A 70212-nucleotide genomic window follows, 5' to 3' on the forward strand; every position below is an offset into this window, starting at 1 on the left:
CGGTTGTTATGGAAAGGGGACTGTTGTTAATTGTTTTTGAAACAGAGTTTCATTTAGCTCAGGCTGGCCTTAAACTCACTCTTAGCTGAAGATGGGCTTAAAGTCCTGATCCTCTTGTTTCTGCTTCCAAAATGCTGGGACTACAGGCTTAGGCCATCACGTATAGCAAGAGGCTCTGAAGTATGACGTAACATTGACACAGTTGATTTATGCTATGGGAAGTAAGGTTGTCATAGAATGGAAAACGGCACTAGATATTGGAGGCTGAGCAAATAGCTTGTGAGACAGGATCCCAGACAAAATAACAGGGACTGAGAGAATTATCTGTGCAGAAGAAAAGAAAGAGTGATACCTAGGCTTATGAGAAAATGTGATGGCCTTAAGGGCCAGTAGAAAACGCTGTGCTCAGAGCCTGTGAGAATAATGACAAGTATCTTCCAGGAGCACTCTGCCTGCCATCAGGGGTGTCATGTGTGCCAGTAGCAGTTCCAATGCACTAAATACATGGAAGAAGGAAATCAGACTGGGATGGTCCTCTTCCACTTCCGCCCCTTCTCCAGACTCCCCGAGGTGCAGATGCTGATCTTTGTGGTCTTCCTCATGATGTACCTGGTGAGCATCGGAGGAAACATGTCCATCGTCCTCACCACCTGGACCAATCGGTGTCTCCACACCCCTATGTACTTCTTCCTGGCGAACCTGGCTAGCCTGGAGGTCTTCTATTCTTCTACCATAGCTCCGCTGACTCTGGCCAGCGTCCTGTCTGCAGAGAGAACTGTGGTCTCCCTGGCAGGCTGTGGTGCTCAGATGTTCTTCTTCATCTTCCTGGGCAGTGCTGACTGCATCCTGCTGGCCGTCATGGCCTATGACCGGTTTGTGGCTATCTGTCACCCTCTGCGCTACACCCTCATCATGAGCTGGCACTTGTGTGTCCAGCTGGCACTGGGGTCCCTGTTGCTGGGGTTCATCTTGGCCATGCAGTTGACTGTGCTCATCTTCCGGCTGCCTTTCTGCAGCAGTAAGGAAATCAGCCTGTTCTACTGTGATGTCCTCCCTGTCATGAGACTGGCCTGTGCAGACACCCATGTCCACGAGGCCACTCTGTTTGTGGTCAGTGTCATCGTCCTCACCATCCCTTTCCTCCTCATCGCTCTGTCCTATGTCTTCATTGTAGATGCCATCCTGAAGATCCGTTCTGCCGAGGGGAGGCGCAAAGCCTTCTCTACCTGTTCCTCCCACCTGACTGTGGTCCTCCTGCAGTACGGATGTACAAGTCTCATCTACTTGTGTCCCAGCTCCAGTTACTCTCCTGAGCGGGGCCAGGTAGTATCTGTGGTTTACACATTCATCACCCCTATGCTGAATCCTTTGATCTACAGCATGAGGAACAGAGAACTCAAGGATGCTTTGAAGAAGGCGGTCATGAGGTTCCTCCTGCTTGACAAACAATGAGGACTCTGAATGATCGTCTCCAAGACTGGTAGTAGAGATGCTGAGTTGCCTGTTGGTAAGATGAGGGGGTGGGCTTTGCTAGCTATAGTTTGATACAGTTAGATTTCCCAGTCATGTGGCCATTCCATAGTCATGTTTCTTTTCTCAGCTTTCGGGTTAGTCATTCTCCAACACAGGAATGAAGAATACCTGCAGAATCCAATGTTGAGGGCTCTGAAGATTAGCAGATATGAGTGAAAAGAACTGTCACTTTTAAAACTGGAACACAGCAAGCAGTGAGCATAGTTGTCCTTTCCCCGTCATCTTATGTAATGTCTGTTCACCTTGGACTTTTCTCCAGATACAGGTCTTGGGTTGATGGTAGTCCTCAACGCTGAACATGGGAAAGACAAAAACTAGTAACAAGACAAGCATTAGGCCCGGAGCATTCTGCTCTGACCTCTTTTATTTCCACTGTATAAATATTGACTTCCTCTTTTAAAAAGTATTTCATACATGAGTACTGTGCTTACATCATTCCCATATGTCCCTCTCTCCACTCCAACTCCTCCCATACCCTCTCAAATTCATGAACTATTCTTTGCTTTTTTTTTTTTTTTTTTTTTTTTTTTTTTGGGTTTTTCGAGACAGGGTTTCTCTGTAGCTTTGGTGCCTGTCCCGGAACTAGCTCTTGTAGACCAGGCTGGCCTCGAACTCACAGAGATCCGCCTGCCTCTGCCTCCCGAGTGCTGGGATTAAAGGCGTGCGCCACCACTGCCCGGCTTCATGAACTATTCTTTAAATACTGTTACATACATACACAAATGTCAGTGTTTTTCAACCTGTGGGTTGTCACTCTTTGTCAACATCTCTTTCACACGGCTTGTCTAAGATCATTGGAAAACACAGATTTACATTATGGTTCATAACAATGAAAAAAATACAGTTATGAAGTAGCAACAAAAATAATTTCATTATTGGGGTCACCACAGCATGAGGAACTGTATTAAAGCATCATAGCATTAGGAAGGCTGAGAACCACTGACACAGGTATATGTAAATACTGCCCAATGAGTCCATTTAATGCTGCTTGTATGTTTTATTATGCTGCCCTAGAGTAGGGTTGATAGAGGGAATGGGTGTGTGTGTACTGGTGGGTTTGATGTGGAGTTGGTGTTTGAGTAGGAAGCACATTTCTTCAGCAGAGAACTGGAAGGAGACAAGAGTTGGAAATCTACTCCTCAGACCTTGGCTTCCTGGTCTAGAAAACTATGAGATATGTATTTGTAGGAGGAGAGCTGCTTCTTGATTCCTGACCACTTAGCCCCAAAATAATCACATAGAAACTGTATTAGTTAAATCACTGCTTTGCCCATTTGCTCTAGCTTCTTATTGGCTAACTCTTACATATTAATTTAACTCATTTCTATTAATCTGTGTATTGTCACGTGGCTGTGGCTTACCGGCTAAAGTTCTGGCAGGGCTACATGGCATCCCTCTCACTCTGCCCTTCTTTCTCCCTGCATTCGGTTTAATTTTCCCTGCCTACCTCTATTCTCTGTGCAGGCCCAAGACAGTTCATTTATTAACCAATGGTATTCACATCATACAGAGAGGAATCCCACATCATGTATTGCAAAACTTCAGTTATTTGAAAGGGTTCCACAGGGCAGAAAAGTAAAACCATGACTAGGATTCACATCTTAAAGAACTGAAAATTTGTATTCTTTCTTTGAAAGATGAGAACAGAAGAGGAAGCTAGTCATAGTGGTATATGCCTAATGTGCCTATAATTTCAGCATTAGCGAGGTAGAGACAACAGAATCAAGAGTTAAAGGTCATCCTTAGCTACATAGGATGTTCAAGGTCAGTCTAGGCTACTTGAGACCCTATTTCAAGAAAAATAAACTAAAAAGCATCTTTGGTTCAGTCACTACAACTTTTTGCTCCAAATCCTACTGCAATATGCTACTAGGTACACACTGTCTGTAGCACATTAATCTTCCAGACATTAGGCTGTTTAGGCAGAATAAATGTTGTATGACCAGACAATTGTGAACAGTACCTTAATGATCTAAGTCAAACCTGCTTACCACAGGGTTGTTCACAGCCTGCAAATGCCAATGTGGTAGTTATGATATAAATGAAGAATACAACCTCCTTTTTATTTTTGCATGTGTATATACATGTGCTTTGTGTGTGTGTGTATGTATATAAATGGGTGTTTTCATGTGTGAAGGAGGTCATGTATAGGTGTCTTAGTTATTGTTCTATTACTGTGAAGAGGCACCATGACCAAGTTAACTCCTATAAAAGAAAGCATTTAATTGGGGGCTTGCTTACAGTTTTAGAGTGTTAGTCCATCATCATGGCAGCAAGCAGACAGGCAGGGCACTGGTGCAGTAGCTGAGAGCTTTACATTGTGATACATAGGTAGCAGGTAGAGAGAGAGAGAGACACTGGGCCTGGCTCTGGGCTTTTGAAACCTCAAAACCTCTTTTGCTCACTTAGAAATCACATAAATACACTAAACTGGAAGCTGTGGTCTATTTGCAAAGGGCCTGTTGGGTAAAAAAGAAGAAAAATATAAAAATATAATAAAAATAAAAAATAAGATAAAATTAAGAGAGAGAGAGAGAGAGAGAGAGAGAGAGAGAGAGAGAGAGAGAGAGAGAGAGACCTACTGCTGTCCATGCAACCAACCTTCAAGAGTAGCTTGTTTCCCCAGTGAGACTCCTTTGGAGAAAATTAAACTTTCATTTGAAAGTGGTTTTGAAATAGAAAACTGGAAGGACACAAGAATCGGAAATCTCTTCCTTAGGCTTTTTTTTTTTTTTTTTTCTTATCTGGAAAACTACAAGACATGTATTGCAAGACTGAGAAAGAAATCAGGGATCAATACTCAGTCCATATGTCTACTATTATATAATCTGCTTTGCTTCTTTCTTTCCAACCATCGCCCAGATGGTTGCATGCAGACCTATGCAAGCCCTGTGCACAGCCCCAGTCTCTGCCTTTTGAGCTTGAGGTTGGGGGCGGTGATACCTCCAGCAGTTCTTTTATTATTCAGGACTGGTTTTGTGATCCGTGTGTGTGTGTGTGTGTGTGTGTGTGTGTGTGTGTTCCTTAATGAAGCTAAAAATTATCCTTTCAAGATCTGTGAAGTTGGAATTTTGATAGGGATTTGTTGAATCTGTAGGTTGCTTCTGGTAGGATGGACATTTTTACTGTATTAACTCTACTGATCCATGAGCATGGAAGATCTTTCCATCTTCGGATATCTTCTTCAGTGTCTTATAGTGTGGGTCGTGACCCTTTGGGGGGGTCAAACAGCCCTTTTACAAGGGTCATTATGGAAAACACAGATAGTTATATTATTATCCATAACAGTAGCAAAATTACAGTTGTAGTACCAATTAAAACAATTTTATGGTTAGGGGGTTACCACAACATGAGGAACTGTATTAAACAGTCTCAGCATTAGGAAGGCTGAGAACCACTGTCTTAAAGTTTTATCATACAGATCTTGCACTTGCTTGGTTAGAGTTACTCCAAGATAATTTATATTATTTGAGACTGTTGTGCAAGGTGTTGTTTCCCTGATTGCTTCCTCAGTCCATTTGTCATTTGCTTCAGAAAGGCTACTGATTTTTGTGAGTTAATTTTGTATCCAGCTACTTTGCTGAAAGTGTTTATCAGCTGTAGGAGTGTTTTTCTGTAGAATTTTTAGGGTCACTTATGTATGCTATTATATCATCTGCAAATAAAAGTACTTTTGATTTCTTCCTTTGCAATTTCTATCTCCTTGAGCTCCATCAGATGTCTTAGTGCTTTAGCTAAAACTTCAAGTATCATATTGAAGAGATATGGAGTAAGTGGACAGCCTTGTCTTGTTCCTGACATTAATGGAATTGCCTTGAGTTTCTCGCCATTTAATTTGATGTTGGATCCTGCTTTTATTATGTTTACTTATGTCTGTTGTATCCCTGATCTCTCCAAGACCTTTATCAAGAAGGGATGTTGGATTTTGTCAAAGGCCTTTTCTGAATCCAATGTGGGTTTTGCCTTTCAGTTTATTTATATGGTCGATTGCATTTATTGATTTTTGTATATTGGATCATCCATGCATCTCTGGAATGAGGCCTACTTAATTGTGGGGATGATTTTTTGATGTGTTCTTGGGTTCAGTTTGTAAGTATTTTACTGAGAAATTTTGCATCTGTGCTCATAAGAAGAATTGGTCTGTAATTCTCTTTATTATATTTTTATGGATAACTGTGGCCTCATAAAACAAATTGGTCAGTGTTTCTTCTGTTTCTGCTTTGTGGAATAATTTGAGGGGTATTGGCATTAATTCTTCTTTGAAAGTCTGTTAGAATTCTGCACTCAAACCATCAGACCCTGGACTTGGTTTTTGGATTCGAGACTTTTAATTAATGCTTCTGTTTCATTAGGGGTTATAGCTCTGTTTAAATCATTAATCTGTTCATGATTTAAGATTGACATATGGTACCTATAAAGAAATTATCCATTTCTTTTAGATTTTCCAGTTTAGTTAGGAAAATTAAAGTATGTCCTTATGATTCTCTAGATTTTCTCAGTGACAGCTGTTATGTCCCTCCTTTCATTTCAACTTTTTAAATTTTGAACATTTACTTCCTGCCTGTTATTTAATTTGAATAAGACTTTGTCAATTTTATTGATTTTTCTCAAAGAACCAACTCTTGGTTTCATCGATTCTCTGTATTTTTTGCTTGCTATTTTGTTTGTTGTATTGATTTCAGTTCTGACTTTGATTATTTCTTATTGATTAGTTCATCTGCTCCTTTTGGGATATGTTCTAGAGTTTTTAGGTGTGCTGCTAGGTAGCTAGTTTGAGGTTGCTCTATTGTTTTTTAATGCACTTAGTGTTGAATAGATTCCCTCAGTTCTAAGACTAGAATATGCAAGGGTGATGGAGTTGTCAAGAGGTTCAATTTAAAACCACCTCAAGTTTGATCTTTTCCTCCTTTCTCATCCTCTCCTTCTTGTGATAGAAGTCAGCTGCCATGGTGTGAGCTTTCTTAGAAAACAAGGACAACAGACAAGGAACAGAGCGACAACTCGAGCCAAGACCAGCAAAAACTGCTGTCCTCAGCTCAGTAAGCACAAGAGAATCAAAATCTTGACACTAACCAATTTTTTGTGATCTAGAAAATATATATATTAAAATTGATTAGTGTGTGTGGTGTATTCAGGCCACTGTTAGAGGGTGAAGGGTCGGAAGACAACTTTGGGGGTACTCTTCCCCTTCCACCGTATGGACTCCAGAGACTAAATTCCCGTCATCAGGCTTGGGAGAAAGTGCTTGAGCTTGATGTGTCATCTTATTGGCCCTCTAGCAAATATATTGTGTAGGGATCTTTTGAAACAAGAAACCCACAAATAAAAAAACAATGACTTCCTGAATTTTGCAGGCAAATGGACAGAAATAGAAAACACTATCCTGAGTGAGGTGAGCCAGACCCAAAAAGAGGAACATGGGATGTACTCACTCATATTTGGTTTCTAGCCATGGGGACATTGAGCCTATTATGCGTGGTCCTAGAGAAGCTAATTAAGAAGGTGAACCCAAAGAAAAACATTTAGGCGATGAAAGGAGACAGAGACAAAGACCCACATTGGAGCACCGGACTGAAATCTCAAGGTCCAAATCATGAGCAGGAGACAGAGCACGAGCAAGGAACTCAGGACCGCGAGGGGTGCACCCACACACTGAGACAATGGGGATGTTCTATCGGAAACTCACCAAGGCCAGCTGGACTGGGTCTGAAAAAGCATGGGATAAAACCAGATTCACTGAACATAGTGGACAATGAGGACTGCTGAGAAGTCAAGAACAATGGCACTGGGTTTTGATCCTACTGCACGTACTGGCTTTGTGGGAGCCTAGGCAGTTTGGATGCTCACCTTACTAGACCCGGATGGAGGTGGGTGGTCCTTGGACTTCCCACAGGGCAGGGAACCCGGATTACTCTTAGGGATGATGAGGGAGGGGGACTTGATGGGGGAGGGGGAGGGAAATGGGAGGTGGTGGCGGGGAGAAGGCAGAAATCTTTAATAAATAAATAAACAATAAAAAGAAAAAAAAAGAAACCCACAAATAACAATAATGAACATGATATTTTGACTTTGTAAAGTTTGAGAATCACTAGTTTCGCTGACTCCCCTTATTCGATGGATAGATAAATTGTGATTTCAGATGACAGACATTTTGTGGCAGAGTCACTTAAAAAAAATTAGTTGATTCTTTGTGGATTTCACATCACGTGTCCTAATCCCATTAATCTCCCTGACCCTTCACCTCTGCCTTCTTGCCTTTTTCACCTCCTCTCAAAATAAAATAAAATTTAAAAGAAAACCAAAAACCCCAAACCGAAACCAAAACCAAACAAACAATCAAAAAAAGAAAAAAAAATGAAGTCTTGGTTGAAAGCCGCAGTCTGACACAGTGTGCCACACCGTTTACCCTTTAGTTCACATGTCTTCACTTGCAAGTGTTCTCTGATCTGGTTCGATACCTCTGGCTCTGCCACACCCTTAACACTGGGCCCGCACTGGGACTCCTCTTGGATATCGTGTTGCTGCTTTGTGTCATTGGAGATCCTGAATCGTTGGATCTGCAGGTCTGGCCCCTTCACATGCTCCAGCAATTTATAGATGAGGTGGATGTTGGGGTGGGCTAACTCATATCCCTGGTTCTGGTGTAGCTGGGCTAGTCAGCCCGGCACCTTTTCCTTATCGTCACCACCAGGGTGAGCTCTTCAGCACCGCCCTCGCTAGTTCACCCTCTGTAGCTGGCCGCAAGGCGCAGGGGCCAGTTTTCCTGCTCTCAGGCCTCAGAACCAGCTCATCTGCACTCACAGCACCAGGGCCAGCTCTACTGTTTTGCCCAGGTGAGGTACAGGGCCCATTCTCTTGAGTGCTGCAGTTGGTGACTGCAGGGCCAGCTCCCCCACCTACTGTCTACCATAGATGGCCGGGGAGGGGGTGGGGGAGAGTGGGGGAAGGGCATCTTGCTCTCACTCACACCGCCTCCCCTCATGCAGATGGAATGGGAGCTGGACCAGCTCTCCTACTCTCACGCCCTCAGGGCCAGGTCAACTGGGTAAGCTCTACTGCCTTGCCCAAGCAAAGCCTAGGGCCTGCTCTCCGCCCCAGAGTGCTGCAGCTGCCGGAGGGGAAGGACCAGCTCTCCCACTCTCAGGACCTCAGAGCCAGCTCTCCCACCTGCCACAAGCAGGGAGGGGCAGGAATGCAGGGCATCTCTCCCTTGCCCACTCCACCGTATTGCAGATGAGCAGTGGGGCCAGATTTCCCATGCATGTTCGTGGGGCCAGATCACCTGTGTCCACCCCGATAGAATCAGCTCTATTGTGCTGCCCAGGCGAGGTGCAAGGCCCCTTGTCTCTAGTGTTGCAGCTGGTGAGGAGCAGGACCAGCTTTCCTGCCTGCTAGGTGGTGAGGGGGAGTCACATTTTTTTAAGTATCTATTTATTATGTATACAGTATCTATCTGTGTATGCCTGCAGCCCAGAAGAGGGCACCAGACCTCATTACAGATGGTTGTGAGCCACCAGGTGGTTGCTGGGAATTGAACTCAGGACCTTTGGAAGAGCAGGCAATGCTCTTAACCACTGAGCCATCTTTTCCAGCCCCCGGGAGTCACATTTTTTTAACTGAATTTTTTCCATATAATATGTTTCCATGACAATTTCATCTCCCCCAACTTCTCCCCATCCTTCCACCCTCCCCACCTACCCAACTCCAGGCCATTTCTTTTTCTCCCTTTAGAAAACAACCAGTCATCAACAAACAAACCAGGATTTTAAGAAAGAAAAAAATATAAGAAACACACACCTCATAAAAACACAAAATCAGAGATCATAATATACAGGCAAACGATCAGTAAGACAAAATGTCCAAACAAAGCCATATGAAACACAAAGTCTACAAGAATACCGCTGGGTGTGTTTTGTGTTGCCTGTATACTGCTCGGTGTGGGGCCAATCTTAAGTGTGGTTAATATGCCCAGTGAATAGGGTCACATTTCTAGCTAAGGCCTCTTTGTTGCGTGTCCAACAATTGTTCTGTTAGTTTATAACAATGGCCTCATCACTGAAAAACTATTACGTGAAGGGAAGATTGGCTTTCTTGTTCTGGGGATGTAGCTGAGTTGGTAGGATGCTTGCCCAGTATGCCTGAGGTCCTGGGTTTGATCCCCAGCCTGGCATAAACAGGGATTGGTAGCATGTATCTGTAATCCTAGCATTGGGGATTGGGTGCAGAAGGATCAGAAATTCAAGCTCATGCTTGGTTGCACAGGATGTTTGAGATCATCTTGAGGTACATGAGATCCTGTTTAAGGGTGAAAAGGCAGAGTAATGTATAAAGGAACACACTGCGCTGCAAATCATGCTTGACAAATCAAGATAGCAATGATAAAATGGTGTGTGAGTGTACAGATGTAGGCAGGTTGGAAGACAACCTCGACTGTCCTTCTCGGGAGCTGTCCATGCTGTTTTCTGGGACAGGCTCTTTCACTTACCAAGCAGGTAAGTCTGGCTGGCCAGCAGACCTCAAGGATCTGCCTATCTCCTCTGTGCAGTGACAGGCAGATGCCACAGTACTCGACTATTTTTTTAAGTGGTTCAGGGAATTGAACTCAGGTCCTCAAGTGTAGCAAGCACTCTTCTTCCTTCCTTCCCTTTTTTTTTCTGACTGAGATATAAGCTCTGATTCACTTAAGTGTTTGGATAAAGGCAAGAAGTATGGTGGGCATTATAGGGTAGAAAACTTTTGCTCTGTGTAATAACTTTTTTTTTAAATATTTATTTATTTATTATGTATACAATATTCTGTCTGTGTGTATGTCTGCAGGCCAGAAGAGGGCACCAGATCTCATTACAGATGGTTGTGAGCCACCATGTGGTTGCCGGGAATCGAACTCAGGACCCTTGGAAGAGCAGGCAATGCTCTTAACCACTGAGCCATCTCTCCAGCCCCTGTAATAACTTTTAAAAATAGAGTTGGTACCATTCAGTCATTGAACATACCACCTTGAGAATACACAGAAAAACTGAACAAATTAAATTGATCAATGACCACCACCACCACCACCAAAAAGCTGTTCCATGCTATGTACCCTGTGGTGGCCTTATCTAATGCATTTTTCTGATGATATAATGATCTGTGCCTTTCATTGCCTTTCAGTTATTGTTCATCTGTGTAAATCAGAGACAATTGGTAGTAACAAAGGTGCTTCTATCCACGGAGATGAAAGGAACTTTGTAGGAGAAGAACAGGCTCTCCACCTCCCTATAGGCTCTCCCGCCTCCCTAAAGCCAGTTTGCAAGGTTCTCCTACACCCCCTTCCCAGCTAGTTTTGCACCAAGTAACCTATTTATACCAGCATTTCTGCTGTTTTGAGGCAGAATATCTCTTGAGCATCACCCGAACATTTTCCCACATCAAAGGGAACAGTCTGTGGGTCTGAACCAGTTTAGCTTCTTATTGGTTGCTTCATTATTAAGCTAAAAAGTTGAAATATATTTATTTCATATTTTCGTGAGATTGACAATTACCCCGTTAAAATCAATTATGTTTTTAAAAATAATTCTTTGAGACTTTTCAAAAATATTACTTATTTGAATGTTTTTGCGTGCATGTATCTGTACACAATGTGTGCAGTGCCTGTAGAGGCCAGAAGAGGGCGATGCCTCCTCTGGAACAGAAGTTACAGGCAGTTGAGAGTCCTGTGGATGCTGGGAATCTAGGCTCTTCATTCAGTACTCTTAGCCGCTGAGCCATCTCTGTAGCCTGAAAGCAGCTATGTCTTACTAGGAAACCTCAGTTCTGGCTTCAGAAGGAATCCTTATTCTTTCCTCACCGCTACACTTCTGCCCAGACTGAAGATGTCTCTACACTTTAAGAATGTTTCACTCTAATTCCTCTTACTGGAGAGGTTGAAACAGAAGAATGGTAAGTTCAAAGTTTGCTTGGACAGTTTTGGGAGTCTCTGAAAGTAAGAAGAAAACAAAGGGCTGGTGCTGGAGAATGAGCTCGGTAGTGGAATGTTTTCCAAGTCTACTATGTATGCCAGGCAGCAGATTCAACCCCAGACTTAGGGTTTACGACCACCAGGGGGCGTGGAAGCCTTCGCAGTCCGCGTAGGGCACAGTGGCAGACGGACTTGAGAAAAGGGGTTGGAGTAGAGAACGGCAGGGCTGGCTCGTCAAAGCCCTGCCTTTCTTGACTATCTTTATTGCAGCGGAGGAAGTCAGTAGGAGAGCGCACACCGCTGAGGGCAAAGTCCGGTTGGAATTAAGAAAGTATCTAAGACCTTTAAAACTGAACGCAAAGCGCAAGATCCTCCCCGAACTAAATCTTCGCTGGCTCCAATTGTTGACCACCATCCGGCTTGACGTGTTATCCAAAATCAAATAGGGAGCAGACGGGGGCACTGTTGAAGAGGGAAGGACAGTGAGAGGAACCCCACTTTTTCAAAAATTCTTCAAATCCCGAGGCTCTTTACAGCAAGGGGATGTGTGGGACTTTTCCAAATCAAACGTCTTTATCCTACAACCCTGCCCTGTAGTTACAAGTCAGTCACTTCTTTTCTCGCATAGGCTTCGCAGCAAACTGCTAAGTAGTTTCTGATTTACAGCTATGGAAACGGAATTCTCTCGAGGAACAGGATTTCCCTAACAGTTATTCAAATTGTTTGTAAAAGATGACTGAACCGCCCACATGTCTCCAAGAGGCCCCAGGGCCACCAACAGCATAACTCTCAAATTCCTGGCCACAGCTCAAATCCAGTCTCATCTTCAGTTACGTTCTCTAGAACCGGTCTCTGAGCCCGGATCATACAGTTCTCTACCTCGCAGATTCGAACTTTGAGGCAGAATATCTCTTGAGCATCACCCGAACATGTTCCCCCATCAAATGGAGCAGGAACCAGCTTGTCTTTAACCGGACCAATCCGCTGGACAATATGGACAGTACGGAAAATATGGAATCGAAGCCAGACAGATTTTTTCTCTTTTTCTCTGTCCTGCGAGGCTGGGGACCCCGGATGCTCCTGCTTCTTGGGATGCCACGACGCACCGATGGCGCTGCACGCGCGCGGGCCCTTTAAGCAGGAGCGCGGGCGCGGCCCAGGTACGGGGCGGGTCCAGGGGCGGGCGAGCGCTGAGCCGGCGCTGGTCTGGGAGCCGGATTTGGAGCGCGGCGCCGGCGGGGGCCGGAGGGGGCGGCGCGGCGGACCTCGGTGGCCTCGGACGCTCCTCCTCGTGAGCGGCCGCCGCCCGCCTCCGCCTGCGCTAGCAGCTCCCTCGCCCCGGCCGGCACCGGCTGCTGCTCCAGGCCGCTCACCTGGGACGCGCTCACCTGGGACGCGGTGCCCGCCGCCCACACTTGGGCCAGGATGAAGGACCGGCTGGAGCAACTGAAGGCCGTGAGTTTGCGGCGCTTGGGGATCCGGCAGACCGGGGGCTGTGGGGGGATCGGCCGTCAGGAGGAGTGGCGTGGGAGAGGAGCTCCCCTTAGCTCCCCTAACCCAGGTCACGGGGGTGCTCTGCGCGCTAGGCCTCTCTCCTTAAGCCCCCGCCTCATCCCGCGGAGCTCTGTACCCTCCCCTCCCCGGCAGGGTCACGTGCTCGGTGATTCACCACCTAGTCCGATTTCCCTGAACGCCGGTAACCCTCTCATCCCTGTCCCCCCCCAACCTCCCAGCCAAGCTGACCAGTGTTCCTTCAGACCTGGATCCATCCCGGTGCTTGAAATCAGTGGGGCTTATGAGGTCAGGGGACTCACCCTCACCATCTGCCTTCTGTCGCTTGGCACTGTGCCCCAAATCGGTCTCCTCTCCTCTTCCTTATTTCCCTCCCGGAGCACCGGGCAGGGCTACCCCATCCCCGGAGTAGCTGAGAGTTCCGGGTGACCTCTGGAGCTGTAAGCTTGTCAGGTCCTGGGACGGGCTCTCCTCCTACCATCCGGTGGTCTCTACTTTTCCTTGCATCCCCTGAGACAGCTGTGGTCGTCTCTGCCGCACAAAAGCTGAAAAGCTTAGGTCACTTGCTTGTTTGAGCCCATTTCCTTGTCTGTCGAGTGAGAATCACCCTCCCTTAGAGGTCTGTAATGAAGATTGAACGACACGATGGGACTTGATATAGGAAAGTGCTGAAGGGTGAAACTCTGAGATATAGATTCATTTAGTAAGTCATTGAGAACCTTCTGAGGGATAGGGTTAGTGTGGAACTTTGGGGACCCACCCAGTGATACAGGCTGCCCCTTAATGGAATATAAAGCCCAGCTCTGGATACGCACAGCCAAGTCCATCTACCTGCCACCCTAGAAGCTTCGGCCTCAGTCAAGACCTGGGGAAGGCCTCGCTGAATCTTCCCAGGTGATTAAGGAGCTCCTTAGAGTTGGGAAGTATTAGCCTGCATTAGCACTGCGGCTTTGTCCTGCCTGGCCCTGCTGGCCCTGCTGTTTACTGGTTACCCTTTAAACTCCAAGCTTAAGTTTTGTTATCTGTAAAATGAGTAGTCGTGCAAGCTAAAAGCAAGCAAGCCTGCAGGAGAGCCCTTTGTATGACACGTAGGACTTAATAAATAGCGTTATGCTAATAACTGTTTTTTTTTTTTTAAATAGAAATGGTGGCAACCAGCAGGTTGATATTGTAATTGTCTTTTTTTCTTCTCCCTTGCTAGGGTGAGATCTTCTTGACCTGGTTCACGTGCTCTGGATACTGGGCTGCAGTGTAGGCTTAGGAGAAGTGAGAGAAGAAAGGACAGTTGCTTATTTAGTGGGAGTGAGCCTCTGCCCCAAATTTGCTCTTTTATATTTGAACCTCAGGGCATCCTGGTTAACTAAAGCACAAAATTTACTTGTCTCTGTTTTATAGGTGGGGAAACTGGAGCTCACTCTGAGAGGGAGGGATGCTTTCTGCCAAAGAGTTCAAAGCTGAACAGTAGTCAGAGGCAGCTTCCTTTCCTTAGTGAGGGGCTCTGGACTTAGTATCTGGACTAAGATACTCCCTGACTCTCTTCAGTAGCTGGTTGTCAACAGAGTAGTCTTAAGGCATTTTCCAGGGAACCAGAGCAAATCCCTGTGCCTTTCAGTCCTCCAGGGTGAACCCTTGTAAACCAGGGCTAATGACATGTTTCTCCCCTTCAGCTCTTTGGAATGTAGGGAAAGTGGGCTGCTGGTGCCGTTCTATGGCAGTGTCTGAAACCACAGGGAGGCTGCTGTCCTGCTCTGGAGCCCTGCAGTGCACAGAGGACGGGCTTGAGGTTCAAAGACTTCTCTAATTGAGGCCTCGACACCCAATAGCTGGGATCCTTTTGCAATTTCACCTTTGTGCTGCTGCCTCTGCTTCTGCTTCTTCTTGATTATTTTTATTTATCCATTGACAATTCCGTACATGTGTACAATGTATCTTGATTATATTCGACCCAAATCCTCCCTCCACTGTCCTCAGGTAACCTCCAATGCTCCCCCTTTTGTACCTTTGTGTCTTCTTTTTTCTTTTATTTTCCTCTCTAAAATTTTTATATAACCAGCTGAAGGGCTGCCTGCATGCAGATGAATACGGGACCATCTACCAGGGCATGGGCAGCCTACCAGGTCCAGAAGGAAGAAAAAAAATTCCCCCTTTCCTAGAAGCCATCAACTGCCAATAACTCCTCACTTAGGGGTAGAGCCCCGTGAACCCTCCCTCACCTGTGGTGGAATGTTGACTGACTAGATTTTGCATAGGCAATCACACCTTCTGTCCATGAGTGCTGCAGTCATGTCCTGTTCAGAAGACAGCGTTTCAGAGCATTTCCCCTCAGCCTGGCTCTTAAGTTCCTTCTGCCTCCTCTTCCACTATATCCCATGAGTCTGGATGGTGGTGGTGATGTAAGTGTCCCAGCTAGGGCTGAACACCCAACTGTCACTCACTTCCAGCACGGACCAGCTAGGAGTCTGCCTTGACTGCTGCCCACTGCACCAAGGAGCCTCTCTGCCCACAGTTGAGAGCAGCACTGGTCTATGGGTATCATCATAAACATTGAGAAGGCACTTTGACCGCATGGACACTTAGCAAAGCATCAGAAGGAGGTACCTTACCCCCAAGCTTCTTGATGCTTCCTATGTAAAACAAAATTCAGTTGTCTCAGAAATACTTCTGCCATTATTAATGGTTTCTGTGCAGGATGTTAAGGTTTCTTAACCATTCTGTAGTGAGTCATTGCCTTCTTCCACTTTGTCTCTTAGCTCAGGAACCACCGTTTTTTGCAACAAGATGGGGCATGGTCTCTCTCTGATTCCTATTATATACCCAAAACCAAACCGAACCAAAACAAAACAAAAATCAATAGCAAAAAACAAAAAACAAAAAACAAAACCTAAAACCAAAGCAAAACAAAAACATTTGCTAACTCGTGCTTACAGTACATTTCCTGTTGAGCAGCCAGTGCAATGAGTGTCTTTCTAAACCCCAGGCAGGAGAGGGTGATGGCTGCCTTTAGATGCTGAGGCTGTGTTATGTGCTTAAGACTAGTGTAGCTGTGAATAGATAGGAAGAGAAGATGTGGGGCTGATGGGTAGAAATCAGACATCTTTAAGAAAGTAATTTAAAAATAATTTAATTAGCAGTCAGGCGTGGTGGAGCACGCCTTTAATTCCAGCACTAGGGAGGCAGAGGCAGGAGGATCTCTGTGAGCTCGAGGCCAGCCTGATCTACAAATCAAGTTTTAGGATAGCCAGGACTGTTATACAGAAAAGCCATATCTCAGGAAAGAAAAATGTAATTAGTTGCCCAAGGATTGGGCAGGCCAGCAGAACAGGTCCTGAGTCCTCCAGCATGAGAAGCAAGCAGGAAGACTGTTGAGGTGTTGAATGCTTAGGAATTTGAGCATCTCTTGAGGGAGGGACGAAGAGTGAGATTGAAGGCCTCCATGGGCCCTGAGAGTGTATGGTTCTGTGAGATGTTTTTTATTTGTCTTACTATTCTGGAGTCCACAAGGGTCGAGGCACCAGCGTCACAGCTATCAAGGGGACCACTGTACAGGTGAAAAAGAGATAATCTATGACAATCTATGATGGCTATCTCCGACAGTACACGTGAGCTGTCCACAGGGCTAAGTGTAGTCACAGGACCTGGCTTACCTTATCTGCTGACTCTTCTCGGGGCCATCAGTGTTTTCTTGTTGATCTGGAAGTTTGCTGGGAATGTGCACTGACTGCTCCCGGCCCTTCTCACCCACTTCTTACTAGCTGAACTTTGACTCTACTGGACAGCTTCTGGCCAAGAAACCTTTTGTGTGCTCCTGTTTATATTCAGTAAACATTTGCTAAGTGCCTATTGTGTGCCAAGCCCCCAGTAGATGCTGGGATGTAGTATCAAGCAGCATTTGTTTCTGGTGCTTAGGAAGTTCACAGTTGGGTAGAAAGAACAGAGAATTAGACAACATGACGTGTAATTCTTGTGATAGAAGCAACTACTGGAAGACCCTGCTGACTGGCCTCTAGGAGACAGGAGATGAGTCTGGGGGTGCTGTTCCCAGCAGAGTTTTTCAGTGGAGGTCCCTCTTCAAATCTAATATAGTCTCTTCAGGTGTAAATAGAAGTTATTTGGAAGACAATGTGGATCCTAGATTTTCTCTCCCTTTGGTGGGTGCTTCATATATAAAAGCATCTAGAACATAAAAACATGCATGTTATCATCCAAAGAGGGGTGTAGTGGTGTGTGTGTGTGTGTGTGTGTTTATAGTAATCTTGTCCTGCATAATCAGAATTTTTTAGCTGCATAAGAGGTTTGGCAGAATTATTGTACAAAGTCCTTATCTTAAAGAGTAATTGGTCAAGTTGGGAAAACAAATATATTTCATGGAAAGAGAAACAAAATAAAGCCAAGCTCATAATGAAAACAGAGTAGCCAGTGATGTATAGAATCAAGGTCAAGACTTTGAGCCCCCCAGAGACCTACAAACAAAACTAAAATGACTTGGATGTATTGGACCTTCTAAGACCAAGACCATTAGGGGACAGCAATGAATCAGTCGTTCAACAGTCTAGGCTTAACCTTTGACTCTGCCTGTCTTGGTCTTGCTGCTACCCAAAGGCCTGCCCCGTCCTTCCCCACCAGGAGTTCCGGATCTCCGTGGGCACAGAGTTCCCCTTAGGGTAATGTGCTGTAATCCTCTCAGAAATCAGGGGCTTCACCTCTGTATTAAAGCAAATTTAGGCAGTGAGTGTTTGCCTGTCCGCACTCTGGGCTTTGGATCATAATAAATCTTAACATACCAACTTGCCCTTTGCTGAGATCCCGTTTTTCTTTAGTAATGGGATTTCCGCCCCGTCTGGCTTCCCTCGGCATCTCTCGCTGTGCCAGGGAGGGTTGTTTTGCTGTCGGTAGACAGAAGCCGGGATGAGAGTGACGGGGATTGAGTGGGGATTATAGACCCATCAGCTGGAGCCCAGAGAGAAAATGCTGGGATGAGAAAAGGGATTAATTTTATTTTTATTCCCGTGAGCTTGGGGGAGGTTAGGGGACTGGCAGGAGAGGTCCGTACTGTCCTCTCTCCCTCCCCAGTGCTTTCTTCCTATGTTGTTATTCCTGCCCCGCTCCCCAGATTCATTCTTTAGAGGATTAATTCATTCCCTAACTGCAACCTAGTCTAGCCCAGCCATTGCATGAGCTTTGTCTTGTTTTGCAACTAAGTAAGTTAGTGCTTTTTTTTTAAAAAAAAAAAAAAATTATTACCACTGAGTAGGTTTAAAACCACTGTCCGCTAACTTCATTATCTTTTTTTTTTTTTTTTTTTCAAGACAGTCTAGTCCTGGCTCTCCTGGAACTCACTGTGTAGACCAGGCTGGCCTCGAACTCAGAGAGATCTGCCTGCCTGTGCCTTCTAACCGCTGGGATTGAAGTTGTGAGCTACTGTGCACAGCTTCACTAGTCTTCTTCATGAATTACTCTTTGTATTCTATGTCATCTCTTTAAGGGTGGTGACTCAAATACTTGTCATGTGAACTATGGCAAGTATCTCTTATTGAGCAGATTATTACTGGGCAGGATTTTGGGTTAATGCCTGGCACACCTTCTCTCCAGTCCTCTCAGTTCCACAAGGGGAGGTGGCAGTGTCTGTCATTTCTGCTTTACAGGTGAAGGCTGTGAGGCTTGGGTTTGGTTGAGATCCATCGTCAGCCGGGAAGTGGTGGGATCAAGAATGAGCCTGTTTGTTTTGCCTCTTTGAGCTATCTTCCCACACTGTGTCAGACCACAGACTGCCTGTGTACCTCCTTCCCCCAAGCCATAGGAGATCGTGGAAGGCCTCTGGGGTCCCAGCACCCAGCATCCTGCATGGTAGTCACATGTACACCTTCTCTGCCTGCTGGTCCGCATCAGCTTGCTCTTACACACTGACACATCCCTTACTCATTATTGTGGTTGACGTTTCTTGTTCCACTCCCTGTGGTAGGTGATACTTTACCTGATTGGAGTGGAACGTTTACTCAGGGAATCCATAACTTAGCTAATGAGGCCAGAAGTCACTGGTTCATCCCCAAGGCAGATGAATTCCAAGGCTCTTCCCTTTATCAAAACTCCAGTGTCAGGATGTCACAGAGGCTGTCTTTGATCAGGAAAGACAATGGTGGCCATGTGGATACCTAAGTGAAAACCTCATTTTTCCCCTGGTAAAATCCTTCTCATCCCCTAAGGCTAGGCTGTGGCATCATCACTATGGGAAAGCTTCCCAGGTTAAGTATGTAACTGTGCATTCCCTGACACCCTCATTTCTTTGTTTTGTTGATACAAACATAACCATATGGTGCTAGTATTGTAGTTTGAGAAGCTTCCAGTCCTGTCAGGTCTGGGGCCCTGGAAGAAAGCAGACCACACACATACATCATTTATTTCCTTCCCAGTTGAAGTGTAAACCACTGGGTACTAAGCCATTCAGTAAGTGAATGGAGTTATGCTGTTTACAGCTTTACTTCTACGCAGATTCTCCTTTGTGTATGGCCCTCTTCAGCTTTCTCCCACCACTGTCTTTCCTGTTAGGTCACCTGCTTTGTGGCCTTTGGCTGTTTCTGTGGCAACATTTCCCAGTGTGTGGAGACAGAGTGAAGTTCAGCTCCCACCTAAAGAGATTAGTAGAGCGTGTACTGTCTGGGTATGCCAGCTGTCTGGGTTAGGGCAGCTTGGTGTGGCATGAGGTTTGTTTAGTTCTTTAAATTCTTTCTTTCAAAATGCTTTCAGATTCATCAAGGATAATACAGAGAGATCCTTTCTACTCGTCCAGTTGCACCCCTGTTAACGTCTCACTTTTTAATGTACATTCATCAAACAAAAAAAGTGATACTGGCACAAGGTTCCTCACTAAGCACCAGGCTTTATGTGGGTGTTTTTGTTATACCACTATAAATCCCTCTTCTGTTCTAGGATTTAAGCCAGGACACCTCATTGTGTCCACTTCTCATACTCCTCAGCTTCCTCTGTCCTGACACAGTTTCTTGGTCCTTCCTGGTTTGACATGACTTTGTTGGCATGACATCCACTTTACAGTTGGAAATGCATGTCTCTGGGCCAGGACTGCATGCTGCAGCTGGAGTGGGGGGAGGGGTAGGTTGAGAACAGGTTCCCCTGGCTCAGGAACACAACTCTTGGCAGGGTAGCTTGGCATCTTTCAGCATTAGTCCCTGGAAGATAGTGCAGGGATTGCATGCCGTGGTAGATAGGAAGTGCACACCCGAGGAGAGCCTTCCTCTCAGTGCTCAGTCAACGCTGCCTGCTCGGCTGTGATGTGAAGGCTGTAGAAGGATCATGCTGGGAAAGAGGAGCGGATTCGAGGAGGGAAGAAACCTTGTCTGTTTTTTCTTCCTCTCTGGACTGGAGGGAGAGGAAGAGAGTCAGAGATAGGAAGCTGGGTCAGGGGTTGAAAGACCTAAAGGGAAGCTGAGCTCAGAAGGAGGAAGAAGAGTTTTCTGTCCTGGCTTGAAGGATGAGAGTGAATGCAGGGCGTGGTGTTCTCACTCAGACTGGTCTTGCTGGAAATTTCCTCTGGGTAAATCAACTCAGTTTTCTCAAATGTTGTTCTGCATGCACTCTCTTAGAAGCTCCCCTCTCTGAAAGGCTCTCATGTTTGGGTGAGGTTGGGCACCCTGTCTTCTGTGTATAATTTCTCATTATAATTGCTGCTCCTCTCCTCATGTGGTACTGTAGTCATCTGTTTGCCCAGCTGTCTCCCAGTTTAGCTGGAGAGAACCTGGAGAGCCAGGGATGCTGAGTTTGCCTTGTGAGTCTCCAACACTTGGACCATTACTTGGCAAGCATCAGATGTTCTTCTGGTAGGATGAATGCAGGAACACATAAGCCTGTAGGGGAGGAGGAGAGTCTTCTGGGTGTGGTGGTTCGTTATGAAACCTTGAGATCCCCTTCTAAGTTAATGCAGTAAGGAAGCTTAGATCATATCAAAGAGAAGTCCAGAATGAGCATTGTTCCTTATTAGCCAGGTGATTCTGAAGGAATTAAGCTTCCTAATTTTTATAGCTGTAACGTCTACCCAGAAGGCCTCCCTTCACTTCCTTCCTTTCATGAAAATGTTCAGTGTTCTACTCTGGATCTAGCTTAGGTCTTGAAAAGCAAAACCAGGTGGTCATAAGTCAGCATGTGGGAATGGGGTTTTCAGTGTTTGTTTTAACAAACAGAGTGGAAGGCATTTGAGACATATATGGAATATTAAGAAATATTGACCCTATACTAAGACCCAAGAAACGATTCAATTCCATAAGCTATGAGTCAGTGATAGTCTTAGAATAACAGTATAGCAATAGTCTTCCAGTTTACGCTGGTTGGAATTTCAATAACTTCTTTCTAAATAACACAATAAAAGTCAAAACAGAAAGGACAAAGTATTAAATGAATGATAATAAGAGTGGTAAATTTGTGAGAGAGGTGCTGGAGCACAAATCAGAGAGTCTTGTTTCAAACTCATACAGAAGAAAAGTGAAAGGCTTCAAATACATGAACTGAATTCCGATTGTCTGAATTTCTCTCCTCACCCATCACTTCTGAAAACTGGCATTGGAGTCACACGGAATGCGTGCCCCGTGCTGCTCTGCACACTTCGCATGTAATAGCTAATAGGAATTTTGTGAGCAGAGTGTGCTGGCCATGTTACAGCTGAGAAAACTGAGGCAGAGAGAAGTAACCTGTTCAGGATGGTAGATCATAGCTGTGAAGTGCCATGCTGGGTCTTCACCACAGAAGCCAGATGTACCTGTGTCTCCAAATTCATGGACAGAGGCAGGAATACATGCATGATACCCCTTTCATGTGAGATTACGGGCCCACCTAGCTTAGTTTTATGGATGTTGTAGCATCCTCTGAAATAGGTGGAGATTTGTCATTGAGACTGCAGAGAGGCACTTTCAGGCGCAGTCTGCTAGAGTAGAGTCCTAATGATGCCGTTCAATGTCTAAATTGCTTTGGATGAATTAATTAACCTAATTAGCAGTTACCCTATCTGAAAGTGGGGAAAGTAATATTTGTCCCTCAGGGTTGGTATGTGACCAAAATAACAGGTTTGAAGTCATGGAAGTACCTGTGACAGATATACATAGTTATCATCTACTGTCATTGCTGTGACAAAGTACGAGCGAGAGTCCTGGGGACTTTGGCTCTTGACATCTGACTGGCTGGTCTTGAACTAATCTGATGGTGACTTTATTCCTCGGTGTCTCCTCCTTTCAGGTAGGGCCAATGTTTTGCCTTCATTTGCTCAGGTAGAACAAGACGTTGAAAGGAAAAGCAGGAGGCACACCGCGGGTATCATTGTCTGCCGATTTCCTCTTTATTCTATGCAGAAGATGCAACTCAGTGAAAAGAGGAAGTGTTCTCTCAGGGACGGTTTGTTAATAAAGAAAACTGTCTATGAGAGAACTGGGCATTGGAAAAGGGTCATCTGGTGTTTCAGTGGAGGAAGAGAGCACTGGGTACCCACTGAGAGCCCACATACTCGCTTAGAATTTCTGAGTCTTTAATCAAAGAAGAGGGGCAGGGTACTCAGGTTGGGCCATCATATTCCCTGTATGCATACGTCCATATGTCAGGTGCTCTGTGAATGGTGAGTGGTGTCTGTCTTTGGAAGTCCCCAGACCCTGGTTCTAGAGGAGGCAGCTTTTGAGAAGTGGACAGCAGGGATAAGAAAAGGGGGATGTCATCGTCCCTCTGAATCACACGGGTCAGGAGAAAACTGGGTTTATAGGGCAGAGTCTGTGTCTGGAGTAAAGGACCGTTTCAACCAGGGGAGAAGATAGAACAATTCATGTTCCGTGCTTGCCAGGAGGGCGCCTTCCCTCAGTCCTTTACTAGCCCCCTAATTCTAGTCCCCTCTCCTCTCTTGATTCATCTCTCTACTCACTTCTTAGCTGCTGTCTACTTTAGTGATTTTCTACGTCCCTATCTCCCTCTCTTCCAAGTCCCAGTGAAGGAAAAACTGCACACTGAAGAGGCAGGGGGCCCTGGAGTCCACCTGCTGGGCTCCCTTTACTTGAAGATGCTGGGTGGTTCTGAGGAACATGGGAGGTATCCTGGGCGTTCTCCCAGGCCACAGTGGAGAGCTCAGCTCCTTACTTGGTGAGAAAAACCAATGTTTAATAAAGACCTGTATTGTGGCCAAGGTCTACAGCTCCAATTTCACAGCTCAGGGTATATTCTGCATGCCTGGGCTGCCAATTTCTTGTTCCAGGCTGCTGCTGGTGGTAGCCTTTGAGCAGGAAGCACTGCAGTAAGAAGGGCTTAGGACAGAGGCCTGATGCCCAAGCTGTGGGCTCTGCAACCAGTAGCTGTAAGACCTTGACTGACTTAACTTCAGACCTCCAGTTTCTTAGCTACAGCATGTAGATGGAATTTGTAGATATGATGTGCAAAAAATGGTAAGGGTGCCTGGCCACCAAGTACCTAGTAGTGGCTATAGGGGGCAAATAAATTTATCTTTTATATGAGCTGATGAAGAATGATCAATGGTCAGACAGACAGAGGGTGGTAGAGAAGGCCTCTGAGAAAAAGACAATCTGTAGTTTGAGGCTCCTCAACATTCGCTACTCTGTGCAGAAGGAGTCAGCATTAGCCTTTGTCTTTGATATTTGGAGTACACTAGGCTTGAGAAGGGGAGATGAATCCTCGGGTAACTTGCTGTTTCCTGAGTCGTTGGTGATATCTTTCATCTCCCCACAGGAGAAGTTATCAGGAGGAAGTGAGTGGCTGGGCTTGTGGTTCTCCTGCACACTTTTCTTCCCGTGGTTGAACTTTCAGTTACTGTAACATCTTCATTACCACATGTCTTGATTCTTTGATAGTGATGTTGATGTTCTCTTGGTTAGGCTTAGTCATGTGAGCCAAGGATAAAGGGCAGAGTGTGTTTTCCTTGCCTCTGCCGGGGTTTGGGTGCAGACCCCGAGGAACCCGGATTTACCACAGCCACAGGTATCAGAAGAAAAAGAGCCCCTTCCTGGGGTACTTTGTAGAGACGCCAGAAGATGGTTCTGGGTCCAGTGATGTCAGGTGACACATGACCGTGGCCTTTTCCTTGCATTTTCTGATGTAGGTTAAATGTTGTTGTTACTTTATATATTTAGAGGCTATACATGGGAAGAGCTCTGCCTGAGAAGATGGACATCCAGAATCTATAGTAATCCCATTAGCGTTGGGCACTCTTAACGTTGCGTTTAGCTCCAAAAGGCCCATTTTATTGTTGACCCAGGTTTTTGTCCCATAGAAAATACACAGAGGCCTATGTTAATTATAAACTGATTGGCCTATTAGCTCAGGCTTCTTATTAACTAATTATATCTTATATATCTGTGTTAGCCATGTGGCTTGGTGCCTTTTTTAGTGAGGCAGTTACATCTTGCTTGCTCTGTGACTGGCTTTCTCTGTTTCTGGATTACGACTGTAGACTGAGCTTTTCTCTTCCTAGAATTTTCCTGTTCTCGTTGCCCCACCTCTACTTCCTGCCTGGTTGCCCTGCCTATACTTCCTGTGTGGCTACTGGCCAATCAGTGTTTATTTAAAATACAAGTGACAGGGTACAGACCATTGTCTCACATTTTACCTTAAAGACCCTTAGACTTTCAGTAAGGCTGTTGAGAAGTAGCATTTATGTACAGTGCTTTATTGAGCACACACACACATATACATACACACAAATATATATACACACGCACATATACACATATATGTATATACGTGCATTATATATAGTCTATATATAGATTATATAGCTTTATTGAGCTCATTTATGTATAAACTGCATAATGTATACATAATGACTATATATGTATATAGAAATATATAAACACTATAGTGCAATATAACTTTTATATGTATATACATACACAGTCACACATATAGACATATAGACACTATAAATATAATGTATATATGACTATGTCTATATACATATACAATTAGACATATAGTCACTATATACACATTATCTTATATGTCTATTTACATACTATATATGTGTATGTATATGTATATACACATATACAGTCACTATACACACACACACACACACAGAGTCATAGGGTTTCTGTTACTGTGAGGAGATATCATGACCATGGCAATTCTTATAAGGGAAAATATTTAATTCATACTGGCTTACAGTTTCAGATATTTAGTCCATTATCATCATGGTGGGACATGGCAGCATGCAGGCAGACATGCTGAAAGTCCTATATCTTGATCTGCAGGCAACATATTTGAGACCTCAAAGCCTGCCTCCACAGTGACACACTTCCTCCAACAAGGCCACACCTATTCCAACAGGACCATACCTTCTAATAATGCCACCCCCTATGAGTCTAGCACGAGTCTGTGAGGGCCATACCTATTCAAACCACCACACACACACACACACACACACACACACACACACACACGAGCACCATGAAGGACCATGGTACCGGTAGAAAGCCCAGTAGCAGGAGTAAACATGGCATGTGCAGGAGATGTAGGATCAGGTTGGTTGTGACAGAAAGTGCTTGGTACCAAACAGGGAGACTGTGACTCTAAGACAGGCATAGTCATCTTCTAAAGCATTTTAAAGAGCAGACCTTTTATGAAGTGGTTGGGGAGGTTGTTGCAGTGGCACAGAGCCTGCTACTCAAGCAAGGTCCTGTGTCATAGTTTCTGCTTTATAGATGAAAGAAAGGAGGCTCAGAGATGTTAAACCATGTATTAGGGGTTCAGTGACTATCGTGATAGGACCACATTATAATCCTGGTTTATGTTGCCCCAGCAGAACTATCTTACAGTTGCAGCCTTTAGGAAGGGGAAGGGGATGGTCTCTTCCTCCTCACAGGGATTCTGTTTTTCTATGCCTACGTCTCTAATGCTAGGTGATGTGGAAATTGACACCTGGCAGGTGCTGGTTAGGGGGGAGCTTGGTATTGTGCTAAAAGATTTCCATATGTGATTTCTTCAGTTGTCATATAAGTAATAAAGTGTGTGGTGTTAGTATCAACAACGTTTTTAAAAAAATTAGGCTTGAGCAAGGTCTCACAGATTGAATGGTAACAGGTGCTGGACTGAGTTTGTAGGTCACCAAGGACTATCTTTTCTTTTCCTAGTTAACTCTCTCACTAAAGGTGGACCAGCCATTTGTCTCAAGCTGCTCAAAGCCAAGAGCCATCCTGGGCATTTTGCAGTTCTTGTACACTATCTAGTCTTAGAAGCTCATGTTATCATAACCATTAAGTGCCCATTGTTTCCAGCTTCTGGAAACGATCCTTGATCCATTCATGAGGTAGCTTCTTCCTGCTTCCTTAGCATGTGTGCCAGTTTGGACACTGAGTTGACATCATGTGGCTGTATCTGTGTGTATATATGTATCAGATACATACTTGACGTCTCTTCCCTTGGAACTGCTAGGCCACCTCTTAGGAAAGATCATTCTTGGGGCTGGAGAGATGGCTCAGCAGTTAAGATCGTGTACTGTTCTTACAGGGGACCCTGGTTCCATTTTTAGCACCGTCTTGATGGCTCACTGCTGTCTGTTACTCTAGTACCAGTAGATACAATGTCCTCTACTGCTATCCCTGGGCACTATATGCAAGTGTTACATAGACATGCATGCAGGCAAAGCATCCATGCACATAAAGCAGATTAGTAAATCCTTTAAAAAAGGATGTTCTTGACAAAAGCTTACTAACTTCATCGAGGAAGAATGACTTTGTGTTTTCAAGGAAATATGCAGGCATCTTCCCTGGAGAGAAGATCCTGTTGAGACCTCTGAGAAGGTTGGGTGTTTGAGTAATGGAACATTTTGTCTCAAACATTAGAAACTGATATGTGAATTGAGGCTGCAGGCTACTGTGAATGAGGCTGCAGGCTACTGTGAATGCATTCATCTCAAAGCGATTCAATTTCTGTTAAATACTGGGAAACATGAAATAAATTATTGACAGGTGTCTTAGTCACTGTTCTGCTGTGAAGAGACATCATGACCAATTCAACTCTTATAAAAGAAAGCATTTAATTGGGGGCCTGCTTACAGTTTCAGAGGTTTAGTCTGTTATCATCATGGTGGATCAGGGTGGGGAATATGGTGGCACTCAGGCAGACATGGTGCTGGAGAAGTAGCTGAGAGTTCTACATCCAGATCTGTAGGGAGGGAGAGAGGGAGAGGGAGAGGGAGAGAGAGAAAGAGTGACTGGCATGGGCTTTTGAAACCTCAAAGTCTAGCTCCAGTGACACATTTCCTCCAACAAGGGCACACCCAGTCCTTCTAATCCTTTCAAATAGTGCCACTCCCTGATGTCTAAGCATTCAAATATATGAGCCTATGAGGGCTGTTCTTATTCAAACACCACTACAGCAATTATGGTGTTGCACTTTGATTGCAGATGATAAGGCTCATAAGCAACAGAGCCCATGAGCTAACTGAAGAATACAAGGGGAGATCTGCAGACTCTGCCTGCAGCCAAGGGAAGTGGGGCTTAGGAGAAGAGGGTGCCGCCATTGGTTCACTAGGCTCCATTCCCTTCAGGCTCTTCTCACAGCACAGATTCCTTAGGGAGCTTGAGTGATCCCATGGTCTTCCCAAAATCAGGTAGGAAGGGTGAAAGAGCTTTCCATGGAAGGTACGCTGGGCTGGCAGGCAGACACACCAATGAATGTATTCTAACAGATACACATGGTAACCTTGATCTCCGGGGATTTATGATCACTGGGTGCAGACTGATGACAGTAGACTATGGTGGTTGCTATGGAAGGTCTTTACAGAGTGGCAGGAGCTTAAGGGAGGTTTTGAATTTTGCATGGGAGAGACAGGTATCAGGATGTCTGAAGTGAATTTGAAGATGACTAAGATTTTGGTAGTTGGACAGATGCATTTTTGGTTAAAATCCTGTGTGGCAGCATGGAAAGAAAGATATTACATTGAAAGGAAGGATGTGCCTAGGGACTGGAAGGATTCTTAAGTGGTTGATCTCAGGAATGCAATGGGGGAGAAGTGTGCCTGTGGCTGGACTTTAAAGGCCCTTGTGTGCTGTTTTGGGTAGAGGGATTTTGGTCCTAGGAGATAAGCGTCATTGTATGATCTTGGGTGTCAGGAGGATGTAATCAGCTGAGTTTTTTAGGAGATAGCGGTGGACTGAGTAGGAGGACCCTCAGATTCAGCCCCTCTCTTGAAGGTAGCTATTGAGTTTGGGAGCTGACTGTCTCAGAGCAGACAGAAAATCAGCTGCTGGAAAGACCCTTGGAGAGATTTCCCAGGGCCACAAATTTCTGTGGAAATTGTTCGGATTTGTGGGGGTGGTGACAGGTAATGTGGGCCTGGCCTTTTCCTTTGCTGGTGGAGTTTCCAGCTGTTGAGGGTGGTGTAGAAGGCTGTATGCTGTTGAAGGGCGTGATGAAGCAAGTGTGGGGTCTCCTCTGCCCCAGCTCCACTCTCAAAGGTCAGTGTTCTGAGTGCTTGGAAGCCAGCAGTCCCTGTATAGCCCTGGTCTGGGAGAGAGCAGTTAGGAGGAATGTGGAAACAGATCAGGCTTTTGTTGCTGGGTGGGAATGGAGTCACTTCTACTTAGCCCTTTTGTAATTCTGAGGAGGAAGGCAAATGAGGTTGAGAAGGTTTGCACTCTCTGAGGTTGGTGGAGGGGGCCTGGGGAAGAACTTCCTTCCTGGATAGGGAACAGCATGCTTTTCTTTGCAGTAGGTGGTTTCTAAACACAGGAACATCTTTACTCCAGCTGTGAGGCTCTGCAGCTCAGGCTTTGAAGGAACTGCTTGAAACTTGTTTAAACAGCATTCGTAGGTTAGAATCTGCCTGCTACTAAACCTTTCTTAGTTTTAGGTTCTACAGCTAGAATAAATTACTGAAATCCTACCACTAGTAGCAACAAGGTTAGTCTGGCTGTGGAGTTTAGTGACAGAGCACTTTCCTAATGCCTGTGAAGGCCTAGGTTTTGACCCCCCCCAACCCCCAAGTATAAAACAAAGCAAAACAAGACAAATGAACAACCAAGGCCCTAATGTTGAGTATATAGCATACTAGATCCTGTGCAGATGTTTTGTGTTCATTATCTCATTTATTTGTTTATTATGATTTTTTGGCAAATGGGGTTCCTCTTTGTATCCGTGATGTTACCCAACTGCTTTGTAGACCAGGCTGACCTCAAACTCAGAGATCCATCTGCCTCTGCCTCCCCAGTACTGGGTAGGTTTAAAGGTACTATGGCCCAGATAATCTCACTTATTTCTTAGCTAACTTTATAAAGTAGTGCTATTAGTTTTTGACAGTTAAGGAACCCCAGGCTCAACAAGCTGAGTAGTGACTTGCTTGTCCCTTCCTTCCTGCTTTGTACAAAGTCAAGAGGTGGTAGAGTTTGGATTTAATTACAGACAAAAAAATTTTATTCATTTTAAAGAATTATATATGATATAATTATACAGAGAGAGAGATGTATAGGCATACATGCATCTATCTTTCATCTATCATCTATCTATGTATCTTGTCTCTCTGTGTGTATGTATGCTTAAATATAACTCTGTCAATAACAGTGGCTATTGGTTGTGTCTTTCTTCTCACTCTGGCTGCTCTGGTCTCTTACAGAAGCAGCTGACACAGGATGGCGACACGGACGACGTTGAGATTGCTATCGACAATACAGCCTTCATGGATGAGTTCTTTTCTGAGGTGGGCAGCCTTCCTGTGTTTTTTTTTTTTTCTGAATGTCTACAAGGAAACACAGTTTCCTCAGTAAGAATAAAGAAACCTTAGATCTTTCAATGCTGGCAAGGGAACAGATGGGCAGGCAGAATTGTTCCAGGGAGATTCTGTTTTCAATTCTTGGGAGTATCTAGACTTTACATCTTACTACGGAAGTCAGGGGAAAGAGGCTGGAGAGATGGCTCAGTGGTTAAGAGTACTGGCTGTACTTCAAGAGCAGCAGTTCTGACTCTGGGGGTCAGGACCCCAGGCTGAACCACCCTTTCACAGGGTCACCTAAGACCAGTGGGAAGCACAGATATTTACATGATGATTCATCACAGTAGCAAAATTACAGTTATAAAGTGGCAAGGAAAATAATGTTATGGTTGGGAGTTACCACAGCATGAGCAACTATATTAAAGATCACAGCATTAGGAAGGTTGAGAACCACTGCTCTAGAGGAGCCAGGGTTGATTCCCGGCACCCACGTGGTGACTCACACCATCTGTAATTCCACTGCCAGGAATCCCGTATCTTCTTTTTGCCCCTGTGGGCACCAGGTTTGCACTTTGTACACATCATATACATGCAGACAAAATGCTCATACACATAAAATAAAATAAACAAATAACTAAACAAATTTTAAAAGGTAAGCAGAGGGTAAATTATATGTAATTGAAGATAGACTTGAGAAGTCTTAAGTACATGACATTTTTTAAAAGTTTTTTTTTATATTTTTTAAAAAAAGAAAGCAATCTTTTTTTTATTTTACATACCAGTACAGTTCCCACTCCCTCCCCTCCTCCCATTCCTACCCCTCTCCTCCATCCAATCCACTCCTCAGAATGGGTAAGGCACATTGCTTTAGGGAAGGTCCAAGGCCCTCCCTACTATATCTAGGCTGAGCAAGGAATCCATCCAAAGAGAATGGGTTCCCAAAAAGCCAGTACAAGCAGTAGAGATAAATGCTGGTGCCACTGCCAGTGGCCCCACAGTCTGTCCCAGCCATATGACTGTCAGAGGGTCTAGTTTGGTCCCATGCTGGTTCCTTTCCTGTCTGGCCAGAGTTGGTGAGCTGCCATTAGCTCAGGTAGACTGTTTCAGTGGGTGAACCCATCATGGTCTTGACCTCTTTGCTCATATTCTCACTCCTCCCACTCTTCAACTGGACTTTGGGAGCTCAGCCCAGTGCTCCACTGCGGGTCTCTGCCTCTGCTTCCGTCAGTTGCTGGATGAAGGTTCTAAGGTGACATTTATGATATTCATCAGTCTGACTACAGGGCAAGGCCAGTTCAGGCACCCTTTCCTCTATTTCTAGGGTCTTAGCTGGGGTCATCCTTGTGGATACCTGGGAATTTCTCTAGTGTCAGGTTTTTTGCTAGCCCCATAATGGCTCCCTCATACGACAAGGACATTTATACAGCTATGTTTATAACAGCATTATTTGTAATAGCCAGAACCTGGAAACAACCTAGATGCCCCTCAATGGAAGAATGGATAAAGAAAATGTGGTACATTTACACAATGGAGTACTACTCAGTAGTAAAAAACAATGACGTCTTGAAATTTGCATACAAATAGATGGAGGTAGAAAAAAAAAACATCCTGAGTGAGGTAACCCAGACCCAGAAAGATGAGCACGGTATGTACTCACTCATAAGTGGATACTAGCTGTAAAGCAAAGAATAACAAGCCTATAGTTCATGACCCTAGAGAAGCTAAGTTACAAGGTGAACCCTAAGGAAAACATATATTTATCTACCTGACAAGGGGAAATAGAAATGATCCCCTGACAAAATTAGAAGCATGGGGTATGGGGAGAAGGGAGGGCAGAAGAGGAAGAGGAGGGGAGAAGGGGAGGGAGGAGGAGAACTTGAGGGAACGGATAGTCAAGATCGAGGACGGATAGGGATGAGAACAAGGAAAGAGATTTTTTGATTGAGGGGGCCATTATGGGGCTAGCAAGAAGCATGACAACATTTTAATGATGTCTTTTCTTATTTAAAATTATATAAATACATTGTCAACCTTAGGGTCACAGCTAGGAATAAAACCAAATTATTGCTTCTTTAGGCCTTTGATTCATATTGGTGAAATTTGTTGTTTCTTATAATTTTCTTAATTGTCTTAATTCTAGTGGTGATAGAGAGAACAAGATGCTACTGGCTTGTGTTTCTAAAGTCACATGTGCCTACAGATTTGTGTGTACTTTGGGCATGAAGAGGGCCTTACAGGGTTGAGTTACAGCAATATGGAGTAGTAGAAGCATGGGGGTGGGGCAGGAGTGTATCAAGACCAGAAACGCTGGCTTTGGAACTGAGAATCTTTAGGTTCAGATCTCAGTTCACTTCTGACCAGCTATTGATTTTGTGAATGTTCTTTAGCCTGCTGAGCCTTGTTTTCCTTATCTGTAAAGTGGGATCTGTTATACAATGATTCCCATAGGGTGATATTTGTTGGGTTCGATTATGCTCATAACATATCCAGGACATTGCCAGGCATGTATGCACTCATTGAATAGTACTTAACACCCCCTGCTCCCCAGTCTTACTGTCCCAGAGTTTCCGTGTCTACTGTTTTCTGTATTTATCTATTCATTCTCCTGGAAAGAAACAAGAGACATCTTTTTCATGGGGCAGTTCAGGGGCTTCCCACCATCTGGATTGTGGGTGTGGAAAAGTGGTCCCCCAGAGTTCCCCTGAGTAGAGTGGAATGGAGCCTGACCATTCATGCCTGCTCATCTGTGAGATTAAGAAGTGGGTTGAAGAGCTAACTTGAGTGTGTGTTGACCTGACTGGAAAGATGACTATAAGCCTCCACAGCTCTAACCCTGTTTGTGGGTGAGTGTGACCTATAAGTCAAGGACTCATAGTGAGGTCAAACAACACTTGTGGACAGTGAAATACAATACTCAGTGGCGGAGGTGGATTTGAGTTAATGTCAGAAGATATTGTCTGGTCACTACAGTCTTGTCCTGGAGCCTCACGTGCACTAAAGAATATCTTCTCTACGAGGAGGAATCTTCTCTAGTACCCGTGTTTCCCCTCTTCTCCTGAACCACAGTAGGGTCCTGAAGAGGCAGTATTCCTCAGTGTAGAAGGATGGTGGGGTTTGGTCTGTGAGTAAAGTCTTATTTTCCTAGTTAGTACTGGGTAAATTGTCATGATCAGCTTTTGTTGGAAGAGAGTGAATACTTCACAGAGAGATAAGATCACCAGGGTTATGGTAGAGCCTAGCATGATACATCTTGTAGAGATGGCCATACTGCTGCCCAAGCACAGCCAGGAACTGTTACTAAGCAGTAGGGCAGGAGTTGGGCGTGGCTGTTTGGTCAATAAGAGTACTCATTCTGGATGGCAATATAAGAAGCCATAAACCTCTGTGATCATGTATTTGAGAAATTTTCTTTTTTTCTGACAGAAATGTATTTGTTTAAAGATACTGCTGTTTTCTTAATTTAATTTCATTTATTTTGTGTGTATGTGTGTGTGTATACATGTGCCTCTGCACATGTGTAGGTCAGAGGACGACTTGACTTCAGGGAGTTGGTTCTTTCTGACCACTTGGGTCTGAAGAATCTAACCTGGGTGACGGAAAGTATCTTTATCCGCTGAGCCATTTTGCTGTCCGTCTCTCAGATATTTAGAATGCACATTATCTTCCTAAAGGCTCCAAGAAGTCCCGTAGTGAAGAATCTTGCTTTCTAGGCTCTCTCAGTGTTTACCTCTTCACAGACCTGACATGGAGCTTTTATTAGCAAGGTTGAGTGGCTACACTTTGGAAAATGTACCATTAAAGCTTTCTTTTGGGGAGTCTTCCTTAGTTTGGGCTGCTATCACAAAGTACGTAGTTTGGATGACCTGTAGATAATAGAAACTTTCTTGCTTGGTTCTTGAGCCTAAAAGTTTGCGTTCAGGGTTCTAGCATTATTGGATTATGTTGGGGTCCTTCTTCTAAATTGCAGAGTACTTCAGCTTCCTGTGGCCCCACAAAGTGGAAATAGACAAAGACAGCTAATCCCATTCATGAGGAATCCATCTTTATGACCTAGTAACCCACAAAAGCCCACATTTAAATTCCTTTACATTAAGAATCAATGTATGACTGGGTGGTGGTGGTGCACACCTTTAATCCCAGCACTTGGGAGGCAGAGGCAGATGGATCTCTCTGAGTTCAAGGCCAGCCTGACCTATAAGAGCTAGTTCCAGGAAAGGCACCAAAGCTACAGAGAAACCCTGCCTTGAAAAACCCAAAACAAGAAGAAAAACAGCAGCAGCAACAACAACAAAAATAAATAAAGAATCAATGTATGAATTTGTGGGGGCATGACATTCAGTTCATTATAGGCGCACTTAGAAAATGAGACTATTTTGCTGGGGGTACAAAGCATATTTCTCTCTCTCTCTCTCTCTCTCTCTCTCTCTCTCTCTCTCTCTCTCTCTCTCTCTCTGGTATATGTATGCTTCTGCACATTTGTGCATCTGTGTGTGGAGACTTGGAGGATGACCTTAGGGTCAGCCTCAGAAATATCCACCTCTTTTGAGAAATTGTCTTTCATTGGCATAGATCTCACCAGTTAGGCTAACCTGGCATCTACCTGTCTGTGCCTTCCCAGTGCTAGGATTACAGACATGCCTCTATACCTTGGGTTCTTATCTGAGTTCTGGGGAACTGAACTCAGCTTCTTAAGTTTACAAGGCAAACACTTTACCACAACCTTTCCCCACAACTTCAAGCATGTTTATTTCTTTAAGCTTCTTGTATCCATACATTCATACATCAAACAGACATTTAGAGAGTGACCCTGCACATTTGGCGTCGTGAGGTCTTTTCTGTTAGTCTGAGATGAGAAACCCGGCGTTGGCATTTGAAGCATCTGAGTCGTACTTACAGGAGAGGCCAAGTTCTCCAGAGCTGGCTGGAGAGTGGGCTAGGGAGGGTGTGTGTGGATGGAGCAGTAGGAGCTACAGAGGGACCAATCTTGAAGCACAGGGATTTGCTGCTTCTTGGACTTGAGTTTTGTTAGAACCTAGGACCTTTCAAAGTGACTATAATTAGCCGGGCGGTGGTGGCACACGCCTTTAATCCCAGCACTCGGGAGGCAGAGGCAGGCGGATCTCTGGGAGTTCAAGAGCTAGTGCCAGGACAGGAACCAAAAGCTACGGAGAAACCCTGTCTCGAAAAATCAAAAAACAAAAAAACAAAAAAACAAAAAAAAAAACAAAAACAAAAACAAAAAAAAAAAAAACCAAAAAAAAAAAACCCAAAGTGACTATAATTTAGAAATCTAGGCATGTGGTCAAAGCCAGCAGGCTGAGAACTTCTTAAGTCCTTCAGTAGGGCATTTGCATGAGAGGGAAGTAGGCAAACTGGTAGATTCTGATTTCTAGGATCTTCCAGTAGTGAGGCAGGAAGCCTTGGCTGGTCACTTGGCGATTTACTTTTGACCTCTCTGTCCCATTTCCTTTCCTGCACTTTGCCTTTCTTGCTGGGAGCTATGGTAAAATGTATACAGTATACAGACTAGCAGATTTGTATGACATGTATCTGTATACTGTACTCTGTTTGAAGCCACCTTTGGTCCTTCTTCTAAGTTCCTAGTAGTGCTTCATCTACCTTCATCTCTTCTGTGTGTGTGTATTTATGTGTGTGTGTCTAAATTCTGTATGAGAGGAAACATACCTAGTTGACTCTCTGAGACTACTTTAATATGATTTTTTTTTTCACTTAACACGATGACCTCTTGTTCCATCAATTTTCTCATACAGTATTTTATTCTTTATGACTCAATATTCTGATATGCATACATTTTAAGAATCTGTTCATCAGTTGGCAGATATTTAGGCTGATTTTCTGTCTCTGTAACTGTGACTGTTGCCACAGTCATCATGGGTGTGAGCTGTCTCTACTGTGTGCTGACATCATTTCCTCCAGGTCTAATTGCGGGAGTGGTGCAGCAGGGTTGTATACCAGTTCTGATTTTAGCTTTTCGAGGAACCGCCATACTGTTTTCCATAGTGGCTGTACTAATTCACATCCTACCCACAGTGTATTTCCTTTATCCACCATGTTTGTTCTTTTTATGACTGACATTCTGATTAGGGAAGATTAGTGTTTCGGCTTAGTTGATTTGAGAATATTATCTTAGAAAACGTGTTTTTATTGGTCAGTCCATTTCTGAGATCATACTTTTTATACTCCCATACTTCCAGAAAAGGAAGCTGAAAAACTAAGTCATGATAAACCCCTTTAGGGACTTAGGAGTTTAGGAGAGGCAAAGACTAGTTCTTAAGCAGCAGAAGAAAACATCTCGTTTTGCCTTTCAACTCACCTAGCCACAGTCTGCCGGGACTTTCTGTTTTCTGTCATTTCAATTCCATTGGAGAATTAGGTTCAGGAGAAGAGGCCATTGATGCCTTCAAAATAACTACCACTTGCTCGGTGAAATGGCTCAGTGGTTAAGGTGCTTGCCATGCAAGTGTGAAGACCACAGCTCAGATTCCCAGGACCCATGCAAATGCCAAGTAGGCGTGCTATCCACCTGTAATTCTAAGCCTCAGAAGACAGAGATAGGGATCCCTAGAGTAAGCAGCCATGTCCATGGATGCTGGGTTTGACTGAGTGACCCTGCCTCGATGAATAAGGTGTCATAGGGATTGAGGATGATTCCCAACATATACCGCAGGCCTCCACATGCATTTGCACCTGTATGTGTTCATACTCTTGCAAACACAAGTACGCATAATACACATTTATGCGTGGAAATGGAAACAGACAAATACAACTTGCTCCTTACGGTGAGATGACTGTGGTTAATATCATGTGGTGATTCTAGTTGGCAGCACCTACCATCAGGAGTAGGTGACTTGATGTTCTTAGATTTTTGTGAGTGGTTACATTAAGATTGCTGTAGGATTCAATGAGACATACTTTTAAAGGGCAGCATGGTGCCTGGCATATAATAAACGAGCAATTGTTATTGCTATTGGTATTTATTGTTATCATCTAACATTCATTCTGTCATTATGTACTTGATGTGCTGTAAGCTTGTTCAAGGTCATAAAAGTGCTAAGAGGCGGAGCTGAACCCTGGACTTGTGCTGTCTGATACTAATTTTTAAAGTTGTATTATCTAGGGTCTCATATTGCTGGCAGATCCTTGGTAAATAGTCTGAAAACCAACAGATAGTAAAAAGGCACAAGAGATGCATTAGCCTCAAATTTAGTGGTGATTTGAAAAGCCTGCTTTTGGGTTGGCTTATTTCATCAGCAGTGCTTCTATTCACTGTATAAAAAGCTCCGGATAAGGAGTTGTGGTCAATTTCCTGTTGGTTAATTGTTGCAGTGCTGATGTCCCTTTCACTTTGGGATAAGGCAGAGAGGCACAGTGGGTGCTGAGGTTTCTTCTGCATCTCCTGCCCCCTCTATACATCTGTGTCAGGGGCCATGGTGCCCAGACAGCTGTGCCTGTGGATGGAGCTGATGTGCTGATGGTGCTTTATCCCAAAACAATAAACTATTGGAAATCTGTAAACAGGGACTGCTTTTTTGTTTCCTGGCCACCCAGATCCGAATAGTCACACAAAACTATACTAATTCATTTGACTCATGGCTCAGGCATATTTCTAGCTAGCTCTTACATCTTAAATTAACTCATTGGCTTGTGGTATAGCGGTAAGATTCTGGTATCTTTCTCCTTCAGCAGCTATATGGCGTCTGCCTGACTCTGCCTTTTTTCTCCCTCTATCTTTGTTTGGATTTCCTGCCTTGCTATATTCTGTCCTGCCATAGGCTAAAGTAGTTTCTTTATTAACCAATGGTAATGAAACATAGTCACAGCATTCAGAGGGGAATCCCACATCAACAGTTGTCTCTCCTGGTTATTCTCCATGGGTTCCCTGACCTTCTTGACTCTGATCTAAACCTTGCTATTCGAGGTGAGTGATTATTTTCCTCCCAGGGAGGAGCAGTGTGATTGTAATGACAGTTCTTTATAGACCAGTTTCCTCGACAGTGGGCATGGCACTTCCTGGGCCCTTTCTTTCACGCTCTTCCACAAACGCAGAAGATGGACAGTTTGTAGCAGGAAGCGCTGCTAAACATTCTTTTCAGGTGTGGACTCTTTTTCCTCTGTTGTCTTTCTGATTGTAGATTGAGGAAACTCGACTCAACATTGACAAGATCTCAGAGAGTGTGGAGGAAGCTAAGAAACTCTACAGTATCATTCTGTCTGCACCGATTCCAGAGCCAAGTGAGTGTTGACTGAGTTGAATCACTCTGTACTGACCCTTTGCACTGGGGCTGAGACAGGCCTGTTCTCCTCCCTTCTGGGAACAGCAGGGGGGTGTATGCATCCCCTTGTGCTAATGTACATATCACATCACAGATCACCTCTCTTCTCTCTCCCCAAGCTCTCGTTCCCAGCCTCTACCACGCCTTCTCTCCATAGTCCCACTTGAACCATTCAAACTCCTCTACTTCCCAGGTCAAACCGCTCATGACTGGTATTGCTCCTCTTATACCCCAAGCCCTGTCCCAGCTTTGTGACTTGGCTTGCATTCTTTTGACTGAGAGTTGGCAAAGTCCCTTCTGTCTCTTCCTTGGCATTTGTTCCTGCTGTTGAGGCAGCCTTTTGTACCCTTGGGTGTTTTATATTTGCAGAATACAGTTTAGTGCTGTCTTTTATGTTCCTAAGAAAAGCGGACTGTCTGCTCCTGTTCCCTGCCTTACTTTGCTCAGTGCATATGGGGATTGTCTCCTCATGTTCCCACCTTCCTCTCCACCTTTCTCCTGCCACCCCTGCTCCATCCTGCTGGTACTTCCCTCATGCTAACCTCTGGCTGTTCCTTCTTCCCTCATGTTCTTTATATATCATGCTTTCTCCTTGGGATTACTGCTCTTAGTCCCCTTGGCTACATAGCTAACCTATAATTTTTCTTTTTAACTAGCTAGCTAACTAACTAACTAACTAACTAACTAACTAACTAACTCTTTTACTATTTACTAACCTGTAGTTTTTTTATTTTTATTTTTTATTTTTTATTCTTTTATTTTTCTGTTGTTGTTGAGACATAGTTCTCCTGTCTCTGCCTTTTAAGGGGCTCTTCTGGATCCCTGAGGCTGTGCTAGGGATTCTTCATAACCATCCCATGCACATCTTGCTCAGAACTTAAACTATATCTTGTGCTACATGTATATCAAGACTTCTGATGAACTCCCTATTTATCTCCTGCCAGGCTCAGCCCCTTGAAGGTGGAACCTGTAGCTTTTCCTTGATCCCTTAGTTTCTCAATTCCAAGTATGAATGGAACTGAATGATGGTTCTGGAATGAAGGGTTATAGCTCTTGTTTAATTTGTTCCGTAAGCCCACCAGAGTATGGTGCTCCATGCATCAGTTGGGTCAGCTCTGGGCATGTAGCAGGTACATCATAAATACCTGCCTCATTAAAGTTGGTGGGCTTTGGTTGAGATTTCTTTTCCCCAGAATTTTCATAGACTCCTCTCCTGTCGCCTGAGATCGAGCACACGTGGCAAACCAGTTGACTCCTCTAAAAGCGTGACTTGGATTGGGGAGGCTTATTAAATAAAGCAGATCCTAAGCGCTAACCCTGGGGCATTTGGTTCTTTAGGTCTGGGGTGGGGTGCCTGGAAAGTGCCTTTTGATTTAGTTAAATAGTAATTTATTTTGGATGTGAGGGATTGAACCCAGGGCTTGGTGCATGCTAGCATGTGATCTACCATTAGTCCCTTAGTCTGAAAGTGCTTTAAGAAGAAAAAAAAAAAAACAAAACCATCTTCCTGTGACCGTGGTGGTGGATTCTGGAAAGCACACTGAGATCATGGTGCTAGCAGGTGTTTGAGAAAGCTTCTGCCTTACTGTTGATTTTTGTAACTCACAGAGCAGTGCGTCCTCTTTTCTAACCGAGTCTACCTCTTCTGTTTCTCCAGAAACCAAAGATGACCTTGAACAGCTCACAACTGAGATCAAGAAGAGGGCCAACAATGTCCGGAACAAGCTGAAGAGTAAGAAGGGAACACAGGAATAAGCCAGTCTCCACCACAACCAGATGCAGCTTCCCAGGGCTCACTTTTCATCTGTCAGTCATTTCAATGGGGATGACATCACTTGTGCCATTCTTACTGGAGGCTTGGGCACCGGACTGACCTACTATATCCTTAGATATTTATTGCCTCTTGAATTCTCACTGTAGTTGAAAATGCCCAGAACTGAAGTTAGGAAGTGGGAGTTAAGATGAGCTTTCCAAGCTACGGTGGTGGTGGTGTGTGTCGTTAATCCCAGCACTCGGGAGGCAGAGGCAGGCGCATTTCTGTGAGTTTGAGGCCAGCCTGGTCTACAGAATGAGTTCCAGGATAACCAGGGTTGTTATACAGAGAAACCCTGTCTTTAAAAGCAAAGCAAAACAACAACAAAACAAAAAACAAAAACCCAGCCCACACAAAAACAAAATATATGTGCTTTCCACTGTATCATTTTATTATTTTAGCTTAGTCCTTCCATTCTTTCTTACTGGTTCCCCAGCACCATGTGCCTTTGACAGGTAACTGCAGAGACTTACAGGGTCTGTCATTCAGCCAGCAGACACTTCTTACTGCGTACCCTCTCATTCCTGCCTCCTGCCCTGGTTTTGGAGTGCAGCTCAGTAAAGCCACCCAATCCTCCTGGAAACCCCAAATACTTGCTTATTTCCACAGCTGAAATCTATGTTCCCATTCAAAGTACTTGTTGAGTATGTGTTTTTGGTCAGAGAGGAAAGTAGTATTATTTTTTTCCATCCAGTAAATTACAACAGTTATTTTAATGGGTATGGAAAAGAAGACAGCTTCTGAAAATAGTGATAATATGGTTGTCTCTGCGCTAAACAGTCTATTTGAATTTTGCATTGGTATTTTAAAGAGGTTCAGGTTGAGTGTCCTTAATCTAAAATTTCCAAATTAAAAATATTCCAAAATCTGAAATGTTTTGAGTAAAAAAAAAAGTAGAAATTTCACACCTAACCTCCCAAGTGCACTAGAAAGATAGTACAAAATTATCTCCAAGTTCTAGGTGTATGTGAAATACAAATACGTCCTTTCTGCTCTGTCTATGCAAATATTCCAAATTAGATACAATCTGAGACGCTCCTGGTTTTAAGCATTTCTCATAGAGGGTGCTCAGTTTGTGTTGCTACCTTTTCCATTTTATTTACAAGAGGGCAGGTGGCTGAAAGAGGTTACAAGGTTTTTCCCATGTTAAACTGCTAGTAAGGCTGGGTAAGGGTAAGCGCCTCAGGAACTGCACTGTTAGTTGTGTTGCAGAGACTTGGTAGTCACATAGGCAGATGAGAGCAAGTGTCCAGCTCATGGAGTAGATGTTAGGTTTTTGCAGTTGTACCTCCCTGTTGACCACCTTCATGGCCCTGTGTGTGAGGATGGGTAAGGAATCTGCATGGATAGGATGCTGTGTGGAAGGAAGGATGGATGTGTTGCTAGGATAACTCTCTCACTCCAGGTATGGAGAAGCATATTGAAGAAGATGAGGTCCGGTCCTCAGCAGACCTTAGGATCCGAAAGTCCCAGGTAACTTTGTTTCTGGTTTAGCTGTTGTTTTGGAACTCAGTTTGAGGAACTGGGAAAAGGGAAGCATCCAGGTGGAAGCAGTGCTCAGGGCCCATTGTTCCCTTTTGCCTTCTCTCACATTCAGAAGGAGGCACTCACAGTACTTCTCTAGATTCTTCAGAGCTCAGCCTCAGCGCCTTCTTGTTTTACAGGCAGAGAAACTGATGTCTTTCTTCTGAAGACTGTTGTTAGTAGTTGTCCACTTAGGAGCCATTGAAACACGGTCCTTGTTCTACGAGAACTGACACAAAGCATAACCCGACATTTGGGAGGCTGAGGCAGGAGGACTGCCAAGACATCAAGGCTGCCCTGCCTGAGCTATCGTGTGAGAACAGTAAAAAGTAAAAGCCATACTGGAAAAAAAGGGAGGCGCTTGATAAGACGTTTAAGTGGTAGAGTAAATGCTACCTAGCAAGAGAACAATGGAAGAAGGCATAATTGAGTGCATGTTCACTCGTCACTGAAAGAGCTCATGGAGAACTGGGGGTAGCTAGGGAAGACTGGGCCTCAGGGACGCAAGAGTGTCTCTGTAGACAGGCTCAGAGGCAGAGTTTCCCTTTTTTTGAGAAGAAATAAGAAATAGGATCAGGGATGAGTATCTTTGCACACATGTGTATTGGCAGCAGCAGAGGCGTGGTGGCACTGGCAGGGAAGATGGTGGTGGCGGCAGAAGGTTGAGTATAGGGCAGATATAATGGGAATAGCCTGTCTTGAGAAAAGAATTTGTTGCTGGGTAACAGATGCTGACCTTCCAGCAGAGAATGTATCATCACCCTCCAAAGGGCTTTACTAGTTGAGGGAATTTGGATCGGATTCAATATATGACAGTCATTTTTTTCAGGCCACACAGCATGCTGGGGGGTTTCATAGCCTTTTGGATGTGAGTGAGGAAGAGGCAAGAGGCTGGGAGGCTCTTACTTATGCTTTTGCAATGATTTCGTCTGAATTTACGAGGAAGTAGTGCATTTGTTTTTAAAAAAAAGGCATCAGTAGGGCTGGATGCTGTGAGGTGGGCAAAGAATTAAGATTATTATGAAGGTCTGTTGAGAGAAAAATGTCTATTTGTAAGCAAGAAAGGTTGAGATTATCAGCTGGGGTAAGAACTGCAGGGTCTTTTACAGTGGGAAGGGTGGGTGACAACTTCAGCCAAGGCTCTGGTGGAACATTGCTGCTGGGCTCCCAGGTTCTCAGTGATTTCTCCTTTTGACTAACAGTTATGATGCGAGTTCAGTAAAGGGGGAAACGGGTAGTGGAGGCTACGTTGAAAGTGGCAGTGGACTCTTCCCAAAACACCCAACTAGGGGAGCAACACTGGGGTTGCATTTTGTCTTTGGGTTTCAAGCCCAGGCTGCTGCAGACTAGGCTGTGCTGGGGTGGGGCAGAGCTGTCCACCATCTCCTGGAGTCCGCTCATTTGACTTTGTTTTTATAGCATTCCGTCCTCTCCCGGAAGTTTGTGGAGGTGATGACAAAGTACAACGAGGCTCAGGTGGACTTCCGTGAACGCAGCAAAGGGCGCATCCAGCGGCAGCTTGAAATTAGTATGTGTTTGAAGTTGGGCCAGTGTCTATCCCTATCTTTTCCTGCTATGTGGTTGTTCATCCCAAGTCCTGGGAGAAGCAATAGAAAGCCTTCTGCATTCTATTTGGTGCCCAAACACAGGGCAGATGCTATGGCATTGGTATATCTACCATATGGTATCCTAGGTTGGAAGGTGTTCCATTTGTTGAGCCAAGGAATTTTATTCTTGTGGGATCCAATACTTATGCCTGCAGGGGACACCCACTAAAGAGCCACTCTCCTGAGAACTCATTGCATTATCTTGCTGCTAAATGGAAAAGTACATTTTATGACACAAAGGTGTAATGCTAGTTGCTGTGAGGAATTAAAAAATTAATAAAGTTACATTGTTTAGGAATTTAGTGATATGGAAGGGTAGGCCTTACAAGGAAAATGGCTTCAAGTGGGAGAAGCTGTGTGAGCAAAGATTTTATCAAGAAAAAGCAGATGTGTTTGTCTAGGAGTGGCAAGTTGTCCAGGGTTGGACGAAGGGTGTGTTTGAAGCTGCAGTGTAAAGTGGAGGGAGGGCTGCCCACAAATTGTGCCCTGCGATGAGGGCCTTGGGCTCTGAGGTATGGTGGTTGGGGCTAATAAGCAGTCTGAGCTGAGAAGTAATGGGGTACGCACTTAGGGTGGGGATTGGCTGCTGATAATGTTAAGGATGGGTTGAATTGGGAGAGGAATCAGAAGAGTCAGTAGGTTGTTGGAGACAGCGCTTGTTTGGGAGGAAATTTCAGATGGAGTTGTGCTTTGATCTTCTACACGATGTTTATTTCTTTTGTTACCAAGCTGGCAAGAAGACAACAGATGAGGAGCTGGAAGAGATGTTGGAGAGTGGTAACCCTTCCATCTTCACTTCCGGGGTTAGTGACTGTGGCACCATGGACAGCGAGGGTCATGGGGGAGATTCATTGCCTTGGCTTCACTGAAGTTGCAGTTGAGCAGGGGTGGAGCTTATGTGGGGTGAGAGGGCTCTGCAGGGGCAGTCTGTTACTAGAGCCGCTGATGGCCTGTCTCTATGGGGCCTGTTGTAGATCATCGACTCGCAGATTTCCAAGCAAGCCCTCAGTGAGATTGAGGGTCGGCACAAGGATATCGTGAGGCTGGAGAGCAGCATCAAGGAGCTCCATGACATGTTTATGGACATCGCCATGCTGGTGGAGAATCAGGTAGCTGGCAGGGGGAAAAGCACACATTACCTTGAGAACCATAAATGATATTTTGGAGGTTCAGTGAGGCAGGGAATAGGGAATTTTCACCATGGAGCAATAGAATTCTAGTGTCTGAGGCAGAGGTATACATTCTTATCAAGTGTTGGCATTTAAGCCATTTCAATCTTGTTATTTCTGCCTGTCACTTTGGTTCACAGTGATTCTAGTTAGTAATGAAGTTTCTTATATCATGACAACAACATGGTTCACTCAGCATCTTTTTTTTTTCTCCTGCTTCTCCCTTCCTCCCTGCCCCTCCCCCATAAAGACATGGGCTCTTTGGCTGGGGAATGTATCGTTCAGTTGACAGGATGCCTGCCTAGCACTCATGAGGCCTTGAATCTAAGCCGTTTTCTAGCCCAGATTTGCATAAACCAGGCGTAGCACCATGTACCTATAATCTCAGCACTTGGGAGATGAAGGCAGGCCGATCAGGAGCTAAAGGTTATCTTCCAATACAGAACAAGTCTGAGGGGCAGCCTGGGATCCACCCTTCCTAAAAAAAGTTAAGTCTTGTTGACAAAGCTTTGACAGTCAGCTTACTGCTAGCAAATTATTTTACTGAAAAAATTTTCCCTCCAATTCACCATAGAACTTAGTTTTTCCAGTTTTGTTTTGTTTTTATATTTGTCTTTTGCTGAGCATGTTGGCACTTTTTGCTAAGAATCAACAGTAGGCATGAAGGAAGAATTAGGGAAAGAATATTTATAGAAACACAGGACTGGACAGTTCATCCCAAGGCATGCCTACTCAGGGGTGACATTCAATATTGCTTGCAGATGGTCTTCATGTCTGTTGGATGTTTATTCCCTGGTTCTTGGGATAGAGTTAGACATCATGCAGAGGTCACAGTACTGTGTGGCATCTATCAGGAACTTCCAGCTGTTCAGCCCTCTGGACAGAATTGGAAACTCTTGCTTAGTGGGCAGACCACTGAACCTTGTCGAAGCCCCAGCACTGGTTGACTGGATTTTAATTATTTCTCTGCCCCTTGGTGTGGTGCTTTTCTCCCATTCCTCTTTCCGGCCTTTGAGACCCTTTCTCAATCCCTCTATTCCCACTTTTCTTTTTCTCCCCACCACATTGCCTTGCTGAGGATCTGGTTTGAGTTTCAAGTGATGGTAAGTGCCTTGCTCTGTTTATTGAGAGCCCTATGGTGATAGGATGGGGTTACGAAAGGTCTGGGTGGGGGAGGTTTCGTGCCCTACTTCAGATTCTCAAGGAGTAACCTGAGTGGCCAAACTTCCTTTGGAAGTTTTACTTCCAGAAGAAGTAAAAGCTGGGAAATAATTGGGAATCTTATTAAGAGACTAGTGTCTAGAGGGGAAGAGAGCAGGGGTAAACCCAACACTTACTGCTTAAGGAGCTTGGGAATTTCTCTTGAAGAACGTAAGTACTTTCTACTGTGGCCAGCCTGATACTTCCTGACTACCTTTTATGTGTCAGGTGCTGTTTTACAGTACTGCATAAACTCACTCTAGGCTGAATGAACTTGGTTTGGGTTTTGAATGGCCAAGAAGAAGCCAGCATCCTGGGGATATTCTGAAAATAAGAGATTTTCTTATTTTGGTTCATCCCTATATGCTTAAAAGATAAGGAAATGAAAGAAAACTGTGAGAGAGGGAATGTTTTTGTGTATATTTACACAGTCACTAAACCTCTAGAAAAACTGCGCTGATCTCAAGGAAGTAATCCAGTGTTTATAGAATGAGTGACCGCACAGGGACTGGGGACTACAGGTCATCACCTGGGAAAAGGGGAAACTTGCTTGATGGAAGGCTGTGTCCTAAGGTTTCTGTGTGTGTCTTAGCATGGAAGACTAGTGAGTCCCTTCACCACATTTGCTGGGGCTGTTGTGAGTGGGTTAACAGGTGTGGCTTGTGTCTCCTTTTCAGGGTGAGATGTTAGATAACATAGAATTAAATGTCATGCACACTGTGGACCATGTGGAGAAGGCACGGGATGAAACTAAAAAAGCCATGAAGTATCGGAGTCAGGCTCGGAAGGTGAGGTTTTCCTTTTGTCTTGAGACAAGAGAGTCCATTTTGTTTGCTACTGCGCTTTCTCTCTCCCCTCCTTCTGTCTGTTTCTGTTGCTACCACATCCTGCATCTGGGGAAAGGGAGCCATGATTGACCGTATTGAGAGCAACATGGACCAGTCAGTGGGCTTTGTGGAGCGGGCTGTGGCAGATACCAAAAAGGCTGTCAAGTATCAGAGTGAAGCCCGGAGGGTGAGCGCCTGTCTCTGTTGTACCTTCTCTTCCTGCCTTTTGTCACCTTTATGCCTCTGTCCTTGAGCCCATGTCCTTCTCTGTCCTACCTCTTCGAAACCTCTACCTTAGTCTTTTCCAGAGACTTCCTTCCTTCCCAGCGTACCTTGCATGGATCTGGCTCTCACATGCTTTTGTCCCAAGAACAAACGGCATCCTTTAGGCTGGAGACATGGCCTAGGTCTTGTCACTAATCTCCAGAATATAGCTTATTAACCCTTAACACATCACGCAGCTCCTCGTATCTTTGGTAGCATCTTCCACCTGGCCTGCCATTCTTTTTTTCTCTAACTTGAACCTAGCACAGATGCTAATTGTTATGTAAAAGTTACCATTCTTTCATGGAAGCACTTCCTTTCTTTATACTTCTGAATGAAGCAGTTTGAGGGTCAGAGGGTCAGTAGCTGACATTCACAGCCTACTCATACTCTTTCCACTGTATCTTTGTGTCTGCCTGCCCTCCTGGCCCTGTGCTCAAGAACTTCGAAGCTTCTGTCCTCATTGACTGGACATCCAGCTATGGCAACTTCTGCCTTTTACTCGTCTTTGTTTCCCTTGGGCTCTGATATTTTTATTCTTCCAACTGCTCCTATTGCTTCTGCAGCTATTTAGGGAGCTGGCAAGTTATTTTTCTTCTGAATCTATGCTAAATTGCACTTTGGACACCTATAGTACATGTAGTCTGAGGTATGTACTGGACTTTTAAGGGGACAGATGAATACAAGTTGATAATTAGGACTATGTCAGAGATACCTTTGTGCTCCCTGTTGAAAAGGCAAACATGTTTTATGGATTGGTCACGTGCTGCTTGGAGACTTCTTGATATTGCTTGCCGTGAATGCACATATGCAAGCCTATGAACTGAGAGCTGTAGGCGCTCCACATTTCAACTCACTGGCTAGGCAAAAAGGAATTTAAGGAATGTAAAATATACATGAGAAAATTTTTATATAGAGATGCGTATTTTTTATTTGGATTGAGGAAATTTTTTTCTCTTGGTAAAAGAGATGAGAAGGGCTAAATTTTAGATGAGTTGCTATTTTATACACTTTTTTGTAATGATTTTATTTTTGTTTCTTATTCCTTTCTCCAGAAATTGATAATTATCATTGTGATAGTAGTTGTGTTGCTGAGCATTTTAGCATTGATTATTGGACTGTCCGTTGGACTGAAGTAGAGCGGCCTACAGGGTCGCTGCACTGAAATGTAAGTAGATGAGTGGTTCTGGGGTCTCTGGACAACTCCTCCTGTGGAATCAGTCTGGGATGAGTGGTTCTGGGGGCTCTGGAGGACTCCTCCTGCCGAGTCAGTCTGGGATTTCATGATTCTGCTCTTTTCTAATGACAGTCATGGTAACCTTTAAAACTGTTGATAGCCTTGATTGTTTCTCATGTTCTTAAAATTCCGTTCTTGGGTTCTGGCTGTAGCTGTAGGATCGTGGTCACATCTTCTGTTTGTTTGTAGCCGCCTGATTATTCTGTTCCTACCTTGTCTTCTTGCTTGGCACACTTGGGCATCTCATTTTGACTGTCTGTATGCAGAAAGCATAGGTAGATGTTGGGTATGATCTGGGAGCTGTCTTCTAAATCCTCAGTACCGTCATAGATGCTGGGCTCAGCTTTCCTTGTCCTTTTTCAACATATCTGAAGCTTTATGCTGTGGCTTCTGGCCCTTGAGCGTTATGTTTGTGGCTGAATGACTGGCTCTTGAATGAGGTACCTGTAACATTTTCAAGTGTTGACTCATAGCAGAGAGTCTGCTAAACACCTTATACATATAACAGAATCCTTACAACATTCTTATGAGGCAGGCCATTTTATTTTAGAAGTAGAAAAGTTCAAGTCTTAGAGAACGGCCAAACTCACACAGCTTATAGTGGGCCTAGGAGGTGCTCCATCTTATTTTCCCTTTATAAAATAAGGTAGTGTTTATCATTGTCTATAAAGTCCAGAGAACTAATCAACCAAATTTTATTAAGATATAGCTGGCCAGTAAATTAGGCTTAACTTCAGTGATCATGACAAAAATGACCTAGTAGTCCTTGGGACTTAAGAACTTTATTTTTTTCTGAATAAAACAGAGTATATGTCATTTTGAAAAGCTTGTAAGATATAGGCAGGTGAATATTATTTGTAATATTATTTGTCTAAACACATGGCAGGCTCACACACTCTCCGTTTTGCATAGTTCACACTGTATTAATATATAGTGTTTTTACCTAGGTAGGAAATCATAAAGTCACTCTTTATCACTAAAATCTTGTTGTAAATCTAATTCTCAACATGAGGACATTTAACATTTTTTCAGTGCTGGAGTTTATAGTATTTTGCTGTCATTAAATGTGATGAGCTTTGTATTTTTCTTTTCTTTTTTCTATAAATTCAGAAATTAGATTACTGGGGTAATAGGCATGAAAATCTCTGAGAGCTGGTGCAGGCTTGGAGGTTGACACTGGGGCTGATCTTGCATTTTACTTTGTCCCACCCTAGTGTGCCACTGCATTTTTCCTCTTTCCATGTGACTGGAGGATCTGAGAGTCAATTATTAAATCTCAGATGCTCAGCTTTACAGTGAGAGACAGCGGCAGTGAGGCAATCAAGCTCTCATTGATTCTTTTGATCCCTTCTCTTTTTCCTGGCAGGATTATAGTCCTTGATTATTTATAAAGTTTTAGTCTTCTGCTCAGTCTTGACTATCTCAATGCAAAATATGGTAAAATAATAAAAATTAATGTAATCTATCCATATCCTCAGATGAAAGATGCCTTGCAAATTCTTGATGCCTCTTAACCCTCGTTCCTAGAATTCAGAATGCAGAAGACACATTTTTGAGAAAGATAATATTGCTTTTTGCACAGCATTAAGTTGCTCTGAAGTTACATGGCTTATTGTGTGTTCAGTATTTCCCAGTAAAGGCAAGGTTGATTGGCACCTGGGTCTTGGCTTACCAGTCTTCCATGCCAATTCATGACTGAGGGCATTCTGTGTTTACATTCTGCAGTTGCATGCCAGCCATAGTGCCAAGATGCGTTCCATGCCCCTAACTTCCAGAAAGCCACTGGAGAAACTTGCCCACTCTTACATCACTTCTAAGATGAAGCAGTCACACCTGAGATTTTCCAGTCTTTTGATTGTGCCTGTCTCCTTCTTATGTGAAGGGAGAGGATTTGGATATAGGATGCTTCTGAAGCTGGAGTTCAAGAGCTCCCATGTGCCAGGCAGAGGACTAGTGTTTTCAACTAGTGATTGTGTGTCCCCATGTCCTTCTACAGGTGCTAGTTTGTGGCACAAAGGCTTATAAGTGGCCTAGATATTTCTTGGTCTTACTTTTAAATAACTGAAATACTTTTAAAATTAGTATACAAAGTAATGGGGTTCATTATGTCATGTCTGTATTTTTTGTTAATCCTCCTACCCTGGATCCTCCTGCCTCCTGCTGGATCCCCAACCCCAGTAGCTCTCTGTTCTCCTTTCATGGTACATGGATTCTGTTGTTGGTACCCCCTCCACTACCACCACCATGGTTTTTTACCTAGAGCAGTGATTCTCAACCTGTTGGTTGCAACCCCCAAAAGATCATGAGAAAACACAGATATTTACAATTCTAGCAAAATTACAGTTATGAAGTAGTAATAAAAATAATTTTGCTTGGGGTTTGGTCACCACAACATGAGGAACTGTATTTGAGGGTTACAGCACCGGAAGGTTGAGAACCACTGCTCTAGAGTTTTTATTGGTTCTTTCACCGTATAGATCTTTTATTTCACGTGTCCAGCCTTAGGTTTGTTTCTGGGCTATTTTAGTTTAGTGTTTACTTCTGCATGCTTTTTTGTAGGCATTTCTGATCTTTGATCTCCACATTTGGGGTTTGTGGCTACTTCCTTGTTTTTAGCATTGTCCTGTGTACTGATCTGCCCCCTTCTCCCCACCTCTCTTAGAACCTGATTTCACTCCAGCTTGGCCTGACCACTCTTGTCTCCAGATGGGAATGGAGTCCTAACGGCCTTTCTGAGAATGAGGGCACCTGTTCCTTTATTTCCCTGTAACCGCCCTTGGACCTGGCTCAGCAACCTACCCCTGGAGGAATCTAACCTACCTGGTGCAGCCCTGAGTTCTCCTCAGAATCACCTTCCACCCTAGCAGCTGAAGCACCCTCCTTCCTGGACTGTGTGAGACACCCAGCTTTTCCTCCCTTCTGCTGTGTCAGTTATGCCTTGTGTGTCGGAAAGTCCCTGTGAGACCAGCCTGAGGCGCTGTTTTTCTACCTCATAGAACATTCTCCTGGAATATACTTTGTAGGGGAGTAATTAACAAAATAGAGGGGTTCTTTTAAGTTTGTCAGTAGTGTGGCTTGGATCAGAGCCCCTACCTGGCAAGATGCCAGTCCTTAGTTTGTTGTCCTATGTCCTGAAAGCACGGGGAACTAACAGATGCCATTTTGGCCTTCTAAGTTGACTTATTAGAAATCCACCCTTTAATTAAGCTCCAAGTTCAGTTTGCAGGCCACTTTGAATTTTCTCTGTATTTGCTCGTTTACTCAGAATGATCAGGGTGATAGTACTCTGAAGCTGTTGTTGGCAGAGACTGAGGTTATGGAATACACTTCCACGTCCAAGTCTTGGAAACTGGCTAATCATTGTTAGAGAATCGTTCTTCGTGAAGCCATTACTTTGAGGCCAAGCAGAACCAGGGTTTTACAACTGGGCCAGGGACAAGGTGCTACAGTCTCAGGCTCTGAAAGTGTCAGTCATTTGTGTGTTCCAGGTGTACTTTTATAATTGTATGTGAGAGATATGTACATATTTGTCTGCCTCTAGGAGAACTACTATGTTCTCAAAAGAAAGAAAGAAAGAAAAAAGTGAGAAGGTCAACAACAGACTTTGGCGAAAATCAGTAAGGGACATGTGTCTAACTCAAGTGATCACTGTAGAAATGTGATTTTCCCCTTGTCATCCCAGAGCTTGTTTTCTGGATGGCTGCTGAGATGGGAATCAAATGAGACCTTTGGAGTAAGGACTGAGTTGATCCCATTGAATTTTTCTGCATGGCAGATAGTGTAATATTTATTTATTCCCATCTGCTGCCTACAACAGAGTGGTCCAGAGAGCATCCCGCAGCTACCTGATGTTGTCTGCACTATCCACGTGATGTCCCTCTCTGGCAGGAGACTTCCTGCTCTCTTGTCTCCTGTCTTACCATGGAGGCAACAGCCTGGAAGTCTTTATTTAGTGATCGCAACCCAGTGGTAAGCCTTAGACCTTTGGTGGTTCCTGCCAGTATCCCTGATTGGATAATTAAGACCCAACTTTAATATTTTGTGGGACAGGGTGAATATTCTAATCCAGACCCTGCCCATGAGTTTCCTTTGTAAAGGCTCTTTCTTCAGTCACCCAGCACTCAAGACAGAGCCACAGGGATGCCCTCCTCCCTATGGCTGTGATGTCTGACTGGACAAGGGCCCCAGCTAGGAGAGGAGATAACCCTCAGTACAGGCCTTCTCTCTCCTCTGATCATGAGTTCGGGAGCATAAAAGTTCGAAACGAATGTCACATGTGAAGGGCTTTTGTTGTTTGTATTTTTTTAAATGTAAACTTGATTATTTTATTGCTAATTTAAAAATAAATGACTTTATATTGATTGCAAAACACTTTGGTGATTTGGTGCTACTATGTGGTGACTTTTGGTGCCCCAGAAGAGACTGTCACTCAACTTGATCTAGTAGGAAGTAGGGGACCTGTTGGGATGCTATCCAGAATGCAGAAAGGGCAAGACACAGATCCCTGTGGATATGATTTTAAGTCTAACCTGGAAGCATTCCTGTGAACAGGCCAGATCCATCCATGTTCCTTCTGGCGTTTCCTGTCTCCTCCCTCTTCCGTGTCTAACTGTACCTGTCTCCTTTCGTAGTGTGTATCTGTACTGATGCTGTTTCTCATGTAATTCTCTCTCCTTATGATGAACAGAAGAAGATCATGATCATGATCTGCTGTATTATCCTTGCCATCATCTTGGCTTCCACCATTGGGGGCATATTTGCCTGAAAAAGGTGAGCTGTCTGGCCGGGGCCTGGGGGTCAGGCCTGCTGTCTCTTACTTAACAACTTATATTCTCCTTGTTTTCATTGTATGTCACCAGATTGCCTAATAAGGGGTGGGGGTGGGCACAGGTGAATGGTAGAGAAAACCAAGGAAAGGGATGTTTTGGGAGACGTAGGTGAGGAATGATTGGGAGTAGGTAGTCAGGGAGATGGGAGACAAGGTAGGGGTCTGCCCCATGATTGAGTCTGGTAGGATAGTGATTCTGAACAATAAGGGGTGTTCATTCCTTTTGTACAATCTCAGCCCTTGTATTTAGAAATGGTAAAAGGAGTAAGAATTTTTGCATTGAACTTGCCTTAAAATCCCCCACTTCCAAGGTTAGGACAAGCCAGTAGTTTTGAGAGTAGTTTCTCACCCCTGCAAAGGAGAGTTGGTATCCTGTCCATGAGTACCATGCTGTGTAATACATGATTTTTCTTTCCATTTTCTGTTACTTCCTTCTGCCCTCACAGATGGAGTCTCAACAGGCATCTCCAGTCTTCCACCTCTCTGGTGCCATCACTTCTCCCCTTCAGAGTCCTCGACAACTCTGCCTCTTTTCATTAGTAAACTCACAACACAGGGCACCAATCAGCTGCTTTTCAATGTTACACAGAGGGGGAAGAAATGAATTGAAGGCGGTATGGATGAGAAACAGGGAGCACAGCAATGTGCAGCTGGTTTGAATGTTCTTGAAGGGCAGGCCTGTGTGGTGGAGAAGCATAATGGGCCCCTGCTAGGGTACAACATGAGCCAGAATGCCAGGACATTTAAGAGGCAGGTATTGTACATGCCAGATTCACAGGGTCTTGAGTGCACTCTGTGAGTCTGTCTCTCAGAACGCAGTACTCAGTACTTTACTCTTAAGGCTCTTCTAGGCCTCAACCGTAGCCAACCACATTTATGCTTCCTTCTTCAGGGTCCAAGAATAATTTTGAAGCCTAGACTGTTTCAGGATTGGCACCATGCCTGTCTTTACCACCACCATGTCCCCGGTGCCTGCAACCTCCACATACTTGCTTACTTGTAGTCGAGCTTTGATTTCATTCATGGAAGAGTTCTCAAGCTTGGTTTTTAAACTCTTTAAGGTGTCATAGGGAGCATGGTTTATCGCTATCAGAGGCTTATGCAAAAGTACAACCACCCCCGTTACCATATCATACTCTTTAAAGTGTCTGTGTGTGGGGGGGTAAGTAGAAGTTGGGTTTCTATTGGTGGTATAGATTTCTATCAATTGCCTCTTATCTGGCAGAGATGGTGGTTGGTTTCAGGATGGAGGTTCATTAACTTCATTCCTTCACCAAAAGGAAGAAGTTTATACTATGATTCAGTTCCCAGTAGTCAACCAAACCAGCACACTTTGTGATCTGGAACAATGGGAGGTGTAAGGGAAAAAAAGTGTGATCAGTCTATTGCTTCCAACCATACCAGATCAGTGTTAGCAGAAACGGCTGGTTAGTGACAGGTGCAAGAAACTGGTTCAAGCACATCTCCAATCTAAGGTTTCACTATGTTTCGATTTAAAAAAATATTTATTTAGAGATTATTATATTGAAGACACTCATTAAGATAAATTAAAAATCTGGGACTAAAAATTCCCTTTTGAAAGTAAGTGAAATACTTCTTCTGCTCTTTGTTGGAGATCTTATTTTTTTCAAAGACAGGATAAAAAACCCCTGTGTTTTATCAGTGTGCTGTTTTCTACCCACCTTCAAAAGCAAGTGGTCTAATACTTCTACCAGTTCGTGCTTCCTTTAGTTTGAATAGGAGATACTGGCTAGCTCAGAAAAACAGGTTAATCTTGTTACGTACAAATGGAGCTGGAGCCACGAGGTTTTGGATCACACAGGACCCTCATTTATCCAGTAGTAAGTTGTTTGCTCCACACACATTAGATCCTGAAGGAACACAGAGCCAAAATGCCCTTCCTTAGATAGTTTCAGACCTAGGAAGCGCCAAATGTTTCAACTTTTGTTATCAGTTTTTTGCTAAATGGTACATTCCTTGTCATATTCCATGTTTCCCCTTCTGAGACTGACAGAAGATGAGCAGCTGGGTATTAATAAATATCCGTTGAACTTGCTAATCTAGGCACTGTCATTTCATCCTTACTATTCTAAAAACATGCTTGTAATTAGCAAAATGTCATAAACTAGGCAGTAAACACATTTACATTTCCAGCTGTGAGATAGAAAAACAAGTTTCAGCCCTGGAGACATGCATGGTACAATGTAGCAACTGAGACATCTTACCAGGGTCGTGTCCCCCCCCCCCCCAAAAAAAAACCACACACAGGATCTTGCATGTAGCATGGCTGGCTTTGAACTCAGTGGCCTGCCTTTGCTTCCTGAGTGCTGGGATTAATGGCATGCTCCACCACAACTGGCTATGCCAAATCATTCTTAATCTTTTTTTTTTTTTTTTTTTTTTTGGTTTTTTGAGACAGGGTTTCTCTGTGTAGTTTTGGAGTCTGTCCTGGAACTCGCTCTGTAGACTACGCTGGCCTTGAACTCACTGAGATCCTCCCTACGTCTGCCTCCCAAGTGCTGGGATTAAAAGTGTGTGCCATCATCGCCCAGCTCATTGTTAAACAACTGAAAATGACCAATGCAATACCTCGAGTTACACTCACACTTTAATAGAAACAACCTGACAGCACAACTTTTCACAAGTCCCTTACTCAGGTGCTCAGTTACAATCCAAGACTCACCAGACCCTAAAGACAGCAGAGACGCAGACTCAGTTCCAGGAGTCTGTGCTTCCTCTACACACGCTGCGGCAGGTAGAATTTGCCCCAATATTGCCCTTTCTGTGTCAAGTCATACGGGCTCAGGAATTTGCGTATGCCAAGCATGTTGGCCGTGGCTATGCGCTCAAAGGTCCAGGGATTTTGGTTGTTATGTTTTCTTTCTTTTTGATCTTGGTGCATCTTTTCTAGAGTCTCACGGCTCACAGCCTTTGCTGGAAAGGGCAGCTTGTGGGCGACCATGTTCAGGAAACCCTGGACCTCTTTAAATTCACAGCGTCCACCCACCTCTACTATGAGGCAGCCAGTCTTCACAGGGGTCACATAGTGATCAATGGCACCTTTGCCTCCCCCCATGCGCTGCCCGACACCTTTCCGAGTGATGGGCTTGAAAGGGGCTGGCACTCGCCATATGGCAAACATGTTCCTGGGATCCATAGAGCGGTTGATTGTCAGGCGCATCATTTCAAAATGGCCCCAGTGGAGATAACCACCTCCCAATGCCTAAAAATGAATAGAAACATTCATTAGAACACATGGGGATTTAGAAATCTTTTAGAGTCTTTTATCTGCCTCTTTTTATAGTAACTGGCTTTAATGATATACTTGAAAATAAATATTTGCGTTCTTATGTAAAGCTGAGGATAGAATCCTAAGAACTAGTCAAGAGAGGAGAGTCCCAGACAAACATTGATGTAAATGCCCTGGTACAGCAAAGGGCTTGGTGAGTTAGAGCAGAAGCCAGTGCTTGCTGGGGTGCAGGAGGAGGGCAGAGTGGATAGAAGGTTCTGAAGTCTGCAGTAGTGCTCAGTGCTCATGCAGGCCAGGGGGGAAACTCTACAGCTATCACTCTGGCTGCCGTGGAGCAGAAATGCTAGTGCATATCCGTTTGTGTGGCTACTGACATTAATCTTTACGGAAACCACCCAACAGATAATGAAGCAGCTGTTCTAATCCTCTATCAGGAATATTTCGCTTTTACCAAAGGCTTGAAAAGATCTTGTTCTAACTGGGCAAATGAGGCAGTCCCTTTGCTCCCTGCTTTCACAGGTGGCTTGCTCACCCCCTCTAGTCCAACCCATCTGAAACAGAAAGTGGAGGTCCTGGTGGAAACAATTTATAATTTTAAACTAAACACTTTTTGGAATAGCAAGACAAAAAAACCTAACATTATCTTGTTCTACACAGCTCCACCTAGACATGAATCAACTGTCTGTTCAGGGTATACCTGTTGTATAGGCTACATCCTGTGGGGTTCTTAGTAGCCACTAGTTTATCAGGTTCACTGTGACAGCATCACAGGGCTTGCACAGATTCAGCACTATCCACACTCTCCAGCTTCCTCCTGTGGGGTTCTTACTAGCCACTAGTTTATCAGGTTCACTGTGACAGCATCACAGGGCTTGCACAGATTCAGCACTATCCACACTCTCCAGCTTCCAGTACAGGACTACCGTGTTTTCAACCTGACGACTAGACCTATTTAAAGAATAACTGAAATGTGGTATCTAGGTGTGGCAGTTCTAAGGATGTGGAGGAAGAGACAAGAATCAACTCAAAGAGTGGAAAACTTTGTTAATCTCTTTTATCGCTCACCAAAATCGCAAAATTGCCTTCTGTAAATTCAGTGGCTTCAGTTGAGGGTCCGCGTATGTCCTTCAAATTTTTAGGTTCTCTTCTTACTTTTGGCACAAGTGGCACCCTTTCAACAAATTTAAGCTTGGACCTTTCAGGGATGGAGACATCTGGGAGGGACAAAACCAAGCAAGAGTAAGTGAAGCTACGCTCCTCAGAGGATCTCTCCCCTGAAGATTCACACAATCAAGTGGAAGTCTTAGGTTACCAAATAATTAATTCCAAAGGTTATTGGATTTCCAGTATTAATGGTTTATCCATTCTCCTGAGGATGTTTCCAGTGAGACTGGAATTTTTCAGCTATAATGTTTTCTACAATGTTTCTAAACCAAATCCTCACTAACCCCCTGCTCTATGTTCGGCACCAGTGGCAGGGACTGTCCTAAGCGATTATTTCACTCCACCTTTAAAGCAGCCTTGGCATTTGAGACGGTCTTCATGGCTGTCAGGTGATCACATGTAACCTCAATCTTGTAAGAAGTGCTGACTGAGTGTGTGCATCACCACACCCTTGTGACCTTTATACTACGTAGGGCTTCTTTTTTTTTTTTAAAGCCTGAACTTTTGAAAACTAAACCACATACACTAAACGGACAGGGTGGGGGGCATATTACAAAGTGAAGTATCAGAAATCGAAAACAAAGGGCCTATGAGATGTTTCAACTGGTAAAAAGCACCTGCTCTCAAGTCTGCCCACCTGAGTTGCATCCTTAGGGACCACAGGGTAGAAGGAGAGCACTGACTCCCATAAGTTGTCTTCTGACCTCTATATAAATGCCATGGCATGTGTGAGCCCACATGCATACAAAATAAAAAATAAATCAAAAAGAACAAACATAATTTTCACTTAGATCAAGCAAACAGATAACGGGGCAGGTGGTCTTATCGTCTCCATTTTAAAGAGGCACTGGGGCATAGAGTCATTTCACAATTCAGTTAAAACATCAAAGCAGAAACATGTTCTTTACAAAACAACAGTCACTGCCCCTCTGAATGCTAATGGGGGTACAGACTACTACACTGGACAAAAATATATTAAGTTCTTCAACGTGCTGTATTTTTCTTGAGAAATTTACAGTGTGGGAATTCTCTGATCAGTTTAGCATCTTTACCCACTTTATTTGGCAACTTTGGAAAAACAATTGTGATTCATAAAAAATTAATATGAAAAAAGTAGGACTTCAAGATAGAAATAAAATTAGGAAGCCTCAAAGACTCATCAAATTATCAGTGGAATTATAAAATTGATATTCCAAGTTATAAAACTCACCCTTCCCCTCAAATTTTTGGGGCACTACTGAGAAACTTGGTAATGTTCTTTATCTACAAGTTAGTATGCACTTCCAAGAGCACACAGTACTCTGTTTCTTAAAAAAATTTATGAGCGTTTTGCCTGCATGAACTGATGTGCAGCAGAGGCTGTTGGATCCCCTGGAACTGGAATTATAGATGGTTGTGAACCTTCATGCGGGTTCTGAGAACTGAACCTGGGTCCTCTGCAAGAGCAACAAGTGCTATTAACTGAGCCACTGCTCCAGCCCACAGTAGTATAACAGTTATGTGCAGAAGACACTCAGATGCCCAGGCTGTTTGCATTTTGGAGATCATAGTATACTACAGAGTACAGTTAGAGTTACAGAGTTGTACCTGACCTGGTTACTATTGCTAAGTGTCTGCATATATGTACTGTCGTTTAGAGAGAAGATCCAGTCTAATAATAAATGACTCTGAGTAGATCATGGGAGCCACAGTGGCGGGATGCCAGGGAACTAACCCAATAGGTATTTGCTCCGCATGGGTGAGGAACTTTTACGTTCTTTGCCTCTAGTTCTCAGAACACTGCTTGTCAGCACAGTATGCCTTCATCATCTGTGTTTGTTCAATCACTCAAGGAAGCTAGGAAGCACCAAGAACACCTATGTCTTTTGCCATCCGCTGGAGTTCATCAGAGAAACAAGTAGAAATGATAGGCGCTCACCTTCAAAAGTTGGCACCGGGAGGAGGGTCTTCAGACCAGCACTGGTGGGAAGGGCTGCCCAAGAATCTACAAAGACAAGACAAATCACTCTTGGTACACTCTGGGCCACTCCTGATAAAGGTGTTTAGAAGTGTGGGGCGCGAGTTCCACTAAATGGGCTCCCAAGGGAGCTAGCAAGGTCTCGGAGCGCCGACTCCCGCACATGACTGGGACCCAGTGATCCGCACCGCGGAGGTGGCGGCAGGAAAGCGCACGTCTTCCTAGAGTAAATATTGGAGTTGGGGGGGAGGAAGAACAGGGGAATGCCTTTTTAAAAGACCAAACAGGCTTTCGGACCTGAAAAGTGCACCCGCAGGAGTGGCGCGGGGGCGCGCGCCAGCAGCCTCCACATGGCCACGCGCGAGCGGCCGGGTTAGGATTCTCTCGGCGACAGCAGCAGTTTCTCTCGGTAAAACGCAGAGCTCAGGCGGCCGGAAGTCACCCAGGACAGGAAGTGACGTTATACTCTCCATTCCTTAGAGAGTCCCGACGGAAGCGGAGGAAATTTGGGACCAATTCTTGGTTCCGGAGCAGATGTCTGCAGGTTAAAGGTCTAGCACGCCACACCCCACCACGCCCGGGTGTTCCGAGGTTTCTGAGGGTCTCTGGGTTTTCCTGCATAGTGACCGATCAATCAGGTTTTTCCTCCTTGGTGTAGAAAGCTGTGAAAACATGAGGTTTGGTAGACAAGTTGTTCCCTTAACTTTCGTTGTATTAATGTCCCTTCCCTTGAGGACGTTAGAAAGATGCCATTGATTTGTCATTGGCTTGTTTACTGGGCGCTTGCACAGTTTTGTCCCGATAAATCCATGAGAAGAGCTGTAACTGGAGTTTTCAAAGTAAAAGCTCAGACTTGGGCAGTCCCAAAAGGCTGGGTTCGATAACCTGTCGCCAATTTGCCAAGTAAGCAGAAAGTAATGGCGAAAGCTTACTATTCATTTAAGGTGGCTTCGTTTTTATTATTTTTTTAAATAATAGATCAATTCTGTTTCAAGATGCAGCCTTTGTCTTCTCAGAAGAGTGGCAGCGTTCTGTCTTCAAGTTTTTCCCTTTAAGAAATCCAAGAGAAGGAGCTGGGTAGATAAGAGCACTGGCTGCTGTTCTATAGGACCTGAGTTCAATTCCCAGCAGCCACACTGTGGCTCACAACAGGTTATAACTCTAGTTCCAAGGGATTAGACATCCTCTTCTGGCCTCTTTGGGGGGAGCCAGGTAAGCATGTGGGGCAGACAGACAGACAGACAGACAGACACACACACACACTACAATTAAAATAAAATAATAAAAGAGGAAAGTTAAAGTCAGTGATTTATCTCTGAGTCTGTAGCCAGAATAAAGACACAAAATGAAGGTATTTCATCCTGCTTTTATTTACTTTGTGAGCCCTAGTGATGAGCTGATGGTTTTTAGTAATGTTTGTTTCAAAATAATTGTAATTATTTTGCAAAGGATTTTTTCCTCAGCATCACAATGAAAAATTTGAGCGCAGTTTCTGTGACTTCAGAGAATGAACTACACCATAAATTAATAACAAAGGGAAAAGAAAAAAATATATAGTCATCTTTTTGGAAATGTTGGGCACCATTATTTTTTATGAGGCTAGGGCTTTGTAATCATAAAAACAAGAGGATCTATATCCAAGCTTTTAGGAGACAAATGGTATTAGCAAATGAGACATGTCTGTTGTGTTTAAGCCATGTTAAACCTGTATGCCCTTAAGAATTAATTTCATCAGTATGTAAAATGAATAAAAGATTAAAAAGGAATTAATTTCACAAACAATAAATATAATCTATAATGCTTGTAGATATCCTGGGAAAATTGCTTACAGATTTCCATACCTGTACAGTGCACCTGCTTCCAAAGTGTTACTGGACTTTACAAAGCCCCCTAAGGACATAATTTTAACTTGTTTACTTTTGTAAACACCATATTCCCCTCCTGTCCTGGTAAGAGGCCACAGTTTGAAGGATCAAGGAGGAGTCAAGACTCCAACATTTTAAAAAAGAGATGTAATTAAGCCCACAACAGGTGCCACCCATCCCAGGAAGGTAAGCAAAGGTGCCTGATCAGAGGCAAACTTGATTGGGAAGATTCTAAAACAAGGAAATAGAGACCCCCTTCTTCCTGTCTTATTTCCTGTTATCTTTTTTTTTTTTAACAAAAGAATAACATTTAATTGGGGTGACTTACATTTTCAGAGGTTTAGTTCATTATCATTTCCTGTTATCTCTTTACTTAAAATAGTACTGAGTCGAGGGACAGTTTTTCCCCTAAATTTAATTCAGAGTAGTATTATGTAGTATTGGGCATTTAGATTTTGAAATTATGTTCTCTGTAATTAGGAGGGATAATTTTACGAAGGACATTTTCATGCATGTGTAGGTGCCCAAATACGCCAGAAGAGGGCGCTGTAGTTCTAGGCGCTCTTAACCTGCCCATAGGCAACAGATCTAAGGCACCGCAAAGGAGCTGCGATTGTGTTACTGCTGAGCCACCAGCAGTCGCCGTTTTTTGTTTTTTTGTTTTTTTTTTTTAATATTTACTTATTATGTATACAATATTCTGTCTGTGTGTATGCCTGCTGGCCAGAAGAGGGCACCAGACCCCATTACAGATGGTTGTGAGCCACCATGTGGTTGCTGGGAATTGAACTCAGGACCTTTGGTAGAGCAGTCAGTGCTCTTAACCTCTGAGCCATCTCTCCAGCCCCAGTCGCCGTTTTTTTAAGTGTGATAGCAATGAGGAAGTGAAGCAGCAGTAACAAACAGCAAAACACCATCCCCACACTGTCTGGATAGAGGTAGTGAACAAAAGCTGGGTAAAGCAGTAGGCTAAAGTTGATGTGTGAGAGCGCCCCCAGTTTAATGAATTATGAGCACATAGTGGCGATAGGTTAGTTCTCCTTTCTTCATTGGTGAGTGATAGCAAACTTTCCCTCACACTTTTGATTTCAACATTTGTGATTTGCTTGCGTGTATACTAGTTTCTTTCGTATGCATGTCTTCACCTTTCCCTTGTCAATTCAAAACTGCTTGTTCTGTCTCTCATAGGCAGATCCTTGATTTTAATGTGTGGTGTGGGGTGTGTGTGTGTGTTGAAACTAGAAAAGGGACTAATGGGGGACCAGTCTAAAGGAGAATTGGGGAGGGGGAAAGAAATGGGAAAAAGAGGGAACAGAGTACATGTGACATGAAGACAGACGGAGGACAAGAAAGAAAAGGAAGGGTACCAGCAAGTGATTGGGCAGGGAACCAGGCACGAGGCAGGGGAGAGGACCAACAAAAATGAAGTATGAACACCTCATAATGAAACCCATTACTGTGTACACCAATTTAAAAGGAATACGGTTACTTTAAGCTTTCTGTTGTGCATTGGGTTTCTTAACTGCTGCCTACTTGTACAGACTGAAGTCATGTTTTCCATTCTGCAAACTTGCCTTTTCTGTCTCTGCACTGGAAGATAGGAGGTTTCATCTAGCTGGTTCCAGTTCCCTGAGAGGTGGTGGACTTGACCATGTGCTTATACTTTACATAGGCCACTCACACATCTAATCAAAGGCACGTGCAAGTGTGTACACTTCTTATTTGGGGAAAACGTCTTCCATTCTGTCTTCTCTTCCTTTGTGTCTTCCTGGCAGCATTAAAAAGTACCTGCAGCCGGGCGGTGGTGGCGCACGCCTTTAGTCCCAGCACTCGGGAGGCAGAGGCAGGTGGATCTCTGTGAGTTCGAGACCAGCCTGGTCTACAAGAGCTAGTTCCAGGACAGGCTCCAAAACCCCAGAGAAACCCTGTCTCGAAAAACCAAAAAAAAAAAAAAAAAAAAAAAAGTACCTGCACCTCCATAGTTTAGGCTTTACCATTTGTGGCCATTAGAGGGCACCATTGTGCTTTTATAGTTATACACTCAAGCCAAGTGCATTCTTTTTTAAAACTTTATTTTACATACCAACCACAGTTCCCCCTCCCTCCTTTCCTCCTGCTCCCTCTACCTCCCCTCTACCCCACCCCAAGTGCATTCTTGAGCTCTATGAGTTATGTAACCCTGAGCATGAGTTTGTCATCTGCTGTGACAGTTACATGTGACAGTTACCTCTCTCTCTCTCTCTCTCTCTCTCTCTCTCTCTCTCTCTCTCTCTCTCTCTCTCTCTGTGTGTGTGTGTGTGTGATTCCAGGGCATAGGTATTTTATTATAAACAACATATATATCTTAAAGAGTTCCCTCTCCTTTCCTTTTTTTTTTTTCTCCTCATAGATCCCAGTCTGGTTCAAATCCTGGATTCTGCACCCTCCTCTGTTCTGGAATTACAGGCCAGTACCACCATGCCTACTAGAATGACAGCTCCTTAACTTTTTCTAAACTAAGGATAGGCCGGCTTCCTCAGTTTCCCACTGAGAACCCTGGCATTTTTAGTTTACCTTGCCCGGCTCAGTTAGTGTCCTTATTACAAGAGTGCACAGAATGTGGGTGCAGAGTCTTTTGCTTCTCTGTCCAGATTTCTCCTCACATGGTATTTTCAGACTATTATTTTATTTTTGTGTATGTCTGGTATATGTAGGTTTCCATATGTGTGTGAGTGTGCACGTGTGTGGGTGTGCATATGTGTGGATGTACTTGTTCATGTGTGCACACATAGAAGCCAGAGATCAAGATCAGGTGTTTCCTAAAGTGTGTTCCATCTTAGTCTTTGAGACAGGGTCTCCAACTGAAACTGATCCTGCTGTTTTGGTCAGGCTGACCAGAAAGTATGCTCTGGACATTTGCTTATCTCTACCTCCCCAGTGCTGGGGTTATGAATGTTCACAGGATCCCATGCCTGACTCTCTTAGGTGGTGTTGAGGATCTAGACTCTGTTATTCATGATTGTACAGCACACACTTTACCTGCTAATCCACCTCTTGGTCCCCAGAAACATTTTTAAAATTTTATGTGTATGGGTGCTTTGTGTCTGTACGTATGTGCATGTATGTCTGTGCACCATGTACATGCAGTGTCCATGGAGGCCTGAGGAGGGGGTTGGATTTCCTGGAACTCGAGGTACAGAGAGTTGTGAGCTGTCATGTGTGTGCTGGGAATTGAAAGGCAGATAAGTGCTCTTAACGGCCAAGCAATCTCTCCAGTCCTCTCCCCAACTGTGAACATTTTGAAACATGAATTTACCCAGAAAATATTAGAAACATAAGTCATGACGTCATTTACTGAGCTACAAACCATTCTGGAGTTACATATGGAATAATTTTGTTCATTTCATACAAATGTGTATGTGTACATGTTTGTAAAGGAGCCCTTAGTATAAGAAACACAAGCAGGAGTTTTAATAGTTATCTGTAGAAGTAGTGAGTGTGTTGTTTAATCCAGAAGATTGCACGAATCTCTCCAAATCACCGGGGCTTTCCTCTCTCGCCATAGGCGCAAATGACGACTAGCAGTCTGTCTTGAGAAGCCAGACATTTTATTTCATGAGTCACAATGGTGAGTGCTCCAGGAACTTTGTATTAGGAACCGTTTATTCCACACAATGGCTCTATGGTTTTTTTTTTTGTTTTGTTTTGTTTTGTTTTTTTTTTTTTTTTTTAAATCAGGACTAGAGTAGCATTGTTAACATCCACTCTTCTTGGCATAGATTTGAAATGAAATTTAAAAACTCCACATCCTTTGGTCCCGTTCAGCAGAAGACACTCCTCCTCAGTACTGGGTGAAGTTGGCTGTGATGTGCTCATTGTTGAAGGGAACGTAGTAAGCAACTCCTGAAAAGAGGCGGAGGGCCTGTCAACTTCTCATGCCAGGACATCAGCCCATTGAGCTGGTTAGAGGGTAAGATCATCATGGGGAAAGGTGGCAGAAATATGAATTTTGGATGTTTAAGGATTTCTTTTAAAATGCTTTCATTGTCGTTACTTTATTTGTGTGTCTGTGTGTAGGTGCATGCGTGTGAAGGCCAGAGGGCAACTTGTGAGAGCTGATTCTCTCTTTCCATCATGTGGGTCCCAGGAATCAAACTCAGGTCACCAAGCCTGGTGCCAAATGTCTTTACCAGCTCTTGCTAGCCCTATTTAGGTTCTTTCTTTAAAAAAGATTTATTATTAATATTATTTTGTGTGTGTACGTATGCATGTACACGTATGCTCACTACATGTGTAAAGGTGCTGGTGGAGGCCAGAAGAGGGACCTGGGATTACAGGCTGTTGTGAGTCACGTGATATGGGTGCTGGGTCCTCTGCAAAGCAGTTGCTGCTTTTAACTGTGAAGCCATCTCTCAGGTCCCTAGGATGGGTGGTGGGCTGGGCACTTCCTGTGCTCGCTCACTCTTTTCCTTCCTCCCCCTCCCTCTTTCTCTTCTTCTTTTTGGTAGATGATTTATTTTCCGCTTGTATTTGCTTTTTATCTTGCTTTACAAATGTCTATGGATTTCTCTTTTACAACCTTTAGATTTCCACTTTATGGAGCATGTCTTTGGGGGTAAGCCCATAAGTCTCTTTTCTTTCATGTAGAAAATTTTGTTAAGTATTCTCTTTGAAATGTTATCTTTAGTATTAGAAGACTTATCTGGCACCTAGGAGCCATGCAATAAATGACACAAAGTATTTATGAAGAATCTCACTTAGTTTTGGAAGATTTTGTAAGAAACAGGAACGGCATTAGGCTGAGAACCTTTCATGACAAGGATAGATGGTATTGATATCTTTTATCTTTTAGGTATTCTGGCAACAGGAAGTAGGACAATCTCACACCAGAATGTTTTTGAATCTGATATCTTTACCTTTACTGTACTTGCTCCCAGAGAAAGGAGCTATAAAATGGAAATGCCACCTTGATCTCAAAAAATCATTCTGAAATTTTAAAGGTGGTGGGAGAAATGACAATAGCAACAGCATTTTGAACACATACTCTACAAAAGATATTGTAGTTAATAATCTTGAACAATTTTTTCCTTATTCCTTCCTTCCTTCCTTCCTTCCTTCCTTCCTTCCTTCCTTCCTTCCTTCCTTCCTTCCTTCCTTCCTTTTTTTTTGGGACAGAGTTTCTCTGTAGCTTTGGAGCCTGTCCTGGAACTAGCTCTTGTAGACCAAGGCTGGTCTTGAACTCACAGAGATCCACCTGCTTCTGCCTCCTGAGTGCTGGGATTAAAGGCATGTACCATCACCATCTGGCTTGGAATAATTTTTCTAATCCTTACAACAACCCAAGAATTGGTATTTCCATGTTATAGCTATAGAGACTTATTCCTTACTTGTGTACTGTAGGTTATGACTACGAGAAGCGCTTTCTCCAAAGCCTGTTGCTGAAGTTCATGAATTCTGACTGGCCAGGCATTCCTATATGGGAGATGGCAAGTAAAACAGCTCTCCCAGGGTAAACCTGGAGAATAGAGCCTTCACGATACAGCCCTGACCTCCTGTGGCTCTGGATTTACAGTCCTCTTCATGCTAACTATCAGTGCCTGGTCAACATGATCCTTAGGCAAAACCATGCCTCGGTGCTCTTGAAGTGGGAAAATGTTTTAGCATTTGTGCAAATCTTTCAGAAATATTCAGGTTTTGCTGGAGTCTGAGTTTCATTCTTGTCATGCTTATCACATAAATGCAGTTACAGACACTCCTTTTGTGAGGGACTAAACAGGCGGTGAGTGCTGGATTTTTGCCGAAGCTGTATTAAAAAGCTCATGTCCTCAAGTTTGGAAACCTGGACTTGGTTATCTGTTCTGTCAGATTCTAGTCTCGTGTTTTATACAGGTCCCTTTGACATCTCATGGTTATATAATATTCTGAAATATCTCTTGCATTCTAAGAGACTGGAATTTTTGCTGGACCTCGCTGCCAGCTTTAATAGTACAAATTGTGGTCACTTAAGACTTAAGATTGTTATCTTACTAAGTACTCAGCCTATTTGCTTAACCTCCTTTTCTGAGAACAGTGTAAGAATCAACATACTTGCCTTGAATTTCCCATGTAGTCAACTTTTACAGCCTAAGATAATGCATGGCTATAATATTAAGTTCTTAAGTTATATACTCTTGCCTGCCTCTCACCCAGAACAATGCACGCGTATCGTTTGCTGCAAGCACCACATACAGAAGTTGAAAGCAACTTCCTAATCCTACCATAAAGTCTGAAAGCAGCCATTTATGAAATCGGAACACTGATGTTTGTAACACCGTTAAATGTTTCTGTAAAGTATCCCATTCTTTCCCCATGTGACACTCTTTGTGCTGTTCAATAAAGACAGAGAAAAGCCGTATGTGAAGGACAGACACACAGCCATATAACAGACACACAGGCAGAGACACATGACAGATACACAGCACACACAAGCCACACAGATCGACAAGACAGCCCTTTTCAGGCAGGCACAGATTCAGACCCATGCAACAGAAAGACAAAGGATGGAAGACGCAAGTCTGATGAAGTGGAGAATTCAATTCTGGACTTGCTCTCGGTGAGGTGGCCCCAAGGGGAAGTACCTTTATTCCTTTCCTTAATGCTACACTGACGCATTATTGGTTACTTGGGGTTAATCACCAGCGTATATAGTTCCCATCACATATCTTGGATTTAGTTATATTCCTGTAAAAAGAGTCAGTAATAATTGTGGAGTGTTTATTTTATGACTATATATGATACTCAGTTCCTATGTATACCCTTATTATAAGCACATACAGTTTCACATTTACCAAGTACATTAAAGAATTAGTAAATGTAGCCTTCCAACTGGAAGAAAACCACATTCCTTTGCTTTCCTTACCTTCCTCCAAAGGTGTTTTGCCACTAAGGAGCTCCCAGTATGTCTTCTGGTTCGCATTTTCAGCAATATTGTTGATAGAATAGACCATAGGGCCCCAAGATGTCATTTTGGTTTCAAATCTAAGAGTAAAATGTAAGTAGCACCACTCAGTTAAAGTCAGGCAACAGAAGGCAAGATGGAGGGATGGATGGATGTTCAAGTGCTTTACAGAGCAAATAAAAATAATGTTCAAAAGAGAAAATGCAGTTGACTGAGTTTAGAATCATGTCATTTAAAATAGAATTTCAGTTAATAGATAAAGGAGTTTTTCTTTATATTTTCACTTGAGTAGGTTGATAGGAAGTTTCATATTTAGATAGTCATGTTTTATGGATATGTTATTTAGAATGGACAGTTTAGTTTGCACAGTACATGTTTGCCAGATTCCGTGTGTTTATTTCTGTTTGGTGTGGTTAGAACTCCAGACTAATGGGTACCTTCATGTGTGTACAATAAAACATTTGTACTCTATATTACATACATCTCCATGACTCAGAGTCCAAGGTTTTCCCCTATAGAATATTGCATGGCAATAAAAGGAGTAGCCGTCATAGAGGGCAGTGCACATGGGGATTTTGGGGATGTATTCTATTATCGGTCAACTTTAGTGATGTCCAGATTCCCAGAGGACCGTATACAAAGAACCATGGGAGCTGGTGCCTTGGGCCCCCATAGGTACCTGCACTCATGTGCACATATGTATTCCTCACGTAATTACAATAAAATAAAATTAAAAACAATAAGGACTCAACTTTTAAAGAAGTGTATGCCAGCCTATGAATATGGTGAATCATAACTGTTTACACTACACATAGAAAAATCCACCATATTATTAAATAGCTGATTATATTGTGGTTGTGGGGGCAATTTATTCTTTGTGTGTTTTTTTCCTCTCCAAGTTTCTATTATGTATCATCTGTTATTTTTATATTTACAGATGGAAGAAAAATCAGGCAACATTAAATGCTGAACTTGTAAAGCATATCCAGAGGGCTTGGGCATTAAGTGTCCTCCTTTCTTTTCCATGAATTGGCATGGTCCCTTGACTCCTAAACTGTGATCTCCCTATCTTCCTTTGTTGCTTCCTCTTTTTGCAAATAGTTGACATTTCCCAACATTTTATTCTCCCCTCTGATCCATTTCCATATTCTACTCTTTCCTAACAGGATAGTGGGTAGAACATGAGTTTCAAAGACAGTCAAATCCATGGTTAGCTCTGAACTCTATTAGTTACATGTTATGTTATCTTAGGGAGAGAGAGCAAGGGTGTAGGGGAGAGAGGAGGGGAGAGAGGGAGGAAGGGAGAGGGAGAGAGAGAGAGAGAGAGAGAGAGAGAGAGAGAGAGAGAGAGAGAGAGAGAGAATATAGGAATTTGAGTCAGGTTTGTGGACGGCAACCATTGGCACCACTCACTTGAACATGGAGTTTTTGCGCTGTGCTTCTTCTAGGACAGCAAGTAGCACAGATCCACTTTTCACACTGACCTCGATGGTCACATTGAAGAGCAGGTCAACCCCCCTCAGCTGATTGTTTATGGTGTATATGACATTAATGTTAGATGCTGATGTGGGGACAGGGGTAGGATGGTCAGTAAGAGTTGGTGGCACTTCATGATCTGTGAGGAGCAAAAAAGGCCCAGTTTATGAAAGATTTTGGTGTTTGACTTATGGATGCAAAAGTTACTGTTATTGGGAACTCATTCCAGAAAATATTTCAAGAAAATAGTAACCTTTAGGTTATTTAACAAACGACTTGGACAACTATTCTGGAATCCTGGCAAGGACTCTATGTTAGACTTGTGATGTCCCTGGGAAGCAGCTAGGGAGTGAGGCTAAGGTGGCAATGTTTCAGATGATGGCAGTGTGTTTACTTGAGTTTGGCTCCTGTAGACTTGGCACTGAAGTCTGTGAGGAGCTTATAATTTCCTCCTGTCATATGAAGCTAGTAAATGCAAGAGGAAGGATTTGATAAGGAAAGAAGAACTGAAGGAGTTGATTTCAGAGACTTCTTCTGGAGTGACAGAAGTTTTAGGAAGGCTCTGTACAGGCAGTCTGAATTTCAAGTATTTCAGTGTTGTATTTGATTGGCTACAAAGTGTTACAAAGTAACATGTAAGATTTCTACGTCATCCTGTTGGTGTTCTGTGAATGTCAGGCTGTCATTGTTAGATCCTGAAGGCTTGGGTGAATTTCATCTATGCCGTTTAAGCCCTCCAGATAAAAATCAACAATTGGTTATTAGTCTTCTCTCCTTCTTCCTTCTGCTCGTTTTGTTTTTGTAATGTGGATGATGTTGATTTCTATTTAATACTGATTTTATTACTGTAAAGACTGTAGCTTTGCCTATATGTCTGTCTTCCGATGTTATAAAGAGCAGATAAGACATGTGTGATGTTTGGCAGCACATTTGTCAAATTCATGAAGCTCCCTGTCGTGACTACAAACAATCTACCTTCTTAAAGTAGGTGTTCAGTATGAGTAGCTGAATTCTGAAGGCTAGGCACTTTGGCTGTGTGCTAGTACACATGATTGGGGGTTGGAGATAAGTCATCTACCTATCTGGGATGAATTGACAAAACAATCATATGCCACTCAGCATCAAACCACATGCCACTGTACT

The 70212-nt window shown here is 43.7% G+C and overlaps 4 protein-coding genes across 7 annotated transcripts in view; 2 read left to right on the plus strand and 2 right to left on the minus strand.

Annotated features, from left to right (window-relative positions):
* The first annotated feature begins 504 nt into the window (after positions 1-504).
* On the plus strand, positions 505-1452 carry LOC130880627 (olfactory receptor 10V1-like). Its single transcript, XM_057779756.1, has one exon. The coding sequence runs from the start codon at positions 505-507 to the stop codon at positions 1450-1452; it is 948 nt and encodes a 315-aa protein (XP_057635739.1).
* An 11202-nt stretch (positions 1453-12654) lies between these two features.
* Positions 12655-54465, plus strand: Stx3 (syntaxin 3). Of its 3 annotated transcripts, XR_009057577.1 has the most exons (12): positions 12658-12925; positions 29583-29666; positions 37832-37931; positions 39630-39704; positions 41191-41258; positions 42729-42837; positions 43646-43719; positions 43891-44025; positions 45963-46073; positions 50276-50506; positions 52301-52383; positions 52888-54465. XR_009057577.1 is itself a non-coding variant. In XM_057778101.1 (11 exons), the coding sequence occupies exons 1-10, from the start codon at positions 12896-12898 to the stop codon at positions 47513-47515; spliced, it is 870 nt and encodes a 289-aa protein (XP_057634084.1). In that variant the 5' UTR covers positions 12655-12895; the 3' UTR covers positions 47516-47544; positions 50276-52275. The 3 variants fall into 3 exon arrangements, 2 of the variants coding, with proteins under 2 accessions (XP_057634084.1, XP_057634085.1); XM_057778101.1 differs by lacking the exons at positions 52301-52383; positions 52888-54465 and adding an exon at positions 47432-47544 and having other exon boundaries at positions 12655-12925; positions 50276-52275; XM_057778102.1 differs by lacking the exons at positions 52301-52383; positions 52888-54465 and having other exon boundaries at positions 12673-12925; positions 50276-52275.
* A 509-nt stretch (positions 54466-54974) lies between these two features.
* On the minus strand, positions 54975-59250 carry Mrpl16 (mitochondrial ribosomal protein L16). The gene is made up of 4 exons (XM_057779219.1): positions 59110-59250; positions 58774-58839; positions 56757-56905; positions 54975-55664 (listed from the first exon to the last, which is right to left on the minus strand). The coding sequence occupies exons 1-4, from the start codon at positions 59162-59164 to the stop codon at positions 55179-55181; spliced, it is 756 nt and encodes a 251-aa protein (XP_057635202.1). The 5' UTR covers positions 59165-59250; the 3' UTR covers positions 54975-55178.
* A 4995-nt stretch (positions 59251-64245) lies between these two features.
* Cblif (cobalamin binding intrinsic factor) overlaps positions 64246-70212 on the minus strand; it is a 13655-nt gene continuing 7688 nt past the window's right edge. Inside the window, exons 7-9 of one of the 2 annotated variants that reach the window (XM_057777028.1) lie at positions 69007-69208; positions 67555-67673; positions 64246-64559 (exon numbers count right to left, since the gene is read on the minus strand). In XM_057777028.1, coding sequence (XP_057633011.1) covers positions 64498-64559; positions 67555-67673; positions 69007-69208 — 383 coding nt within the window. In that variant the 3' untranslated portion in view covers positions 64246-64497. Of the gene's footprint in view, positions 64560-67311; positions 67377-67554; positions 67674-69006; positions 69209-70212 lie in introns of those variants that run through there. The other variant, XM_057777029.1, reaches the window with a different exon arrangement.

Source organism: Chionomys nivalis, chromosome 8 (assembly GCF_950005125.1).
Source record: "Chionomys nivalis chromosome 8, mChiNiv1.1, whole genome shotgun sequence".
Lineage (NCBI taxonomy): Eukaryota > Metazoa > Chordata > Mammalia > Rodentia > Cricetidae > Chionomys > Chionomys nivalis.

What these genes read in the sequence shown, in the direction of transcription:
- LOC130880627 (XM_057779756.1), top strand. Translation starts at nt 505, where the DNA reads ATGGAAGAAGGAAATCAGACTGGGATGGTCCTCTTCCACTTCCGCCCC.
- Stx3 (XM_057778102.1), top strand. Translation starts at nt 12,896, where the DNA reads ATGAAGGACCGGCTGGAGCAACTGAAGGCC. An exon ending in GGCTGGAGCAACTGAAGGCC is followed by an intron (nt 12,926 to 29,582) that starts GTGAGTTTGCGG and finishes GGTCTCTTACAG; the next exon opens with AAGCAGCTGACACAGGATGG. An exon ending in CTTCCATCTTCACTTCCGGG is followed by an intron (nt 43,720 to 43,890) that starts GTTAGTGACTGT and finishes GGCCTGTTGTAG; the next exon opens with ATCATCGACTCGCAGATTTC.
- Mrpl16 (XM_057779219.1), bottom strand. Translation starts at nt 59,164, where the DNA reads ATGTGGAGGCTGCTGGCGCGCGCCCCCGCGCCACTCCTGCGGGTGCAC. An exon ending in CCCGGTGCCAACTTTTGAAG is followed by an intron (nt 56,906 to 58,773) that starts GTGAGCGCCTAT and finishes TGTCCCTCCCAG; the next exon opens with ATGTCTCCATCCCTGAAAGG. An exon ending in AAGGCAATTTTGCGATTTTG is followed by an intron (nt 55,665 to 56,756) that starts GTGAGCGATAAA and finishes ATTCATTTTTAG; the next exon opens with GCATTGGGAGGTGGTTATCT.